This window comes from Callionymus lyra, chromosome 9, assembly GCF_982586985.1.
Source record: "Callionymus lyra chromosome 9, fCalLyr1.hap1.1, whole genome shotgun sequence".
In the NCBI taxonomy this organism is placed as follows: Eukaryota; Metazoa; Chordata; class Actinopteri; order Syngnathiformes; family Callionymidae; genus Callionymus; species Callionymus lyra.
In genome coordinates, this window is record NC_141826.1 from 11,014,053 (window position 1) to 11,075,000 (window position 60,948).

Sequence of the window (60,948 nt, forward strand, 5' to 3'; positions counted from 1 at the left end):
AATAACACAAGGGATACCTCAAACACATTTGTTGAAACAGAGACTGCACAAGAAAACCTGATAATCTCACATTTTATGTGTACAAAATGGCTTTTGTCTATTGTAAAATACTCATAAAGATTAAAATATCAATTATAATGTTTTTTCTGTGCTAATAAAACTCACCAGAAACAAACTTCTCTTCGAAATAGACTCAGAGAGGACACCACACACAAATACCTCGGGATAAACTGCCTGGGAAACCTCACAATTGGACAACCTTGAAGGCAGGGTTTTACGGTTAGCTTGACCGGAAGGCCAAATGAAAACCTGGCACCCTTGTTTGTAGGGTTGGTCCAAATTTTAAAAATGACATTATCGATGGAGCCCCAAAGACTGTACTAACCACAGAGAAAAATACACATAATGTACAAAGTTGATGAGCTTTTTTTTATTATAAGCAGTGGTGGCTTTATGGCAAATCAATAACAATCATATTGTGAACTAGATGTCATGTCAAGAACAACCTTGACAGTTACCGTCAGTACAGAAGCTCCAAGAATCTTCACTAACATTTGAAGGGACTAAAATGACGAAAATGAATTTAATTTAAAATCCACAAATGAAGGATAATTTTTATCCTTTGATTGCCTCAGAATTAAAAACCATCTTGGAACACTTATTCAACCGATGGTTTTACTTGCAAAAAGAAGCTCACGCTGCAAGAAAATGCTTGTTTTTTAACAAGACTGTAATGACATGCAAGGCAACCAAAAATGCACATATTTAGGATGACAGTTCGACCGACCTCTTAAACTGTGCCCACTTCGCCAGACCTCAACAAAGACGGATTGAATTTGGGGTTTTTAAAAAAAAAGAAAATCCAACAAATTCCAATGAAGTGTTAGAAGGGGATTTCCTACACAAGAGTTGCAAGCCAGTCTTTTTTTCTTTATTTCCGTTCATGCTGCGTGAATTAAAAAAAAAGTTTTGAAAAAGGAAAGAAGGCTGGTGTAAATGACCGACTACAACATTGTCAAAGTCATCACTCTGTGGTTTTATGTGCACAGGAAATGGAAAGTGAAAACTAAATAGTTTCTCCTCCACGAGTTCCAAGTAGAAAATGAATCTTTACAACTGAACCCGGATGGTTGGTTTAAATCAGTCTGAATTATGAAGCAACAATTAACAATGAACCCTTGCGTTATCTCAGGGTCAAGGTGACTCCGAAGGCCTGACAACAAATGTGTTTGTGGTATCCCTTGTGTTGTCTCTGGGTCAAGGTGAATGACCTCCACCGGTGCATATATTTCTTGGAGTTCTTGACCTTCTTCTTCTTCTTGACCTTGACCCTGAGAAAAGAAAGGGTTAAACCGTAATTTAGGGTTAAGAGTTTGTTGTTGGGTGTTTTGTAAAAGAGGACAAACAAAGAAATAATGAAGATAAATGGATTCTCCAAGAATCATAGGACAATATCTCAATATACTCTTTGTTCGACTCGTCTGTGATTGAGTTTGCAAAAGTCAACTTTTTCTATAAAGAAATAAAAGTGAGTGCTGTTTGAATTCAGTCCGTCCAAAAGTGATAGTTCACCCAAAATCCTAAATTCTCTTGTGTCGACTAAGGGTTGGGATTATTTCATCTGTTGCTTTTTCGAGTTATATACAAAAATTTATTTTCATTTTAAAGTAGCAACCGGCTGTCTGGTTTCTCCGTCTTCATCTTCATCCAAAAAGACACACTTAAATAATTTAATACCTCCATGCTTAAGGTCTCTTACGTCCATTTTCTACTAAAGCCTCAACATTAGATATTGTCCCGAAAAAACCTTTTGGACGTAGACAACTGAAAGCCTGTCAAATCTTTTGCCTATAACTCAACAGCTGACTCAGAAAATAATTCCAATTCTTGGTCGACATGAGGGTGAGTAGAAAAGTCTCCTTGATTGTCTCGACTAATTCTTTTTTGCGTCTGAACCGAGGCGGTCGCATCTGGACAAACTTAGAGCTGCATAGGAATTTCGTCCATCTGAGTTTACAACTCCCTGAAAACTGCTGTACAAAAAAAAATGCTGATTTCTTTTGGTGGGACAAAACCACAACTGAAAACGATGACATCATAACCTGGCATCTCTAGTTTTTGCCCACAAAAGTTGTCACTTCACAACAGGGACGATGGCGCCAAACATCTCAATTTGGACTTTTTTGAAAACGATCAAACAGAAAAAATTATCTTTGTATGGATGTAATAGTCTTTTTGCAAATTTAGTTTGATAAAAACCTACTAATCCACCTCTTCTCTGAGGATATCAGGAAATCCTGAGCCACAAACATCACTGTCCTGACAGTGTTTACTGGGTCTGTCCCGGGGCTTCCATTTAGCTGCCAGAGTTGGACTTTAGAAAACTAGATGGAACTTCTAGGCAACTGTAAGGACCTGGAAAGACGGTCGTGGAGATGAAAAATACCACTGGGTAAGAACCACTGGGTGATTTTTCTGCACAGTCTCCAGCATAATTTATATTTGTTCACACACACCTTTACAAGCTCTGTTGAATCGGCCTCAGGTGGATCCAGTCTGCTGCGTCTTAATGGCAGCCGGATGTCTGAGAATGCCGAGTCCTCTAATAAATACCAGCTCCTGCACTTGACCCCTGCTGGGCACGTAAGACAAGTCTGCGTCAATACGACGGCGGGCGGACGACAGTGACTCATCAGACTCCAGCGGATCTATAGGTCTATAGGAACTCACTTCAATTCCCTTCATTTCTACGTGGAAACCTCCATCTGCTCCGCACGTGTGCTCCAATAAATCTGCTGCACTTTATCTCGACTAATTAAGACTCAATTTGTAATGGAAAAAACTTGGAAAAATCCTTGATCCACTGCGAGGATTCGGAGCCGAGCGTTTACCTAAAGAAAGGGGAAAAGTTGCTCATTTCCTTTTCCAGCTGTTTTGATTATTGTTCCTTCCCGTCGATTACCAACATTCCAGACAAGCAAATAGACACAACGTGTTCCAACAAGTCCTCAACACGCTCCTCTTTTTTTCTATGACAGCTTCTGTCTTTTTATACATCACTCCATCTCCTTTTTATTTTTAATCATTTTTGGTTTCCAGCTCCACCCACTTTATTAGCAGCTCGGTGCGAGACCGCTTCAGGAAACCGACTATTAAAACGTCATTCCAGGGCCCGCTAGAGATTTAGCGCTCCTCTCCGAGCGCCTCAGTGTATTTTCAGATGTGATTTAATGGCATTTTTTTTTTAGTTTTTCGCAGTTGTCGTAGCTGTGTGTGGTTTCGACTTCACAACAGCGGCACGAAGCCCCCCGGGATAGTAAAAGCCACCACATGCGGGGACCCCACTGACAAATGAGGGACAAATTAGAAGAACCTTCCCCGGGGTCGCTCGGCTGCCATACATAAAAGTCTGAGGTGGCGTTTTATTGTGCGCACTCAAGAGCAGTCGTGCGTGCTGGTGCAGCGAGTGTGTTTAGTCTAGCACGGCGAGGAAGAGTTGGGAAGTTCACCCAAGACAAACAGACGAGCTCGTTCCTGCGCTGTGCGTAAGGATGTGATCATCGCCGAACCTTTGTTTCGCCCTGTCGGCGTTATGCAAATGTATTTTTAAACAATCAACAAACAAGATTATTTTTGTTGTTGTTTTTTTTTTTTAATGCTCGCCACTTGTATAGCAGACAAATAGGCTACGTAGATAAAAGAGAGTCAAATGTTTGGAATTTTTTTGGAACAAAAAAAACAACAAAAAAACTTTTTTTTTAACAAATAAAAAGGTCATAGTTTTTCACAACTTATTTTATCATTATTAAAAAAAACTAAATCTAAGAATTGAATATGTATCTCTCCCCTATTTCCAAATTTTCCTTTTTTACAAATAAAATGAAATCTTAAGTTTTATAGAATAATTAAAACCTTGAATAAAATTGACAGTGACAAAGTTCATACTTTGATGTTTTAAATAATTGTTTTTTTAACGCTTTCAAAACAAAAATCTTTAATGTTTACATTAATGATGGCGTAAACATGCAGATATCTTTTGCTGCTTAACTTTACTAAACTTAATCTTTCTATCAATATAACAACTTTTGTTATCCCAGGTGACCCGGTAACCCCCGAAAACAAAGGTGTTTGAGGTATCCCTTGTGCTGTTTCTGGGTCAAACTGAACGTTAGATAAAGAAATAAATTATACCAATCTGTTTGATTTACTAATGATTTTAAATCCCCAATACGTATGGCGTTCAACACAACATCTAAGCACTTTACTTTTTTCTTCTGTGACATTCCTTTCATCTGACTAAAAGCCTATTTCTTTTAAAATCAAGTTAGAACCACAGTTGAAAACAGTCCCAAACCAATGGCAAAGGAATGGGTCACATGCTTACTTGTAGTTTTGTCATCTGATGGACTTAAATGTTCATGAAAATACTCAAAATGGATTGAGTCAAGACACTCACGAAGTGTGTTACAGTGAGACAACTAGGTAAGTAAGTAGGTAAGTAAGTCATTTGTATTTATAGAGTGCTTTTCCAGACCAGGGTCACAAAGCGCTTAAACAATCAAAACAATACTCACTAAAATATATACTTTAAAGGTCAAGATAAAACACAGGAGTGCGAGTACTCAAGGGCTTTCAGATCCTTTAGTGTTGATCTATAAACCTTTATTATCTTTTGACTTCACGATGTATTTAATGCAATTAAAAAAGCCACAGTATGTGACTGTACGCACCAGAAAAAAAGTATCTTTTTACCGTTTAGGGACATCAGATCATGTTAGCATCACCGCTAACATGGACACACATCTACCGTAGCTTGTGTGCCAAACTTCAGCTTCAGAAGAACCTTAGGAGGATAAAAAAAAATGGACGCAACAGTTGGAGTACGGACATAAAATAAATCAATTTTCTGGCAAAACGTAATCTGCTGACAAAGCGTGTTAGCGTTCAAACAGTCTCTCCTAAAAACACTTTATTTATCACCGCTGTGATGAATATATACACAATTGGAGCCACTTTTGGAGACAGAAGTCTGGTTTACAAGCCTATGTGAAACAAGCTATGAAGCCTTTTACAACCGCAACAAACAATCCGAGTTAAATAAAGTGAACTTGAGCACAGCATTGACCCTGAAGGTTTAGTAGGTGACAGTCGCTGAAGTCTTATTCCTGTTGCTCCCTTTTCGCATTTCCCAGCATACTCCTTCGATTAGAGGCACATCTGACTTCCATTAAAGCTCCACATGTAGGTCCAGAGGCGGGATGGAAATGTTTTCTCCCTTCTATTTTCACTTTCCCTTTTTTTCCCCCCCACTGAACTTGAGCCTCTGAGGGAGAAAATTCGGCCTCAAATTTTGGGTGTCAGAGAGTAACTTTCTCATTAACTGCAGCGTTAGCATCCAATTAAAGCCGAGTATCACAGAGTTTGAGCGTCACATGAGTAAACAAACAAATCATTTCACCAACAGCATGCGTCAGAAGGTTTTTTTCAATTGCAGTTTTTGATCCAAGCAGTTTTTTTGGCAACGCTGTGAAGTCCTGAAGCCAAATGCCAGTCAAAGTCTGGGAAGTGCATTCAAACGGGGATTTGGAGACCTCGTTCAGTTTCCAGAAACTACATTAGAGGAAGAAATGTGAACATTGTTCAACAGTTATATATACATGGTGACGCTTTCCACAGCAGGAGGAACAAAGAGGCATCAGTCGGACCCACTGCTTGGCAAAAGACAGAAGGATGTGATACCGATGATCCGAGGATTCCAGAGAGGAAATGACACACAGTGGAAAGTCTCCGAAGGCCTCGAATCCCACAGACCGTCGGACGATTGAGGGCATTTACTGAGGCAGGAAACGCCGTCACATCAGCTTTCCACATTTATAAAAAGTGTGCAAAATTAATGAACTCTTTCTTTTCCTTGTGGCTGTGTTTGCGATGATGTAACTCCAGACTTAAGTGTGGGCTGAGCAGGAATGAGCGGGAGGGGCTGGGCAGGAAAACTATTTATATGGTGCAGACTTTCCCAGCAAGATAAACTCTTATAAAAGGTGGAATTTTTTGGGTTTGTTCTGTCGTAAAAAGGTTAGCTGCGCTTTGTTTCAAAAACCTGGATGAACGTCACTAGACTGACGAGGGAATGTTTTTTTCCTGTAAAATTGTTTCTTAAAAAATGTTTAAAGGAAATTTCTGTTGAGCTTTTCCAACAGACTGACATTAAAAATCATATTCAAGACCTCAAAAACTTTGTTTATTGTCTTTCTAATTATTAGAAGAATCTGCATTCATAAGGAAATAAAAACCAGAAACAGATTTAGGTCAGAGGGATAAAAAAATGTAATTACAGGTCTGAGAGAACAATTTATTCCTCCATTTTTCTCTTTTTATTACACCATTTTATGGGGACTTAACCTCCTGAACGCTGAGTAAAAGTATTTCATATCTTCATGCCTTTTTTGCTTTGCCATATTTTTGCCTAAATTTGAATGATTATAATTGCAGGTCAAATGTCCATCCAATTGATTTATTCAAATGTCTGTTTGCAATTGTTGTATAATTATTTAAGTTAAATATATCTGTGTGTGTTCCATGTACCATTATATATTTCAACATCACTTATAAGGACTGCATTTTTTCAAGAGTTACTTGATCATATTTACTCTAGATTTTGAATGTACTTTTTACCCTTAATGGGTTTTTTTCCAATCAAAATGTGATTAAATAAATATTTTATGTTTATTGGCTAATGTAATCAGGCTTATAAATATCTTTATTTAATTTTATTAGTTTCTTTTTTCAGTGAAATTATACATTTTCTTTTACCTTCATTTTCTTCTCAGTTGTACAATAAACAACTTTAGGACACTTAAAATTATAAAGGTTTATGAGTTTTGTCCATACAAGTTCAGCCAGAGGGGTGTGTGTGTGTGTGTGTGTGTGTGTGTGTGTGTGTGTGTGTGTGTGTGTGTGTGTGTGTGTGTGTGTGTGTGTGTGTGTGTGTGTGTGTGTGTGTGTGTGTGTGTGTGTGTGTGTGTGTGTGTGTGTGGTGTGACAAAATACCGGTCCGTGGATTAAAAATGATATTTGTGTAGGAAGCAGCTTTTGCCAGGACAATTGTCTTCATCCTGTTCCTATTGTTTTATTTTCCAACAGTACAAGGAAAATGTTCTTGAGTAGAAACATCCTCCGTCATCACGCCGTCTATTTGCAGCCATGTTGCCAGAGTAGGTCATGAGATTAATTTGAGAATAAAACGAGCAGCAGCCACATCCATACATCTGACAATTATATCCATTCTCGCAATGTAAACACAAATTTAAACCAGTAAATCTCTGCCGGATGCCTCGAACCTTTGGCCCTGGCTCCGACTCGATCAAAGTGAGCAACATATGGGACATGTTAGCATCTTAACTCGGTTTCACCGCATCACTCCTGACATTGGCACTGACAGACCTGTTGTATCGGCCGCACACTTTTGCCACGACAACCCAAAAGTTGCTGTTATCTGAGCCTCTCTGCAGGAAACAATCGTCTTGTTTTCCTTTCTGGTGAGTGAATATGAATCATGACTCTGTTTGAAGTGTGTGACCTTTAGCAGAGTCAGCTTATTTATGCCGTCTAAACAGGCTTTGCTTGAATGAAAAGTTAATCAAAACCCGCCTGGAAATGATTGACTTTCTATACTTAACTAGCTGGAATACCCGGCGTTGCTGGGGTATATGAAATGAAAACCAATAAACCCCCCAAAAAGATGGAGCCTGAAGTAAGAACCAGAATTTTAAAATTGATCCTGAAAGAAACTGGCAGCTAGTGAAGAGTTTTAAGGATTGGGGAAATGTGAGTTCTTCTACTAGAGCAGGTCAGAATTCTCGCTGCAGGGTTCTGTATTAACTGCAGGGGAGACAGCTCCTTATTGTTTAGACATGGAAATAAACTGTTACAATAGTCTAAACAAGAAGACACAAACACATGGATTATAAAATATGGCATAAATGTCATTAAAATTGGACGTATGTGGATTTTCTGGGAGTTGGAAGGCCTCCTAAAAGTAACAAAAGTAAGTTGCCATCCCCCTTTAAACCTTCACTGAGAGATCCATAATTTACCTGTGAATATGTGGAGCTGTTTGGGACTTTGAAATAGTATAATCTGTCATGATCTCAACACTTATTCATTACTTGTAGTTCTATCAACACAGACTTGATCTTCTCCACTCAGTTTTCATTTTCCGCACTCAATTTTACTACAACTTTCATGAATGTTTCAATCCTAAACCTCCAGGGAGAGACAATAACTCCTTTTCTCTGCACCAAGAGATGAAACCGAAAGACAAGAATTGAAATAGTGGTGTCTGGAAATCTGAGTGAGATGTGAAAGAAGGTAGGAGGGAACTAAACTAAATAAATGGATGCTCGTTAGTCAAAAGATTTCCGAAATTTAAATGAATAAAAATCACAAATGAACATATAAGCTGGCAACATATAAATAAAGCCTGTAGTGGATATTAACCATTGGGTTATCTCAGTGTCAAGGTGACACTATGGCCCGAAAAAACATGTGTTTGTAGTATCCCTTGTGTTGTCTCTGGGTCAAGGTGAACAACCTCCCTGGCTTCCTGTAATACATATGCAGTGGTGGAGGTCTTTCATCTTGAGCCAGAGACAACACCAGGGATACTACAAACACATTTGTTTTCAGGCCTTCAGGTCACCTTGACTCTAAGATAACACAAGTGTTAAGTGTAAAAAGAACAACAACAACAACAATTTTAGAACAATACTAATATAATTATAAATTGATTTTAATATAATTCATTAATATGAAAATTAACAATGAACAAAATGTTTCAAAAAAGTTGCCAAATGATTAAATAGATGATTGAGGGGAAAAATCTTTGCTTAAAAAAAATGTTAGGGTTTGTTTTTGGTATTACTATTAAATTACTATTCCACATCGGTCTGTAAATTCAAGTACTTGGACAATACTACAAATATGTTCTATTTCCTACAGTATCAAAAAATATTGTATGTATCCCTGTATCATAGTAAATATCACTAATACGCAACCCAATTAGATGAGATTTAATAATCTAAAAAAAAGAAATATATTAGACATATTATCTTCTAAAATAACTGTGTACTGCATTTGAGACCAAATGCAAATATGTACCTTATAACATCCATTTGTTTCCTGTCCTAAAATGCCTTTAATTGTTAAATAATTAACACATTTTAGGTTATTAGCAGCAGTATTCAACGTTTAACCTAGATACAAGTAAATCTTCCACTGATAACATCTGGACAGCACGTATTTCAAATGAACAAGTGAATGTTTTCGTAAGTTTCATTTCCGTTCATTCGCTGAGTGCTTCCAATGTCCAAGCTAAACAAAAGTCAGGCTGGCAGTAGACAGGTACTGACCACAAATACCATCCAATCTCCTTGTTAATCTCAGCACAGATCCTGTCCAGACAATACCCCGCTTCCCCCGGCTGCACCAATAAAAACACAACCACTCAATGGACGCTGGAGGCAGAGAAAGACGGACTGGACGGTGAAAAGCTGAAGCCATGCGGTGACTGGATTCTTCTGTTTCTTCAGATTGTCTTCAGACACCAGTGCACTGGTGCCACCGCCGAGACTGTTGTCTCTGAGAGCCATTTCAGTCCAGTAATGACGAGAGAATAAACTCTAGACAAGTCTGTTTATCTTCAGCTCTCACAGGTTGAACAGCTGGACTGGAGGACAAACACAAGCTGACCTCTCTGAGTAACTGACCACAACTCTAAACATTACAATAACAAACTCATTTTGTTTTCAAACAGACACCAAGTATCGAAGGCTTTTCCCATCAGATTACAACCAGCAGGCTTTTCTTCTTGTGGCCAGTTGCTTTTTATTTTCTTGGATCTATAAATGTAAGCACATTTTGCGTTATTTCTTTCTTATTACCATATCCATATTCAGCACTGTATGACTCTTTTAATTTATTTTTTTCCTTTTCTAAAAAGAATAAATAAATGCTACTATTATTTTTCTGATTCTTCCAAATCCTATTTTATTTTGTATCACAGTTCATTTATGGTTTATATTATTTTAATAATGCATCTTAATTGTAAATAAAATACATAAATCTAAATCTGTAAATAAATCAAATTATTTTATTTTATTGACAAATATTCACAGTGTTTTTTCATTTCTGTGTTGCAATTAAACTTCAGTCATTACGTCTGCAGCTAGACAATGAAATCCTCCTAGATCCCAGTTATAACTGAGGACGAGAGGATACAGTCGACTCCAGCAGCTTTTAAAGCTGATGTTTGGACAAATTTTGGTTTTAAAACAAATGGAATCAGTTACCACTTCGTCAAGAGTCATGTGGTCTGTACATTCAAGTACTTGGATAATACTACAAATATATTCTTTTTCCTACAGTTTCAAAAAAAAAAAATTGTATTGTTGCCTCTGTATCGTGATAAATATCGGGAATACACCCCAATTACATCACTGATAAAAAATATATACTATAATCTAGGTAAGTAAGTAAGTAATGTTTATTTGTAAGGGGCCTTTCTAGACCAGGGTCACAAGGTGCTTTAACAATCAAAAACAATACACAGTTAAATTATATACTTTAAAAGATTAAGACAATTACAGGAGTCCCAGAAAATCAGGGACATACCTGCACAAATAAATATGTCTTAAGAGGGTTTTGCACCTACAACATAGAAAATACAAACGATCCTTTTTTATCTAATCATCTAGAAAAATCCCTTTTTTCAGATACATTACCTGCTTAAATAATTTTGTACTGCACTTAAGACTAAATTTACGCCTGTATTTACTTCATAAAATTCTTTTTAATTCTTCTCCTAACATGTCTTGCATTCTGCACGGTCATCAAAAAACTAATCTGTAGGTGCAAATTCTACGTGGGGATTTCCAGTGTTGTCCGTGTAGATTGTGTAGTATAAAATTAGCCTTCAAAAGTTAAAAGACTCTGTTTAGACTACAAACAAAATGTCAGCCATAGACTATATTTTTCTACCCGTGACTCGGTCTGTGTTTAACTAAAGTGTGTCCGTCTGAACTGCTGAGTGGATCAGACTGAAACGTACAAAGAGCTACAATTATTAGAATCCTCTGGAACAAAGACGAGCGAACGTCTAACGGTGAGTCGATCCAGGCGGCGGTGCTGATGTTTTCTTAGCGCCGAATCCCGCGTTGAGGGATGTCGGATACGAAGTCTGCTTTGTGAGAAAAGGAACCGCAAGTTACGCCTGATGAATCGCAGAACGTTAGCGGCTCCGTGTTTTGAGGGTAAAAAATATATAAAAGCTTCCTAAATCTGTGTGAGGAAAATGCGGACTTTCCAATGACACATGATTACTGGCTACAAACAGAGTTAATTATCACTCTGGTTGTTTTCCCCTCCGTCTAACAGGCCAGATCAACAGCACTCTATCCTGCACTCCGCTGTTCCCAGAGGGAGCTAAGCGCAAAGCAAACAAGGAAATAGAATGAATTCAGGTTTCTGGATGTAAGCATAAATGTTGACTGTTAAATTACAGCGTTCGCCTCGGAGGACTAATCCTCCTCTGCTCCTCTAAAGTCGAGTCGATTAAAGAGAGATCCCAGAAGGGAATATGTAAACAGAATGGAATCAAGTTGACAAACCAATACGTGCTCAGCCTTGAATGTGATTATATCGGTACACTGATATATGGAAATATCTTTTTTCACTCTACTGTAACAATATTTAACAGCACTGAACCCAATTTGTTTCCTGTTTGTTTGTTTGTCAGTCAAATTATTAATGTATTGTTTTTTTCAATTAGAAATACATTATTCAAAGTGTTTGTTTATTTTTGTGCTGCACTAACTCTTCAGGGTGTGCCCCGCAACTCAAGGAACAGTAAAAACCTGCCAAATCCCGGTGATGACTGAGGATGAGAGGATACAGCAGCTTTAAAAAAAAAAGTTCAGTTCTTTGCGGGCCAAAAACAAATAACCTGGTGGGTGAAATAAAGCTCACGTGCCTGAGTTTGACTTGGCTGATTTTTTGTCCCATGAAAAAAAGTTAGCTTGACTTTGGGGAAAGTCTTAAGAAATGAGGTTGTACATTTGTATTTGGCATGTAGTCCCTCTCTCCAAGATTTAGCAAGTCCCTCATCATGACTTAGTTTTGAAGTTAACACTGTTTAGAGGCATAGACTTCCGAGATGGATGACGCACAGTGACAAACCTTGATGCTTAACCAATCAGAGCAGAGTGGGTGTGGTCATGTTAAATGATGGTTCATCCCCCAAAGTGGGCGGAGCTTAAGAGTCACGTAAATCTACACATTAGTTGCACTTTAAATTGAACCTATTTCAATTTTAGAAGCGAAGAAACTGCTTCAACTAATCTGCTTCACAGGGTGATGATGGCTGGAGATTATCCAGAACCCTACTATTCACAAACATGCTAACACCTTCGGAGCAATGGTCAGAAGGTCATCTTGTAAGTGGTCTAAGTGAGGCAAGTATCCCCCCAAAAACATACTCAAGATATCCATTTCCAAAAACGCCACCTGGTCTTCTTTGGAAATTCTAGAAAATTGACCAAACATATGATGTAAAAAATGTTTGAACGTTGGCTTACTTGACAATAAATGACAAAAAAAAACAGCTCATGAAGGAGATGAAATCTAGACCATGGTTGAAATGCAGATTCTACTCAGCAACACAAGCTAAAACTGAACTTTCATGTTGAGTAGAGGGTTATAGAAGATCTTCCTGAGGGTTCTCAGGTCTCAAGTATTAACCCAGAGCCAGAAACCATGGTACCGCAGGAAAATAACAACTTTATGAAGGAAGTTTTCTCAAGGTTTGCCTCTAAGCAGACCAGAACCAGAAGAAACCACAGCCACACCTACTTGTTTAACTCCAGAATAAAATCTTTAAAAAAAAATCTGTTTTCTGATTGTTTTGATTATATTGTATTACTAGTCAATGAATCCTTCACACAGAAGGAAGTCAAGGAGCTCCCCCTGCAAACATACCAAAATATAAACAGCCCAAAATATTCGCCTGCCATCCGAGCTGGCCCGCGACTGAGCGTCCATATCCAGTTCCAGTGCTGAATCAGAACACCAGAAAATAAATAGTCGGCAGCGCCAGGCTCCTGTCGGGGCTGAGTCAAGAAAACAACCTTCCTGCCCAGAGGTGACCCGGGCCTGTGTTTGAGTCCGCTAATACATTTGGAAACACGGTCCCCGAGCTGTCGAGGTGCTGATTGAGGGGATGTTTGACCTTCTGAGGGATCCAGAGGTCTGGTCCGGTGAGCTCTCCTCGCCCTTCAGGGGGCCTGTTTTAGGCAATAAAAAGTCAGGACTGGGTTTCAATTACGTGACCCACTTATGAGCTATGTGCTGGGGAAACCAAACCGGGAAGTTGTCCAACATGGTGTTGTCTGGCTCCTTCAATTTTTTCACTTGAGCAAGAGTTATCACAAACAGTTTCGAGTTCAGAGTTCAGAGATCAGGAGGCCCTTGAGCTGGTGGGACTATGGATGAGCCGATGATGAGGTTTTTAAAAGTGAAGGAAAAATAACCAAGCGCGGGTCGTGTGATCCCGACCTTTAGCAGGAACATGATGAAATTCGAACGAGGAAAATAAAGATCCGCCACAACATATTTGTTTCTCCACACACTCGCACAACACCTACATGTTTTATGAACATGTATATATTAGGTTAGATTTTGGGGGGCAGAATATCACAAAATATATATGTTTTTTTTAAATGTTTAATAGGTGTCAGAAGAAATTGATATTCCCACGATACTGTATCGACATTCTACAGAAATCGATCATTTTCTTTTGCCTTTCAAATCAGTTATTTTATTCTTCATAGTTCAATGAAGTGTGTGTTGATAAAAATATTTCTAATAATAATAATAATAATAAATAATAATATGTATCGTATCATCAGATTTTTGGTAAATCATACCCCTATTTTAAAGTCTTAAAAAAAATTGGAAATTAAATGTATATTTTTACCAAACTTATATGCGAATAAAAAAAAAATAAATGGATCAATTTAGATATATTAGATATATAATGTTAAATTTACAAAAGTTCTTGGTAAATATAAATATTTCCCTCCAGAGGGATCAATAAAGTTTTATCTATATATCTAAATAAAGAAATAGAAAATAAAAATAATATTTTTTAAAGTTTTTATAGTACTAAATAAACTCCACAAACTAAAAAAATGAGGATTATTTTACTCCTCAATCAAAGAAAACTTTATTACATAACTTACGGAATAAACCTCCCGCCACTAGATGGCAATGTTTTTAATCAACTCTTATAAATATAGAAAGGAAAATCAGAAACGACTCACCAGAGAGTAAAGTCAGCTTCAGTAAATGTTTGTCTTTCCGTCTTATCTCTTAGATCTTTTTGTGCTGCAATAAAATAACTCGGCAATAACCGAGTACGAGAGGATACAGTCAACTCCAGCAGCTTTTAAAGTTGATGTTTGGATATATTTTGGTTTCAAAACAAAGGAAAGTAGTAAAAACTTCATCAAGAACCATTCGGTCTTACTTAGGAAATCACCCTCCAGCCACTAGATGGCAATGTTTTTAATTAACACATATAAATATGGGAAGGAAAATAAGAAGTAACTCACCAGAGAGTAAAGTCAGCTTCAGTAAATATTTGTCTTTCCTTCGATCTCATGACATCTCCAGCCACAGAGATCTGGACGTCGACCTCAACGATGACCTCACATGGAGCTCCAACATGTCCGGCCCGGTCAGGACGGGTTGTCCGGGGACAAGATTCGAGGGAGATGAAGAAAATCTTGTGGTGGATCAAGGGAAGTTAATCAGTGATTTCATTGATAAAGAGGTTTGATTCATCAACAGGATATCAAATCCGCACGGCAGGAAATTAAAAATAACACCAGGTTTATTGCAATCTGAGAGAGTGTTTGGATTTTCAAACGTCATCATGGAGTGTGTTTGCTCACTGGTTTAGTCGTTAGTTAGAGAAACATGTGGGACAGAGGTTTGATTCATCCTAAAATCTAAATCTTCTCCCAGCCAGATAAGCTTTTATAAGTGTAAGAAAGAAACTAACTGAGGTATATCAGAATATTGAATGCTTGAATTTAACATGTTAAACCTTAAAACTTAAAAATATTTAATTTCCATAATTTCTATAATGGAATTTTGAATTTTATTTTACATTTCATTATATTAGATAATAATTCAACTTTTTTTTTCTTTCTAGTATAGCGTTAAATATTTAATTCAAAATTAATTTAAAGGCTATGAATTCAAACATTCAATTTAGAAAAAAGTTTTTGTTTCGTTTTTTTTAATAATTAAATTAGAATAAAAAACTAAAAATGCATTCATTCCTTTTAATTATTGAACAAAAAAAGGCCATTTAACGTAAATTGTATTGTATTCAATAGAAACCCAGCTTTCAATATAGAAAGTATTACATTTAATTCATAAAGAAAAAATCCAGTGCTTTAAATAGAATATCGCAATAAAAAAAAAACTTTCAACAATTAAAATGTTAAAATCAACTATTCAAAATCCTGATGGCACTGAAATACTTCCATATAAATTATATTTTGTTCTTACACTATTCACAAAAACATCAGGCGAGAACAATCGACCGGTTTATATTCATCCAAAAGATTATTCAAGGTTGAACTTTCAATATTTTACACAAATACCCTTAGATAAGCGCAGCAATATTATATTACAGGACACACAGGTACATTTTTTTTTTTAAAACAAGGCAGTGAAAATAAGGATTAAAATAAACTATTTTGGTTCCTTGATTAAAAACTCAAAATGCTTCTTGATAACATGATGTAGGTTATTTATCCTCCCGCCACTAGATGACAGTGTTTCTTATTCAACATTATTAGCTACCAGATCATTCATCAGAGAAGAGGCCAAGGATCATCCAGAGTAGATTTCACCAAAAAGTCATTTTTCATAATTTCATAACTGTATCATCTTCAAACAGGATTATTAAGTTCGATGCTAACTGGACCCATGAGCTACTGTTTTTCCCAGAGACTTCCCTGTGACTTAGAGCCGTGATTATATCTGAAAGTCAACATCCTCCAGCATCAGTCCCATCAGGCAGGAGAAGAAGAAGAGGTGGAACAGAAGGACGGGGCGAGAGAATGAATATCGACGGAGGAAGAGTTTTACAGGACCGTCCACCGCGGCCGAGAGAGCAGACACACCTCCCGTTTCTCATTGGGAAAGACATCATCAATTATTTCTAATTAACCTGCTGATGGTCCAGTGCACAGAGGATGAAGGAGGTGATCAATCACCTGGAGCTCCTACAAACCTACTGCTCCAGTTCAGGAGAGAAAAAGAGCAGAAGGATTCTCTCCCGATACTCCTGGGATGTTCAGAGCGTAATATATCACTGTACATGGAAAAACTCAATGCCAACGAAAAAGTGAATCCACTATGTAACATGTGATTATCTCTTTTAATGTATAAATAATAACTTTACATTTTTTTTTAATAAACGGCTTTAACTAAAATAAATGGGAAGTGCAAATTGAGGAAAAAATAGATAATGGAATATTAAAAATAGACAAACAAATGTTAATACATTTTTTTAATAAATGTTAAAAAATAAATGAACTGTATATTGTGTAAAATGAAAGAAGGTGGCGTAGGACAAGCAAAATGTGTATATGTAAGATTTAATAATCTTGGCTTTTATCATTTTTCAATTTTCATTATGTTTCCCATTGTAAAGATTTAATTTTAATCTAAAAATGTAAATTAAAAGAAATCTCAATTTGAATTATTGATAAGTATTGTATTGTATTAATAATAGTACTGTATGGTTTAGGCGAGTATTAAGGCCACATTATTTATTTATTTATTATTTCCTACAAGTCGTAGGAAAATGCTTTATTACAAGTAAATCATACAAAATACTTACCTACAAGATTAAAATTGAAGAAAAATAATTTATTACAAGGTTAAAGTCTTGGGAAAGATATATTAGTATGAGATTAAAGTCCTAGGAAAATAATTGCTAAGGGGATTTAAGTACTTGGGAAAAAAACTTTAATACGAGATTAAACTCGTACAAAATTCTTGATTAAGATATTAAAGTCGTAGGAAAATCATTTGCTATGAGATTAAAGTAAAAAAAACAACTTTATTACAAGATTAAAGTTGTAGGAAAATAATTTATTACAAGACTAAAGTGGAAGAATATTTCTTTTGTATTTTTTAGTATTACTTTTGCTATTATTAATTCATGTTTTTTTATTTATATATTGGCGTGTGTAGAAAAAATGAAAGTTGAAATTAAATAGTACTATTGATTGTCAAGACCAGAAAGGGGGACTTGTGTTGATTTTATCTTCTGTACCTCATCTGTTCTTCAATGACAAACATGTTTGAGTCTTGACGTAACTGAGAGGTTGTGGGTTCAGTCATGGTAGTGTCAGGAATTTTTCATTTGCTCAAGATTCTTTTTGTAGAAAAAAAAAGAAAAAAAAGATAGAGCTTCAAAAGTGCATAACAGTGAAGAAAAGGGAGGAAAGAAATGAATTAGCAATGAGACCTCACGGCTGGAAAACTCTGATATTAATTTCTAATCTCCATAACAGACCCACGGATCAAATGGCGGCTCTGTTAAAAGCATGAGTCCTGATGAAACGACTTCCATTTTCATCCAGGAAAAAATGATCCACGGGGTAGGAATTCTATTTTTTTTTCTTTTTCTGACTCTAGACATTTTCATGGAAGGTCCAATCAAGATGAGATAAATACCTACAGGCTCACATGTTTCCAATAGATTCCAATAGAGTATTTCTCCAGGTACGGCTTTGCACGGGAAGTGAACATGGAAGTGGGAGTTTCAGTGGCACACACCGTGTTTTATGACCTCATCTCCTGGACTCATTCATGGCTCTGGTGTTTAGATTTGCACAAGATAAAAGAAAAAAACTCTAATATACAAACCTGTTTACACAGAAGACAGGAGGACGGAAGAGTGTGGAGTATCTCCTGATGTCAGCGTCACCCATTTTTCTTCAGGATTCAAGTCTTAAACTATGTTTTGTTGCAGGGAAAACTTGCATCGTTTTTCAGGATAAACTAGTCAAAGATGGCTGCCGAAACCACCGAGCCGTTTGCATCTGGCGACACCGTGTGGTACTGTGAAGTACTGCACGTGGCGCTGGTTGAAACGAGATCCCTCACGGTGTCCTTTTTTTCTCCAAACAAATGGCTCGCACCGATTCAACAGAAGCGACTCCATTGCTAAAAGGTCAGCAGCTCATTTTCAAAAAGGGAATGTGGCCTTTTTCATTTTGGCCTTTTGCATCCAAGGTTTGGCTGGGAGGAAGTGAAGTGGGACAAAGAAATGACTTTTGAATAAAAAGGTCGGCGGTAACTTTGTGAACAGGATTATGTCGTTTCCCTGCTGATCTGGGACGAGCCATTGGAAGAAAAAAAAATTACTTTGAATCCATTACAAACACTCGCAAAAAGCGGTTGAAAGTCCTTCTTGCTGGTGGCAAAGCTGGAGTCACCTGGGGTTTGTTCACGAGTGAGGGGCGGGTCGTGGTGTAGAATGAGCTGGAATGAAGTAGAAAAACACTTTTTGTTATCTTTGATATATTTTACATTCAGTTAATACCTTTTAACTGCATATACTTTGGTTTGTTTTGAGTAAATTATTGAAAGAATAACCTGATCTAAAAGAGGAGAACTTTCAGAAAGATCTGATGAAGAGAACCATGGAACGAGATGGAAGATTCATATTCTACTTATCGGTGTAAAATAAGGAACCTGTGAGATGAAAAAATAAAATGAATTTGAGCCAAAATGGCTTCATAGATCAGTTACATACTGTAAATATCACAACACTATTGATGGGTTGATGAGGCCTTAAGAAACTGCTGTGTAGTAAACACAATGTATCATGATACAAGATGGCAGTCTATGCTCTATAATATTTAGCTAGTCAATGAAAATTGGCAACCTTTTCAGATGTAGAGCACCATCTAGAGGCATTTCTTCGCCTCACAATGTTTCATGAGGGCTCAAGAAACCATCACTACTGTAAGGAGTAAAAGTAGAGATAAAAAGGCAAACATAAATGATTTCAAAGATCAGTTACTTATATAAATGTCACAAAAGAAATAGATGAAGATTTTAAATTTAACTTCAAATTAGCTTTATAAGGGGAAAAGTAGGAAAAATAGGGTAAAACGATGCTAGTTTTCAACAATAAATGAGATTTGAATCAACATTTGTTTTAAAGACAACATGAAAACTCAACTGTAATATTTCAAATATTTAAGTTTTCCTCTCCAAGATGCAGTAACTCTCTCATCATGACTATATTTAGAAGTTCTACCCTGTCTAAAATCTGGGCAAACAAGAGGTTACAAGAGTGAAGTCCATTATGACGTAATAACGGCTTCACTCTTCCTCCAGCCAGGTGTAATCACGCCCCGCTTTGTTTACACAACAAGTTCCTTTGGAGGTTAAGACTTCCGGGATTGACTAAGCGCGGTGAAAACCATGATGCTTGACCAATCACAGCAGAGTGGTAGTGGTTAGAGTATCTGTAACCGAGCAGAAGAAGTTAAAAAAAGTGGACACTGCTGGGCGAGGGGAAAAACAACACCAGTCGTTTCAGTACATCAGTTTTAATAGCCAGTGCAGCGGTGAAGCAACGGTCACATGACTTGTTCGCACACCTGTAGATGAAGCCGGCAGCTCACGAGACAAGAGTCACACAAAACACGGGGGAATAATAGTGTTTTCATCCAGGGGTTTGACGAGATCTTGTCAAGAGATCTTCTTCATAGGCATACGACAAGATCATAGAAAACTAGCCACTGTGATTTAATCTTTATAGTGAGAGCATGCAAGCAGCGGTGTCGTCTACAGCGAGGTTATAAAAGTGCAGAGCTGCTGCATGATACTTTTGTTCTGGTTCCTTCATCCGTTCACGTGTTCAGCTTCAGCAGTGAAAGTGTTAAACCGGTGAGTTTTCCAAGATGTACGTTGAACCTGACGCTCAAGGATGGTCAATATCTACTTCTGGTGAACAAAAGGGTTATTATTACTATGACGGGTTTGCACGGAGTCGACCAAGGAGTGTTTAAGGAACCAGAGGTCCGAGTCTCAACTCGACGTGGTGCGTGAGCCAGATGGCCTCGGCCACGCCGTCCCCGCTGCCGCCGCCGCCGCCCTCTTCGCTCGGCCTGATGGGCGCCGCCAGGTTGCGGAAGTCGTGGCGGATCTTGAACGAGACGGTGACGTCGCCGTCGTCTTCTCTACGGGGGATGACTTTGACGAAGAATCCGATCTTGTTGGACTTCCTGAAGGCGACGACGCTGTGGAGAAGAGGCCGTTATAAAAAATAAATAAAGAAGCTAACGTACGGCGTAGTGTTTCCCCCGACACTCACTCAGGGTCGTCCTGGAAGTCTTGAGGTTCGGCAAGTTCATCGTACTCGGCAGCGGCGTCCTTTCCAGCCAACATGAGTTCTTTGCTAGGCACCATGACCTTGACCAAGAACACACTTGTTCAGCTCGTTTATTCAGAATCCAGGCGAATAAAACTCATGGTCACTTCATATGGCCCGCCAGACAGTTTTCTTAAAACCAAAGTAGACCAATGCCAGTTTTTTTTTTAAATGTGGAATTTATAGGATAAGGAGATTATGGATGTAAACTAGGGGTTCTAAAAAAAAATGTCCACCGATCAATCAATAAATTGTAAATACATTTTTCCATCATTTTTTCTTTTACAACTAATATTTCTCTGTTGCAGTTCATCGTTCCAACAGTTAAAGGAGCAATAAAATCCAGTGCCGACTGTGGACGAGAGGATACGGTCGACTCCAGCAGCTTTTAAAGCTGATGTTTGAACATACTTTTATTTCAATACAAATAAAAGCAGTTACCACCACATTAAGATTCATGTGGTCTGTAAATTCTGCAACGACAGATTCAATACTCGGACAATACTAAAAATATATCGATACTATACTACCCAGAGATATATCGTTGCCCCTGTATCTTGATGCGTATCAAATCGGCAGATTGATGCTAACACTCGCCACTAATGTCAACAATAAGTAGTAAAGAGTGTGTTAAGTGAAGGATAAAAACAGCAATAACTATAAAAAATTAAGACCCAAAGTATAAAAAGACAATGTAAAAGTCAAACTACTACCTCCTGTTAGATACAGTAAATAAGCCTTTGATAAGTTGCAAGAGCAGAAGTACAGGAGCGATACACACTTAAACACCTGCGGCTCTTTTGGGGCCTTAAATATGAGATTGTGAAGAAAAGACGAATAATGACGCTGTGTTTCACTGGAATGAAAATAGAATTGGAGAGTGCAGCGGTTTTCCATTCTCAGTCTGGCCAATGACTTCATCCCAGAAATGGGCCAAGACAAATAGCCCTGGGTTCTTCAGCAGGGGCCTCAGACCGACTCCTGGTCGACTGGCCGGGGACCGCGAGTGGAGTTACAGCAGTAGCTGATGGATGGATGTTGAAATGGGACGCGACTCTGCTCCGGAGACGACGATGTCTCCTGAATATCTAAGTTGGACTTGGAGCGCTTGAGTTGGAACGTTTTGAAAGAGAACAAGGGGAACTACTACCATCTCCTGAGCTGGAAATGATTATAATGATATTTATTCATGTTTATCCAGCAGAGATCCAAGTCTGTCTCCTGTTATGACTTGTTGATAATTTAGAATTTGTTCAGGGTGTATATAAGTGAGAATAATGCAACACAACTATCAGGATACACAGGCTAGTATACAATATATTGTGATACTGTAAGGAACAAGGATATATTTGTAGTATTGTCGAGTACCTTACTCTGGTGTTACAGAATTTACAGACCACATGACTCTTGACAAAGTTGTGACTGCTTTAATTTTTTGAATGTCAGTATCAAAAGCTACTGGAATCTACTGTATCTTCTCGTCCTCAGTCATCGCCAGGATGTCGCATGGAACTATTTTTTTTTCCTTTTCTTTGTAGAATATGTAATGACTGCTGCCATCTAGCGGACATAAGTTTAATTGCTACACCAGAATGATTTAATGAACTTCGTTTATACACTGTTTACTGACATATAAAGCATAAAAAGAACTATAAAAATGTTAAAAAAGTTAAAATAATACTGCGATATTAAGGTGTATACATTTTTCTTACACATATTGTGTTATAGTATATGAATGATTTACCTTTAGCAACCTTTTTACAATCTCAAACAGTTTGTTCATTTTCTACTTCAGGTTTGAATGTAGACTGTATTTAGTCATTAAAAATTCCAATACCACAAGATAAGATAAGGAGTTAAAGTGATGTTGAAGGAAAGGAATTTGATGGGAGTATTGGTGTGATCAAACTTTCAAGATAGATTAAGCCCTGGAGACTAAAAGACAGTCTCCCAATCATACTTCCAGGTAAGTCAAGATTTTGTTTGGCCCGCGATGGCTTCGATGTTGAAAATGAAAGATGAAACTCATTTCATTTGGAAACTTTCACCTTCTCTTGAAAATCCCACCTGGACTAAATATAGTAAAATTCCTAACAACACATATCTGGCGACCGGGCGTTGAGAACACAATACAAACACTCGTGATTCGACGTTACCTTGGCGGTGCTGTTGACGTCGTCCGGATCGTTCTCATCACAAGCCACCAGTGACACATGGGTGACGTTCTCCACCGGGTTGGTGAGGGTCAGCAGCACTTGGCTTTCCTTCAGAGACGAAAACAAAAGCGGTGATTACCTAATCACGAGCTCGATCACATAGTGTGCCGGTCGTGGACTCTTCTCTGGTACACAGTGTTACACGGTTTATTGAAGAAGCGGAGCTTCATGATTCCAGTCATGAGCAGCTTGTTTTTAAAAAGGATTAGCTGCAGTGTTGGAGGGACAAAACACAACTGTCTGGGGGAAGAATGGGAGGTTACCTCAGGTCAAATGCATTTAAAAAAAACAACATATCTTGACCAGAATTTGTGTGATTAACTTCGACAGTGTTTACAAAGATACTCAAATAACAAGTTCACTCACCTTGTTGTATCGGAGATTCGGGATCGACATGATTCTCACTTCAGGAATGTAACTCCTGCAGAAACAATATCGTTTAGAGATTAGAATTTTTCCTTTAGGATGAATGTAAACGCATACATTTTCTAGTGGAATAAATAAATGTTTAATTATTGTTTGCAAAGCTGTTCTATACAAGAAAAACAAGTTTTTATTTGTATGCAGTCGATCTCCCAAGCAAACAAGTAATAAACAGTAAAAAAAATAGTCTTAAATAATAAGAATCTAAAGATTTTCTTTATTTACAAGGAATGATGTGAAGCAGAAGTGAACCAGTTAGAGCGAGTAAAAAAATAGAAAAACCAACATGGTGAGCTACATGCTATTTAAAGATTGAGAATGATTCATAGCAAAAAGAAATCATAAGAACACCCAGGGGATCTCAAAAATATGTCATTATATCGGAATCAAGGGCTAAAACTCTAATTCTTCGTTGAAGCCATTTTTATACATAAGGCCTTTAAACCCTTTCCACTGGGTCAAGGTGATCGACCCCCCAGGCTTACATACATGCAAATGCAGTGGTGGAGGTCGTTCACCTTGACCCAGAGACAATACAAGGGATCTCTGGGTCAAGATGACTCAGGGTCAAGATGACTCAGAGACAATACAAGGGATCTCTGGGTCAAGATGACCCAGAGACAATACAAGGGATCTCTGGGTCAAGATGACCCAGAGACAATACAAGGGATCTCTGGGTCAAGATGACCCGAAGTACCATGAACAAATGTGTTTATGGTACTTCGGGTCATCTTGACCCAGAGATAACAAGGGTTAAAACTTAATTTCTGGGATACAGTCACTGCACCACAATTAATTAATGTTTATCTCGCCGATACAGTGACCCTGAAAGATGAAAGTATTAAAAATAAAATATTGTTGAATCTCTATTATGAGTAAAACTGATGTAGAAAGAAAATTAATTTGGTAAAGGAGAACAAATCTAGAGATAACAAGATAAATTGATCTTCAAAGCGAGACTCACACTTCCCCTGTTAATCTTAGGTCTTACTTTTTGTTCCTCAACTGGAACTGCTAAAATATTATGCCCTCTTGTGATTTATATAAAATATTTATTACAATTTATAGGTCATATTAGAGGTTGGCCTGATTGATTGATTCTGTGTACATGTGTCTTTTATACATGTAACAAGTTGAGATTAGGATTACTGTCTTAAAGTGAAGTGTTTAATGTGTGGAGCCAGTTTATTATTATTAAATCTAGATCTTTTTTCATCTTTTTTCATCTGATTTTCTGGAGTTTCTTTTTTAATTGTTCTCTCACTGTTAAAATGAACCTGCCATTGTAAGTATAGACCAATATATTTTTGGTTAAAGAGCAAATTTACAAAATCAGTGCAGGATCAGATTCTTATTTCCTCCTCTGTATAATCATCGCTTTTGTGGAATCGATTTAAAAAAAAAAGAAGTTTTTAAATGTCTGTATCTAAATCTCAAGCTTGAATAAACAAATAAACATCCATCTCAAGCTTTAATAAACAAAGACAATATTTGTTTCCGTGTCCTTCCTTCACATTAGGACAAGTTGACACGTTAAATTTTGCATTTAGCTCAATGGTTCCACTTCATTTAGGGGAAAATAAGAATAAGTGTACTAGAAAATTTTCACGTCATTCCTTACATTAACATCATAATTCACACTTTTCATACTCACACTGCAACCAGTTGAATCTTGAACTTGATTGAAGTCGGATTAAACTCTGGTTTGCTCAAATTGTGCTCACATTTCTGTAAGACGACACAAGACAGTCAACACTCATTTAAAAAAAATAAAAAGGTGTTGGTTACATAAGGTACTCACCCTGCAACGCAGCGAGCGCTTCTTTAGCAGGTATTTGTGTCTGGGGTGAAGTTGGGAGGCACAGGCAGGCTGGAAGTCTGGCTGCAGCAGACGCTGACGCAGAGTGGTCACTGATCAGAACAAACACGTGTTGGATTCAGCACATGCAGACGTTATTGAAATAATATCACGCTGTTTTTATTGGCGTTACCCTCGGGTAAGTTGATGGGCCTCGAATAACAATCCTCGGGCAGGGGCTCAACCTCGTCGAGGGCCTGAGCCGGCTCAATGGAGATTTCCTTCTGGTCCTCGCCTTCTTTGAGACTGATGACAGAGGCACAAGAAAATATCAAAAGATGGAAAAAGGGAAAAAAAAGCATTCTTATCTGAAGGAACACCACTTACGAAAGACCAGCCAGACTTGATATGGGAGCTCCAGACCTCTGTCTCTGAAGTCTCGTCCCCAGACCATACTTTTCCTGCATTAAAAAAGAAACCTACAGTTATTATTCAATTATTATTTTACCTCCTTCATCTAGGGACGTAATTCTACAACTTCTCTACTGAGATGTTCATTTGATACAACTCATACAAAAGAAAGCAAGTTAAAAATGGAACTGTCAAAGTCAATGATGTAAAAGGTTGAAATATTTAGACAGAAAAAGCAAAATAAATGTGCGAAAATGTTATTTTCTTCCCTCTCAAATCCACATAAAGGCATCCACTGTTTCACAAGCTTGTGCACCAGACATTCATGTGATCTGAGAGGTCATGTGGTAACCAGAGCAGACAGAAAAGGAGGATAAATCGAGATGACGGTGCTACTTCGGAGGGTGACTCTACCCAAGTTATGAAAAAAACAAACTCACCACCACATGAATTGTGTGTTGCTGGGGGGCAAAGAACCAAAATATCAGAGTGCATTAGCCAAGGAAACAAGAGAGAATTAGGAGCAGGTGCAATAAAAGTGATTCAGCAAACATTGAGGGTAAATTGACGACATGCAATAGGGACAGAAATGCTTGGAAAACAGCAGTGATTAGCAAGTGCCAGGTTGTTAAATCAGACAATACATTAGAAATGAATAACCTGAATAAATGTGTGTACAAGTACATACATAGATTCTCAGAATTATGATGCACGTCTTAAAACATCTATAGCTTTATAGAGCAAAAAAATCTTCAAATCGTCAACTATTGTTCTTTTTTAATTAATTCTTACTATGTGTTTAAGCCTCAGTTTTTAACTTGTTTCCCTCTATGAATAATTCCCTGAGTATTAACCAACCAATTAATCTAGAAAAAAAATGTTGACACTGTCTGGCTTAAAGTAGAACAAACAACACTATTTACATCAAGGTTTTCCGAGTTGCATTTCTAACACAACAAGTGAACAGACACCAGACTTGATGGCATTTGGGGAAACCCCCCCCCACCAAAAAAAACAAGGTGAAATGCAAAAGAAAAAAGCTCCATACCGAAAAGGCGAGAGGCATCCCCTGTCGTCTTCTTGCCAGCTTCTTCCTGTCTCGCTCCTGCTTCTCTCTGTGAGCCAGCTGCTGATAGTACTCCATCAGCTTATTAATCTGTTGTGCAAATAAAATAGTTTGATTTTAATGTTTCATAAAGGGACATTATGATTTTGTGAGGGAATAAAACCCCTTTATTTTTTTCAGAAATACACATTTTATCCACCAAAACGTCATGCGCAACCATGTGATCATCTCAAGAATTTAAATGGCCGGAGGGAAAACCTACCCGCTGAGCATGAGGATTTTCTGGCTCCTGCCAACCACCACTGGCTGCGGAGAATGAAAAGCAGAAAAAATGGTGATAATTACGTAGACAAAGAAGTTTTTCTTTACTTGCAAGCAGGACATTTCTTCTGGCCTAACCAAGGATAATTTGGGAAAGAGTGCATCTACAGTCATACAACTCTATTAATAATGTAAATCCTAAAAACGTATGCATTTGAAGAGGAGCCAAACTAATGTTTGTATGACATAAGTTTTGCATACTTTCTATTCATTAAACCAGACAGTATATCGTTTAAGGTACTGAAGCTCAAAATGGCATTTCACCCACCAACTGACTTGTCAGCCATTCCAACATCCCTGGAGGTCCAGCGGCAGAAGCCACACGCCAGATAGTAAGCTTTCTTCATAGCCATCTTAGTGGGGTCATCGGGCAGAGGAGATGGAATGTTTGTTGCCCGAGTCGACAGGGTGTGCATGCAACATGGGCAATCAAAACAGTTGGCACACCTGCAACAGAATCAGATTTTTTTTAATGTAAAATAAGGAACAGGGATGATATGTTTGTATATCAACTGTCCAATCTTACCTGTTCTTTTTCAGCTTGGCCTCTGTTAGCGGCATATTTTCCAGGCAGCTCGGACAATAGTGGGAGTCTACCTGATGAGGGACAAAACAAACCACTTATGTCAACATGGATCAAGTATATAGTGTCAATCATTCAAGAAATAGACAAGGATGGCGAAGAAGAGAGTGCAGGTGAGGTTGAACAGATGGAAATGGCGATAAAAAGTTTCAGGATAAAGTAAGGGAGACTCAAGATAGTTTGGACATGTGAAGGAGCCAAAATCATTTGGAGGATTAACAGGAAAAAAAGGAGTGGTGGAAGAAAATGATATCAAAGCTTAGTGAGGACATGAAGGGGACATGTGTGACTAGGAGGACGACAAAAACCGACAGAAAATCCATAAATAATAAAGAAGCAACAACGTAACTTGAACACCTAAACAGGTTACTAATTAAATATTTAATATTTCACAAATAACAAATGACTTGCTCGAATAAACACTGTGTAAACATGTAACTGATTTAATATGGCATTGAAGGGTGTGGTGTCTGTGAACCACTTCATTCGCATGATGCTAAATAAAGCGACACAGCATAGTTTAAAGTATAAAAACGATCTTTAAATGTTTGTTTTTTTAATGTTATTTTGGGCCTGGTAATGTTTAATCACAATTAGCCATTTAGCTAGCTATTACAATTACATTAGCCAACACTAGCGGAAGTTAATAGTTTGGACCCAATCACATAACGCGGTTGTTTAATCGACAGGGCGCTCGGCGAATGCCTTGTCGCCGTCGCGCCTACAAGCCCCGCCTCCTTGTCAAAGCTGTTAGCAACGCAGCTAACAACACCGAGCTCGGGGAAAATGACCAAATCTCTGACGTACCTCGTGAGAAACGCATTCTAGGGAGCGCAGCTCGCTGCAGTAGCGACAGAAGTAGAGTTGAGATAAGGGGGCTCGGATCTTCTTTTCCCCACGGACCAGATAGACGGCTCTATCCGGCTGGAGAAGAGACGCCATCTCTGACACCGCTGGAGCGACTGAGCCTGAAGAACTGTTGAGAGAGGAGCGGCTGTTTACTGCGACCTCTAGTGGACAATGTGAAGATAGACATGAATTTATAACAACAATTACAAAATAAATCAATTAAAAAGAATGTTTACATGACTGTTTATACTTAAATTAGTTTGATTACATAATTATATTTTAAACTAAATTACATTTTAAACTAAAATAAAGTAGGTATTTATGTCGGTATTAGTGATTATACAGAGGTTCAATAAGTTTATCAAACTAATTTTCTTTTTGTCAATCCCTGACGATTTGTCTTGATTGATTCAGTTTAAGGTTATTTTTTGTCGATTTAAATACGTATTGTTTCTATCTTAACTGCATTAAAAGCATTAAGTATATGTGACTAATAAAGGAAAATCCTAATTTAGTTGTCAAGTGTCAAAACTGGCTGAGGGTCAAGCATAGACTATAGGCTTATATATTAATATACTTTCACAGAATTATTTACACTCAGACTCAGATTTATTTATCATAATGAAAATGTACTATCTTAGATACTTATTCTCAGTAGAGGGGAACACTTTTCCCCTACCTAGACCTACTATGATTTGTGATAGAAGTGAAAACAACCTTTTAAAAACTTTTAAAAAAGACAATTGCATTTTTTTCTCAACACCATAATCCCAACTTGATTGTTTGATTGAGCAAGGTTGTGTCCTCTGACACGTGATTGTGTTTTGCTTTTCTCTATTTTATTTTTTTAATTTTTTTAACAGGTGTTCTCCATGTTGTTCATTTTTTAATGTTTGGGTTTTTTTCTTGCAATTGAGACTTGCATGTATTGACTGGACCTCAGCAAGACCAGTCGTCTCGGTGTCAGCTCGTTAGGATCCTTTTAAATAAACGAAAACGTAAGGTACGTGGGCCAAATCCATCACGCTTTGTAATTGTGTGTGACTTAAAAGTGCTATAAATATATCTAATTGGCTGAAAATGGAATCTTGAAAGCACGTCAATATCACTCCACAGTGAGATTGTGAGTTGGACATATTTATGATGTATCAGTTTGATTTGTATTTAAAGTCTGTACGGTTGTGGGTATTAATAATCACTGATGTAAAAACTCAACTCACTCACATGTTTCAAATGTTGAAGTCTTCCTCTCCAAGATGCAGTAAGTCCCTCATCATGACCATGTTTTGAAGTTACTACTTTATAAAGTTCTCCCCCGTCTGAAATCTCGGCGAACAAGAGGTTACGAGAGCGGAGTTCATTATGATGTAATAATGGCTTAACTCTTCCTCCAGGCCAGCTGTAACCAGGCCCCACTTTATTTATACAACAAGTCCCTAGGAGGTGGAGACTTCCAGGATTGATTAAGCGTGGTGACAAACCTCGATGCTTGACCAATCACAGCAGAGTGGGCGTGGTTATTGTAAATGAGATTTCATCTCTGGAAGAACAAAGTGTTTTCAGTGGGCGGGGCTTAATCACAATATCTAATGAATGAAAAGAGAGTTTTGTACAAACAGAAACATACTGATGAGTACAATAGGGTCCAACATCTATTTAAGACACACTTAAATCAACACATTAGTTCATCTATTTAAGACACACTTAAATCAACACATTAGTTTTCCCTTTAAACATCTTTATTCGCCACAATATCGACATCAATTTAGTTGGATTTTGATGATCTATCCTCAGTGACTCACGAATGTTGAGGCCTTTAACGTTAACAACACCGTCTCAGATGTGATCGTCAACAGGGGGGAGTCGTCTTCCCAGCGGTGACACCCCCCTTCCCTCTCTCTCTCCGCCTCCCCCAGCAGGTCTGATTATTTATGGGAGGCGAGCAGAGGGCACCGAGCCACTGAGACTCCAAAAACCCAGACGGCATCATGTCGAGACCCCGGGCGCTGCTGCTGCTGCTGCTGGCGCTCGGTCTGCTGCTGCTGCCCTTCAGCGACGGAGCTTCACGCATAGAGGTACACACTGAACCTCACTCACTTCTACTCTTGTCATCTCGACCTATTTTGAAAATACTACTAGTTAAAAAATGACATGTGCTGATTATCATCGAGGACTGGACGGTTCGTTTCTTCTGTGATCTATGTCAGAGTCATTAGGGTTCAGGGTCACCTGTTTTCATACCTGTTCCAGCTGCTCATCATCAGCCATCACACCAGTGACACGTCGGCAGATTACTTTCCCGCCCACAGTTTGACCTTTACCAGATTTTGCAATGTAGACGTTTGAGCTGTTGACGGAAGGATTCACCAGTCATACAAATAAATACGTTGGTTATTAACTCATATTTAAGATGTTTCCCAAGAGTATTGACTACTGTTTGTTTGCTGAAATGAAAATCAAACCTTTTTTTTTTCATACTGTTGGTACTGCTTGGAGTACTTTCCTAGAGTACTACTACTTTTTAAATGTTCCTGGAATGACACCGAAAACAAGTCGAGACAACAACGTAAATACACGGTAAAAGCGTTGTACCCGATGGACCTTTTTATTTGCCCAAGGATTTAGTATCCTTTTTTTTCCATCTGTTTACTTTGCGTGTTTATCCGGTAAGAGGGCAGATGGAGGTGCGACTGTTTTCAAATGAACCCTGTTTTATAAACGCTGATCTTCTGTATTTAGGAAAATTAAATAAAAATGTAAGCCTTTCTTTTGACTTTCAAACTTCTACAGTGAAAAATCACAAAAATCCTAGTTTCACTCAAAACAAACTGTAAGTTCCTGTTAATCAAATCACCTTTTTGTTTAATTTCCCTAAAGCGTTGCTTGCTCATCTCCACATTAAATAACAGCTTGATTTAAATCAAAATCCACTTTTGATTTTCTTGTTTAAAATCATCTTTTTTTAAATAATTATTACGTTTATTTTAGGGAACAGTTAAACCTTAAAACACAAACTAATTTAATAAAACAGTTTAAACTCGAAACAGAAATTAAAAAGTCAAACATTTATTTTTAATAACTTAAAAACAACATTTTCTTAATGGATGGTGATGAAAGTAGATTTCATGTTGATATGCTGACCTACTGGGATGCCAGTATTTATATCTGGGTCAAGGTGACCCAGTGTCCTGAAAACAAACATGTTTGAGGTCAAGTGGCATAACACGGGATACCTAAAAACACATTTGTTTTCGGGGGGCCCCGGGTCACCTTTACCCCAGAGATACACAAGGGTTAAGATAACAATTATATAAAGACTAGGAGTAAAATTGAACTAAATTAATTTGATTGTAATTTGATACTGTTAAAGAAAGTTTTGGATAAATATAATTTTTATTTGCTCCACGATCAAAAGTGGAAAAACTTCATGGCCACCTTGTAATTGAGTTATCAGTTTTAGAGAAATGGGATTTTCCTGACATTCCATCCCTTTGAGCAAATGTTCTCTGAAGTGTCTGTTATAAACTTCTTTTGAAACCACGACTCCTTTAACGGCGTCTACAGCGCTGCGTCTCTTCAAGCGACGACACCATCTACAAGTACAAGGCCAAGACCCTGGACGGGACTGTGGTGAACTTCAGAGACTTCGAGGAGCGCCCTGTCCTCTTCGTCAATGTTGCAACTTTCTGAGGTCTCACCGAGCAGTATTTGGGTAAGAACGATCCAATGAATGGCTTCGGGAAAATATTTAACAATTATCATCAATTTAGAACTGAATGCACTTCATGAGGAGTTCAAGGAACAAGGTCTCACTATTCTTGGGTTTCCCTGTAACCAGTTTGGGAAACAGGAACCTGGAAAAAACAATGAAATCCTTCCCGGTTTAAAGTAAGGACTCGTCTTCTTATCTTTTAAATCTAAATGAAAATGTGTCGTTGGATCCATGTGGAAAATCCTTTTTTAATTTGAAGTCCGCCCATGAGAGGATTAAAGCCACTGAAGAAGGGTCTAAAGCCGTCTCTCTGTGAATTCCAGACATGTCAGACCCGGGAACAACTTCATCCCGAAATTCCAGCTGTTTGAGAAAGGCGATGTCAATGGGAATGATGAGCAGGAAGTTTACACTTTCTTGAAGGTAGGAGCGTTGTTTTTAAAAGACCATGTTTGATCTGCTCTTTTAACACTTCCACTGGCTTCACACGCAAAGAGGAGAATGTTTAAAAACTAGAGACTCATGTAGAAGACTGAACCTCCACTGAAGGTTTTAGGAGCAACTTGATCAGGTCAAGGGAAAGGGGGGCAAAAGACCCCCATGGAAATTACACTCATCCAATTTGAATGAAAATATAAGCACATGTATAACATACTAAGGGAGATTTTAGCTCGTATTGTAAATTTTAAAGGACAACCCAAGTAGAAACAAACAAATGTAGATGGTTCCAATTTCAATTAAATTTAAACCATATTTAATACATTTTAAATGAAGATTGTCCATCATTTCAGGCCTTTTTGGTTTTCAAATACATTCTTTATACTTTTAAAGTATGTATTTTAACTGTGTATTGTTTTTGATGGTTTAGGAGCTTTTAGGAGGCCCTGGTTCGATAAAAGGCCCTCAACGAATAATGACTTATTTACTTTAAGTATTTCAGCTACTTTAATGGATAAGGTTCAAGAATTTGTAAAGCATTTCAATTGGACAGCAGGTGGCAGTAGAGGCATGAACAAAACACAGTAGGTTTTGAAGAAAAGCTCTGAAGTCATGCAGAAGTTCACCAAATGGTGATGTTTTAGAGTAGAGATTTGTGGATCTGGATCACCACCAAATCAATTGTTCCTCGTCCCCATCATTATTTCCTGAAGATCTTGACTTTTGAGTAAGACGGACAGATATATTTTCAGTTTTTTTGGTCTTGGCTGTTTAGGTGTCACATCCGAAGACTAGAGGCCTCTATTTGGGCCTCGAGTTTTGCAAATGCGACTAGTTTTACATTTCTTGCTCATATCAGGCTGATTTCCCATAACTTAAATGCCAACTCGGCAAATCAATGTCAACCAGGAGTATTCCAGCGTGATGGTTTTTTTTGTTTCTCCACAGAACTCGTGCCCACCCGTCGGAGACTCCTTCGGTAACCCCGAGAACCGATTGTTCTGGGCGCCACTGAAGCTCAACGACATCAAGTGGAACTTTGAGAAATTCCTGGTGGGTCCTGAAGGGAAGCCCATGATGAGGTGGCACCCCATGGTCAACGTCTCCAGAGTCCGGGAAGACATCCGCAAACACTTCCTGGTTCGCGTCATCAACCAAGACAAGTCTGATTAGCTTTCGTCATGGAGCGTGTGACGTGCAGCTCTGGCGCCGAAGGACGCATGTTTTATGAAGAGGGGGCTTGAAAACAGGGAAAATCTGTGGTGCCTCTTCGGAGCGTGAGGTTCTGGTCGGCTCTTCAGTGCATTCGAGCTGCCACGCAACCTCACGGCATGTCTTTTTTCTCCAGCCAGAACTCATGTTTACCATCAATAAATAAAATGAAAGTGTCTGCGTGTCTCCCTCGTGAAGCGGCGAAAACATACGTACAAATAACCAGGATAAAGATTGTAAAACATTTAGAAGAGATTTATTAAGCCAGTCAAATACAAAAAGTCTCACATGTGCTTCTTGCCTACAGCTGAACAGAAGAAATGGCTGCTCATTAACAAAAACACAACTGCCAGTCGAACACAATGTACCTAAGTGCATCTCAGTAAGAAACTCTTTTTGTTAAATGAGTTATTAAATTATGGTGTCGTGTACTTTCCTCGCACTCGTCTCAGGAGTCGTTTAAAAAGTACAGTTTATTTGGTCATGAATGATTGGTTGTTCCTGTCATTTTCACTTTCGTTCGTCCTCTCTGTGCTGCTTCTGGAAACATGGGAAGTTGATATCGAGTGGATCACGACAGAGTGCTTGAGCGGTTTGACCATCGCTTTTGAAAGAGAGTGGTCGTCGTTGGCTACGGTCACACAGACGGCGACAACATTTCGGAAAAAGAATCTTTTAAACGATTCAGTTCATGCTTCTTCCAAGAACTACAAATGTCTTTTTTTGGAAGTTCATAATAGCTATCAATTTAAAAAACAATTTGTTTAAATCGCTTATCATTTTAATTTGAATTCTTAAGCTATATATATTTTACTTCATGGTCCCAGAATACAAGCAACCATTGCTTTAAAAAAAAAAAAGTAACGATCCGAGTCATGTCTGTGTAAACGCAGCCAATCGGTGACAAATAGTGCAGTGAGTGACAGGATGGTTATGACTGAGTGGTCAAATCAAATGTAAATCAAGTGAAAGTGCTGTGTTTAATGAGATTAGGTCCATCATCGTGGAGAGAAAGAGAGAGAAAAGAAAAAAAAAAGATTGCAAATGTACTGTGCATCGTGTCTGATACAAACATACAATGTCATAGCTACTATATATTGGGAATACACTAACGACATAGAACAGCATCACTTAATGAATTACACTGAGTCAATGCAACTATCAAAAAACAGCAGGATATAAATAAATAATCACAATTATGTTTTTTGGTATGATACCATCAAAATTCAATTCTTCAAAATGTTCTGTATTTCAACAACCACTTTTGAACGATTACACAGAGGGGACATTTTCTAGAACATTAATGGCACTGAGGGTTTCCTCTTAAATCAATTAACATTCACGTTTGTAAATTCAGACTGAATTCACCTACAGGGTCATTCGCTGTTGGAATGAGTGTGTATGGTTTTGGATTAAGAGAGTGAGAATCTGCAACCCTGGCCGTGACAAAACCAAAAAGCCAGAGAAGTTACAGTTGTAGAAGGAAAACAATCAGAATTTTATTTAAAAAAAGAAAAAAAAAAAAAGGTAAGAATTCCAACCCATTAAAAACTTCATTTTATGATAAAGAAAAATCAAAATATTTGTGTGTATATATATTTATATATATTTAGCAAATAGCGAAGTGTTTCACAAAGCCTTATAAAACGCAAGTATAAACAACATTACAATCATATCTACAGTTCAGTAGGAAAATTATAGATAAAATCACACCTTTTCAAATCAAAAACAAACCAATTTCATGCTACTACCTAGTTTTCCATGAGGCGGGTGATGCTTTAGTGCTTTCCGGGGTCAATATTCTGTCGCTCCCTTTTGCCGAATCCCGCCGCCGTTCCTGCTGATGCAGCAGCTGCTGCCGCTGCCGCCGCCGCCGATGATGACTGGTCTGCAGATACAGAAATGACACTTGAATATTAGAAAACAGAAAATGACGGATCAGTTGTCGACTTAAAAAAAAGAGGATGAAGTGGAAGAACAAATAGTGATGGGTTGATGATGCCTCATTAAAAAGCTGGTTACTTAAGACATTGATAAAGTAAGTAAGTAATTTATAAAGCGCTTTTCTAGACCAGGGTCACAAAGCGCTTAAAAAAAAAAAAATACTCCAAAAATATATACTAAAAAGATCAAGATACCACCGAGAACACAGGAGTCCCGGAAAATCAGGGAAAAGCCTGCACGAATAAGATAGTCTTAAGATGTTTCTTGAAGGACCACTAGATGGCACTCTCTGCTTTATTATCTTGCTAGTTTCAAATATGGATTCCATTTCGATTCATAAGGTTCTGAATGGATTCATTTCAATTGTCTTTTCTAAAATTAAAATGGTTTAACTGGATTAATAACTGACTTTTTTTTCCCTCTCATTTTAAACTGCAGTTTGACTTCATGCATGCTTTGCCCTCTACAGGCGCTATGGGTTTATTATTCGTAGAGCGAGGGTTATGGCTGCAATTGAAACTAGGTTGTTTTATGTGCAAACAACTTGGCATATTATATTTCATAGCAATAATAAAACAATGAAAACATCATAGAACTTTAGTCAAGTCCTGTGACTTTGTTCTCACTTGGGATCTTGTCAATTTAAAAAAAACAAGAAGAAAAAAAAAGTGATGTGCATGTGTAACAGGTTATAGCGACTCTCTTTACCAACTTTTTTTTTATTAAAACGTTGATTGAATCATGACGTAATTTGAGTATGGTCGTAAACTTAATGTCCGTTATCCTGATGGTTTTGCAGAGATTCAGATGGTAAAGTCAGTGATTCTCTCGGTTTCATTTGTATTGTCCCAGCTGGTTGTAGGAAGCTAACGTTAGCGCAGTGTGATACCTTGTCAAGTAGGTTGTAAGTGAGTTTTAGTCACGTTGGCCATGGCGTATACATTTGACATCAATAATTGATTTCATGCTCAATTTTTTTGATTCAACCATTTTTTGGGATCGAATTTTCGACCCATAATCTCTTCTCTATCAGTAAACTGATACCAACTCAGAAAAAGCTTGATCGTACCTGCGTTCTCAGGTGGTGGCCTCGAACTTTCTCCGACAGCTCTGGCCCCTCTTGGTTGTGGGAATGATGACTGCCAGGGAAAACCCTGAGGAGAGAGAAAAAAGGATTGGTATTAATCATGAACACGGATCCTTTCGTTCAAGCAGGTTTTAGTTGATATATTAAGACCTGACTACATTTGTTTTCTGCCACAGAAAAAGGGTAGAAGAAGTAGAAGAAAAGAGCCTTTTTTTTTTTTTTTTGTGAACCAGAGTCACTCCAGAGACAGAGGGGCCTTAGAGGACCCTTACCGGGTTAATAGGCTGGAAGTCTCGTACGGGGGGAGGTGCCACGGCGGCTGCTGCTGCTGCTGCATTGGGCATCCGGGGAGGGAAGTGTACGGGCCAGCCCTCAAGGCCCTGCGGTCCCACCTGCACAAAGGGACCACAGTAGGGAGGACTCAGCGGGCCGTTCACTGAGCCTGACGTGGGGTCTGAGGTACGCCTTTCCTGCTGCTGCCCCTATGACGGATCACAAGTACACACGTGATCCCCAATCAGTGCATGTGTGCTAGTTTAAGAATCCGCCGTGACTTTGCAGTCTTTTTTTTTGTTTTTTTTTCCCTCTGCACCACTGATGATGTTTGTCCTTCTTAAGAGGTTTCACAAACTGGAGTATGGCTCTGGTAGACTACATTGAAGTGACGGCCTGCTGCCACAAGGTGGGGCTATTCTGATCAACCATGACCCTTTTCAGTGGTCCTTTCAAACTTCAGATATGATTGAGCTAAAGTAACGAGACATCAACTCATTTCTAAAGATAGATTTTCTTTTTTTTAATTCGCCGTTTGGCTTCAGTTGTCGCCAGTACCTGCTTGTGATGTTGCATCTGAAGTCTTTCCAGTTTACATCTCTCTGTTCGTTCTCTCTGACACTCATTTTGTGCCTGATGGAGCTGAAAGGAAGAAGAAGAGAAGGTTTACAAAGCTTCAGAATTTCTTTATCTAAATGATTTTTGACACTTATTATGAACATATGATAAAATGTATATTTGCTGCAGATCATTGACGTGACTCCGTAGCATTGTTACTTATGTGGATGATGCCAATATAATTTTATTTTTGTTTCCCACAGTCTTTAAATGTAAAACGATGGTGTTAGGAAATTTCAGATAATGACACTATTGTATGTTGGATTATACTGTCACATATGTAATGTAATAAAGCTCACCTGATTTGTCAAATTAGTAATCTGACCCTGCAGCCTTTCAACTTGTCGCCTCAAGTCTTCCTTCTCCTCGTTCATCCGCTCCCGGTCGCTCCTTTCTTTTCTGAAGTCTTCTTCAAAGATCTTTACCTGCAAATTTCAATGAGTTTAGAGAACATGAACACCATTGATTTAACCCAAATCCACATTTAAAGCATTCAAAATGATACACCAAAGTGACACAATAGAGCAAAAACATCAAAAAACTGGATGAGCAGGAACTGACCTGCTCCTTCAACACTGCTATTTGCGTGAGAAGTTCTTGTTTCTTTATATTATGGGCTGCCTCTGTAAAATTAGCCTGGGCAGGCGGTTGCTGGGATGATGACTGTGTGGACTGCAGGTTTAAGGCTTCTTCTAAAGCCTGAAAACACGATTGAATTCAATCAAACATAAATCACAAACATAGAAATATGCTTTTTAACAAGCTTACCCTGTTGAGGCGTTGGATTTCCTTCTCCTGGTACTCTCTTTGTTTGCTGAGTGGTAGCAGCTGGTCCTGCAGGTAGCGCACTTTCTGTTTCAGCTCTGTGGTCTCAGTGTTTAAACATTCCTTCTCCCCCTGAAACGTGCATCAAATATAACTTTCAGTGTGTAAGGTTTTCTGATGAGACTTTAAGAGACCATAGAACCAACGATTTGAAATACAAGTAAGTTTGCCTAAAGCATATGGCAAGTTAGATTCAATAATTGTTAAGGCTTAAAAAAACAAAACTTGAAGTCAAATCAAACAAAGTAAAAAAAATATAAAAACAAAAACAACAGCAAAACTTTTAAAAATGTGTGTGTATCTGTAATCTATGATTAAAATAAAGTGTTCCAGATATTTAAAACAAAAACTTACTTCACGTTCACATTTTTACAAATTTAATTCAAGACTTTTAATGCCATTGAAGCGCATGTTTTTAAATTAATTAATTTGATAACTTTAAAGACTTAAGGATCCACGGTAACCCATTTTATACCATCTAAAAAACCAGCAAGGTATCGGTTTTATAAGATGAAAAGAATTGAGAAGGGAATGAGCATTGAAAAAAGATTTTAAGTCACATGTTTGAAGTGGGGTTGCTGCTGTGTATGTGTTCATTAAGTCGTTTAATTTCCACCCTAATGAGCTACTGTAGTTTCAAGAGACCTCGATGCTAGCTTCCACGGATGGCAATTTTAGTTCCTTTCAAACCCGATTACATTATTTTTTTCAATATTAACACAGATGAGTTTGTTAGCAAACAATATAAGAAAAACATGTTATTATCGGTGACTTTTTATAGCATCAAAGTGTTGGGTTTTTTTGGAACCACCATTAAGTAATAGCATTCTCACCTGTACATTTTCAATTTTGGACTTTGCCAGCAGAAGCTTCTTATCATAGTCACGCTGCCTCTGCTCTCGCTCCGCCTCTAGCTCGAGCACAGTCTTTTGGGAATCAGCGAGCCGTTGTCTCAGGTCTGTGATCTAAGGGGAGATAGAAAGACAAAATCAGTCATAACATTTTTCTCTTGGTTTTTACAAAAAAAACCCAGCTCATTAACTATCAGGATGAGATTATAATAATAACACTGTGGATAAAACCACAAACATCCAAATGAACGTCGTTATGTAACGGCGAGGAGCTCACTGACGCAAACGCTTCTATCTAGGGTTCTGTGGTTTGTACCAAAAGTAAATCATATCCCATCATTTGTCGAGTGCGAATGTGGGTCATCGCATAATGGCATGTGTACCCAAGCGTAGGCGTGAGAGTATGTGTGCGATTACCCCGTGACAATACCTCAAAGGAAGTCAGCAGGTACAAGATAGACGAGGGGAATTCTAACCCACATGCGGCTGTTGTTGTGGTATGCAGAGAAAGTACAAAACCGTTGCAGATTTGCACTTTTCAGCAACAGATGCATTAGGCATCTTTAGTTACCAATGCTGCAAGAAAAATTCATCTATATGCGATACATTTATCTGCAGCACTTTCAATATTTTACAGACCTACTTAAATTATCAATTATTTAAAGACAAACCTTTGAAGGTTAAAAGGAAAAAGACAAGTAATGCTGCTCGTGTAGGTCCTTCCCAGCTATATTAAGTCCGTCAAAAGTACCAAAATATTCTGGTACACAAATGATTTTCAATTGCAGTAACTTATCTAAAATAATAAAGGATAATTAGTTAAATTATGAATATGTTTATCAGAGGAAGGACTATGTGACCACATATGTGTGACATCAATCTCTGACATGTCTTCCTGACCACAATGGAACCAACGTCAGAGTCGACTTCCTGTTGATAATTAACAAGCATGTCATCTGGTCAAAACTACGTCCCTAGTCACGTGAGGTTTGTTTATCGACGTTCGACAGGAAAAAAACAAAATGAGGGTGTGACGACCACCTTAAAAAAAAAAAAGGTTTCGATCATTTGGTCGTTAGCAAACAATTGCAAGAATATTTTGAGGCTTACAAAAGTACTGGAGTGAAACTTGACCTGCTTGAGTTAAGATAGAATACATCCAGTTCAGTTTTACAGAATCAAAAAGAAAAAGCTATTAAATCTCTGAATATGTTGCAAGAATTAATTGATAAACTCTTGGAGAATAATTTATCTACATGACGGAGGCTTCAAATTTACCTTCTGTTCAAACTGTGTCTTCATTGAATTCCACTGAACGTCCCACTGCTTGTTAACCTCCAGAACCTTAACCCAGATAACAGAAAGACATTAGAAATAGCATGATGGAAATAAATTAGGGAATGTGAAAAAAAAACTAACTTACATCCTTTCTCTGCTTCTCTAGAAGTTTGATTTTCTTCTCATAAACCTCTGGATCACAATGTTTGGTTGGAGTTTTTTCTGTAGCTTTTCCACTCTGGAAGCACGAGAAACATTTAGAACTCGTTTAAATTATACAAAAACGAAAATAATCAAGCCATTTGTATGTGTATAGAATCATAACATTACTATTATGCAGTCAGATAACATATGTAAAGGTTATTATTCATCTTAATTACCTTCTGAGGCGTTGTAACGTCCATCTTGGGCCGTACAGCAGCAGATTCCTCCTTCACTGGCTCTTCTTTGGTCTCTGTAGCTTCAGAGTCTGACACTGCAGTGGATGCTGTGACTGCCGTTGCTCCTCCTGTGACCAGCTCTTTAAGTTTCTGGTTCTCCTGTCTGTGTCATAAAGAAAACACATGTACAGATAAAGAGACTTGACTGACCCTTTAGGAATGCACAATCCATAAAAGACTCAAAAGGAAAGCTATACAGAATCAAAAGTGAAAGCAATGGAGGCTGGTGACTGATGTGGGTCAAGGGAATGCCTCAGATATTTGAAAATCAAACTGCATGAGTAATACATTTCCACTCAAGGACTGCGAGAATCGAAAGTGTTAAAAAAAATAACCTCAGCTGTTCTAGGTCTCGATTCCGTATGTGATGATCCTCTTCCATTTTCCTTCGAAGCTCATTGTTCTCCTGCCTGAGCTGCTCACAGAGAGTCTAAAGGCAAAGAGTGAAAATAAACCGTTAAGATTAAATATCGTTTCTTATTAAAGTCTTGAAAATACTTAATAAGCACAACAATCAACTGCACAAAGGGTCTTTATTTTGGGAACAAGAGCATGTTTTATTCAATCAAATAAAGGAATAAAGAGGCATTACTTGATGGTTACGCATCATATTACCACTTCAAACTCTATTTACTTATTAAGAGACAAGCTTAATAATAGACAAAAGATACTCATAAATCAATCAGCATTAAAAAAATATATAGAAAATGAGATAACAGAAATAACACTATGCTCAGAATATTTCAAATAATACACGCCTGTTATAAAATTCACAAGTTAGAAGATATACAAGTAGTTGTATGATAAACATGTTCACGCTCATAAATCCCATGATGTATTTCAACACAAGGCTCATAAATTGAGATATACACACACCTGCAAAAGTGAGGTCCGTTGTTCGTTCTTTTGGACCTTTGAGGAAAGGTGGTGAAACTCCACAGCCATCCGACCCAGATGCGCTAAAAGCTGGTTTGGATTAGACTCTTCTGCAAATATGCTGAAGGAGCTTTCCAATTTCTTTAACTGGTTCGCTAGCTCGTTGTTCTCCTGAGGCAAGAGGGGAATAACCACTGACCGAGCCTGAAATACAGAACACTTGAACTGTCAGACAACATTCTTAACAGATCAGCGATTAAAGCAACAGTGAATCATATACATCTAAAACCTCTAACCAGTTGAGCCAGTTATAATTTATCTTTTTATAACTTTGATCTCTGAAGTTTTTTTTTTTGTTTTTTTTTACATTTTTTATGGCAACATACTGTATTCATTAACAGTAAAATACAGTCACATCTTTCCCAGAGGTTATGACCAAATATAAAGTCAGTCACAATACTGGACTTTCCCCACGGATGAGTCAGTATCAGGGCACGTTTGCTGAGTCACTAGACTAAGAATGTGTTTCCTAATAGGCAACATTTTAAATATAAAATAATTGAGAGACTTTTAACAATTGTACAAGAGCGTACATACCGTCAAAGCATCTGATGTCTTTCCCTGCGGGTTTACAACATCTAAATCATTTAAGGCCTCCTGGGAAAAGAAAGAAAGATGTGTGATCATTAACATTGAACTCAGATGACAGTGAACATGATGGAACCTAATCAATTATGATGGTTTCCATTCAGACACTCACGTTGGGTTTCTCTGGCTGAAGCGTCTTCCCTAAGCAGCTCATTTGTTCCTCCTTCTGTTCAGCAGCAGGGTGCAAACAGTGTTTACCTAAAATAAGCCACAACCGGTGTATCCGTCAACACATGTCTTACCCCTAAGAAAATAAACCAATGGACAGAAACTTACTTTGAGTCTCAGGTGGACAGGCTCCTCCTGCACACAGACTGGCAGCAAAACTGGATGACTTTAGGGCTTCGTTGTCTCTCACAAGTTCTTCTACTCGCTGTCGAAGCCTTGATGCCTCTGACTGAGACTCCTCCAGCAAATCACCTGTGTGTCACCGGCAAAATGCGTCTCACTTACTATTCCCACATGGGTACTATACCAGTGATCGCAATACTTAGTTTATGAGTCAAGGCTGTGATGTGATGAAATTTTAGAAAGAACTTAAACAGTCATCGGTGAGTCAAAAATAAAAGCAGGTTCCAGGCCACTGAAGAAGATCAGGTTTGTCAGCATTCCTATGCTTTTTGACACAAAGAACACACTTTATTTATAAAACAACTACTACAGCGCTTAAAATAATTTAATAATTGCTCCTCTAAATAGAAGTCTATTTTTTCTTGAGTTGAATAAATCAGGTTAGACTGGATGTGGGTCAATTGTGTACCTAATGTTTTCTGCAAGCGGCAACAAATAAACAATTTAAAATAGTGTATGCACTTATCAAAAGAAAGACATTATTATTTTTGTATCATCCCAACTAACCAGATTTATTAATCTTTTCTTTTTTTTCCAAATTGGTGAAACTTATATTTAGAGTTTGCTGACAAGACTTAACTCATATTTTACTTTTAATTACAACTTGTACTTTTTAAATCTTGCATTTTATAAATATGAAGAATACTTTCCAATGATTTGTTAATTTGAACATCAAATTTTGTATACCTTGCTATTGCGGCATTTTTATGCCCACGAGTTTAAATGTTGTGTCATTTCTAAATATTTGTACCGAGAAATTAAATGCGTATGACATGATAAACAATACTGATGAACAAAGGTAGTGTGCGTTCGGACAAGGAAGAACATACCGAGGCTCTTAAGACCCTTCATTCTCTCCCTCAACATGCCATTTTCCTCCAGAAGCTGACGATAACTGGTTCCTCCTGCCATCTCTTCTCTTGTCTTGACATCAGTTCCGCCTGGATCATATATTCGGTACGGACCTTTCCCTTCCATCGCCATCCCTTACTTTTCACCCATGGTCCTATACATTTAAGAAGCAAAGATGGGAGGGGGAAAAAAAAAAAACATTTTTCAATAATGGCAATAAAGTCTAATTCATGGCAATTATGATCGTTGCCAATACATTTGTAAGCAAAAGACTATTGACCCAAGTAAATCCTTAGCATTTAAGTTATTATGTATATCAATTATAACTGATAATAAGTAATTATTTTGACACCATGATGATACTCACCATATAGGCATTGTTTTGTTATTATTTTGTTAAAGAGACAGTGATGACTATTGATACCTGTTTTAAATCGTTAAATAATGCACAACAAAAACTCAGCCAGCGAACAATAAATCCTATCTAAAACTAAAACTAAATAATAAACATAGTTTCTGGTTGTAAATAAAAGAAGTTTATGGGAAGACAATAAGGAGACAGAGCTCAGATCCTAACGGGATAATGCTAGGAAGAAACAAAGATGCTAATAAGTCTCACTTGTTTTCCTCGCCATGACCAAAATAAAGCTGACAACAGCTTTAAAAAAAACAAAATGCGTTTAATGGCAGTGAAATGCATGACGAACGAGTCGTTTAAATCTACCTGGTTCGGTGGAAGAATGTTAGTTTTCGCTGTTGTCATGCAAATAACTAGCAACATCCTGGTTAGCTAGTCGGCTAGCTCGCACAAGATGACAAGTGCGAGACAGGAAGCAGCTGTTATTTCGCGGCGGCTCATGTCTTCGTCGATGTCAGAAGACAAACGGCGACAAACGGACGAGCCGAGAACAAAGAAAGACGCTGGTATGTGTACCTTTTAGCTGGCAGTGGCCTCGTCTGTGACAGACATCTAGTGCGGAAGTGGTTCTGCTGCTCTGTGTAACCTGGGAAATTCCACCTCGCAACGTTTGATGTAAACAGCGGTGATGGACAGCGCGGCGAGCCAATCGGAAGGCAGCTTGTGGTGAGCGACGTTAAACACTGACGTTGAGTCATTTTTATTCATTTATTTATTTATTTATTTGTTATTTTCTACTACAATTTCGCCATCTCGGATTGTAGGATATAAAACTCATATCTCACATAAATATATAATATATTTTAATTTATAATATATAATAATATATAATTTAATTATATTCGATTATAATTATATTGACCTTTTGTTTATTAATTATAAAATTAAAAAAGATATGTCTTGCATCAGTAATAATTATTATAACAATAATAATAATAATTAAATGATATTTATGTACAAATAAAAAACACGACCACAGTATTGTTTACAAAAAAAAAGCTATATTCGAGTCTTTAATCATTAGAGCATCGAGACTTTTCCATAAACGTGTCTGAACCCTTAAACGCTCTTAAATTTACGTTAAAACTACGTCTTTGGTTTATATTTTTGTTCATTGTGATGCGGCACTTGAACGTCGTTTTTGTACTATATTGCTGTTTGCCTCCATTATATGTGTTGGTAAACATATTCATTTTTCAGATTTAAATTTGTATTTATGTACGAATTTTGTGACTTCAGTCTAAAGGCATAAGGAATTGAAATTATTATTTTTATTATTGTTGATAATTGATCATAAGTTCTATCATTAGTCACGGAATATTTACATGAAATATAAACAATTTTATAAAACATATTTATATAATTACTACATTAATAATAACAACAACCATATAATGGCAATAATAATATCAATTATAATAATAATAACTATAGTCATAATAATGATCATGATGGAGATACCGCTATATCGAAGAAATAAAGCTCAATAACAGTGATCCCACAAGATGTCACTATTTCATCTAATGTTTTCAGCAACATTAAATAATGAGTGCGATTTTATAAACGAAGGTTATAAAAGTACTATTTACTTTTAGATATTACATTGCCATCTATTTGATCAGCTGGTTATATTGTTATTTCCAAATGTATCCAAACAAATAGTGGTTTGATATATTACATAATAAACGATTATAATTTATTATATTATTACAATCATAACAAAACAATACATTGAGCAATAAACATGGACTCAAAAGACAGTTAACAATATTTTTCATATGTATTATTATAATGGTATTATATTATTATATGTATTACTATTAAAACCCTTTACTATAGAGTTTGGATTTATTTTAGTTTGAGAATATTTAAAGCTCAGATTAGATTAAAACTGTTGCTTGAACAGTTTTTACTATGAATGAAAATAATAATAATTTAAATTACCCTTTGCTTCTATACGCAGAAAAAGGTACTGTAAGTTACATTGAACATAAGTAGCGGCAATTTATATAAGAAAATAGTTTTAGCTCAGAAAAATAAAAGTGTGACACCAATTCTAATTAAGGTATGTTGATTTTTTTTTGTATATTACCATCAAGCTATAAAATTGTATTCATAGTTACCATTCAACAATTATACAATCATTTTATCATTGATTAGGTCATTTAAAAAAAGTGTCATTTAACTATATTTAACTAAACCTAACTAAATGTCTAAGAATTGTCACTGTATGTCACAACAACAACAACATATTTTTGAGCATAAACTGTTGAAAAGTAGGTCGGCTTCACTAGGCTTCCTACTCTATACTTAGACATTATAGTCAAACAGACACAAATGTGTTATCTTTGCCGTCGATACACAAGTAAATAAACAGTTTATTTCCAGAGAGATGTCTAACAAATATAGTAGCTGATGTTGTACTCTTGAATACAGAAATAATGCTTAATAACATCATGTCTTCCGCCTGAACTTCTACTCTGTAAATGGTTCAAATCTTGTTTTCCTTAAGTGTTTTAATATCAAAATACCAAAGAGAAAAACTTGAATTCAGAAAATAAATCGAACCTTTTTTTAAAAGTCCCAAAAAAATATTCGAGGCAAAGTCTGATGAGGGAATGTTATTATTCCTTCTGTCAAACCCGCGTAGGTAACATGAAGACAAGACAAAATGAGAAAATTTCAAAAGAAAAAAACTTTTCAATATCAGAAAAACAAATAAACAACAACTCACCCACACATTCAGCTCTTTTCTGAAAGGCCCTTTTTAAGGAAACTGGTGAATAAGGGGGAAGCAAATTCACCGTGAGACGGGGAATTCCCATTACCCAGTATAATGGCCCTGACACTCGCTCAGCCCAAACAGAACCTAATCTGTCTGACTGCAGCTCAAAAAAAAAGAAAAAAAAGATATCAAATTTCAGATTGTATCGGTTAAAAATGTCCTAGAGGTTCTAAAATATAAGATATAATTAGGTCTGAATGTGCAATAAGATGTTCGTATACCTATTTGTATTTGTAGATTTAAGTCCTTAAAAAAAATTTAAAAGAGGGTTTTTGGAGGTGTCTCTTAATCAATAAAGTTGCAGCAGCGTACCACACACTGATAAGAGGGTGGACATACCATCCCGGTGTGTGTGCGGCAAAAACTGCTAATTCAGCAGAAGTGTACTTAAAATACATATTCAAACAAACATAATATAGTTTAGAAACTGTAAAAAAGAAAAATATTTTTAAAATATATCTAACAAATTAAATCAAAAGCTGCACAAAAATGTCTAAATTGTATTTCAACATAAATCCTTCTTAAAATTTAATTCCACCAGAATATGTATCCTTAACTAACATTCACATTTTGTGACTTACAAGAATCGATGGGTGGAGTGAGTTCAAGATCTTATGAGATAAGCGTGATTACTTTTAATATATAAAGTTCACACGACAGAAACTCCACCTGCAATCGTGTTTTATTTTCCCACCGTGTGCACAATGCATGACGCCACCTTTAAATGCCTAATGAGTAAAGTCAATGAAGTAAATTATTGGTGTTGTGTGTCACTGAGTTCGGATCGTTGGATGTTCGCCTGCTGGAGGGGGATTTCCTCGTCGCAAACGTCGGTTTCTCTCTTTCAACTCGAAGATGGCCTCCAACAGCTGCGCACACAGATCCGCTGCTGGCGGAGAACAGAAACGCTGCTGTCGAAATAGAAGGCAGCTGTTTGTAGCTTTAAATATAGAAATAAGGCTCATCATTGCTGGGAATCATCGCTAAAATGTACACGGTCAATAAGGATTTAACACTTTTAAGAAATATGTATTTTTTAAGAAATGTCTGCGGGGGTTTCCTGAATATTCTAGTTCCTGCCAGTAAGCGATAATGACTTTAGTCTGTCCTTCCTTTAGAGAACATTTGACAAAAAAGAACCAGAAATGACAACATGTGAGTTCCTTTAATTGACGGTAATGGCAGGATATTGATATGAGCTTAGTGTTGGATGACAAAATAAAATCACGTGATCATCTTCCTTTTACATGATCCGTACAAACAAACGATGACGGGACGGGAGACACTTGTTTGTAAAGCATGAACGTCAGATGTCACTGGTTAACTAGCAATGGTTGAAATGGCGATGCGGTTCAGGTCCATCAGATTAATCTTCTCCTCCACAGAGCAGCAACAGAGTTTTACGGTAATCTCCGGACGTATCGCCCTGCAAGGAAATCACAAAGTGTGTCATTAAAGAGAAATTGTGTTTCTTTTAAATGAAGTTTCTAGAGTTTCAAACAGGAAGTAGGTTTTAATAGTTTGACGGGAATTATTGGCCTAAAGATGTGACAGAAACGGAAAATAACATGGTTAGGGAATTCCTTTTTTTGTAACCTTGAGGACACAATAGAAGGAACCCAAGTGGGAATTTAAGAAAAGAACAAACACTTAAGTTAGTAACAAACATGTTGAAGGATAGAGGATCCCCTCACGCTCAAAAAATGCAATTTATACTGACAATGTGATTCTTCACTGCATCTGCCAAGGACGTTATGTACTTATCGGGATAATCTGTCTGTCTATTAGCAAAAAACTCAAAAGCAGACAAAGGAATTTCAACAAGGACGTGGTTTATGAAAAAGATGTTCATATTCTGGTGTTGTTTCAGATTACCATCAGGATCCACAAATCCTTTGAAGATACATTGCCATTTTTCTTGCTTCCTCCTGCTGTGTTTATTTAGCAAATTATGGTATATTTAAAATAAAGTATCAAATTGAATCGTATAGTGTTTGCATTAAAAAATATCTAATCTATAATCTATAATCTTTAGTAATGTTTATTGTTGTTTATTTATTCATCTTTATTTTTTATAATAATATCCGTCCAATATTTTTTTTATTTTGTATTTCTTTATTTTAATAATCATTTTTTTAACATTATTATTAGTAGTAATATCTACCAAGACTTAATAAAAGTTAGATCAAGTAGCTCAATTCTCTTTTGGTATTGTCTGGTAACCCTATTATACCAACATTTTTATATTGAATTTAAAATTCTACAATTAAAAAAATATTCAATTTAGATGATTTATTTTTTAATTACTGGAAATACTATTTCGAACTCTACGTGGTAAAAAAAAAAAAAGTTTAAATAATATTCAAAACGCTTTATTCAATGATTTAAAATATAAAACAAATTTAACCTTTTTTTAATATATAAAAATTATTAAATTAAATTATTAGATGAAGAAAAACTACTTAGTAATATAGAAAAAAATGAATTAAATTAAAATATATATATATATATATGCTTTAATTACGTTTTAACATTTCAAATGTTAAATTCAATCATTCAATGCTCTTACGGTGTTGAAATACTAATTGTATGTTCTAAAAACGATTCTGGAAAACTTTGTATTTCATAATCTCAAAATGTTGCCATGGCAACGTCATCGTTAAGTTTAATCAAAAATGTTCTTTGCACTTCCTGCCGCAGCCTGCGAGCCAATCACGAAGCCGTATCAAGAGGAAGTTGAGCACACAAGGGGAATTCCTAAACAGCTGACAATAGCCACAAACGGCACCACAGAGAGCTATACCAGGGCCTTCCTCCTCACCACATGCAGATAGGATGTTACAGAGCAGCGGAGAACAGGACACACACACACACACACACACACACACACACACACACACACACACACACACATAAGCGACAAACCTCACACAAGGTGTTAGTTGACAATGACTTGGACTTACGATCATGGTTTCTACCTGGATGAATTCATGCAGCGACGCGTCGTGGGTCTCCTTGAACTCTTTGCGAATATTGAAAAGGTCGATCTCGCTGCGGGAGACCATGATGCGGATCAGAGCTCGGTCGTCCGTGCCGAGACCCTGCAGACGACACGTCAATGCATTTCGCACAATTCCACGCCAAAAAACAAAACATATTAAAAACTTTGTGTGAAATCTATTTGTACCTTCATGGCTTTGTACAAACGGTCGGCGAAGTAAGACGGCTGGTTCTTCACACTCCGAACTGCATCAATGAGATCCAGAATCACACAACAGTTCCACTCAATTATTATTTATATTAAATGTTATTTTTTGGTCACCGATTGCGTAGAAGGAATTTTTAACGTCGCCGGACATTTCCTTTTTGATGATCTGCTCAATGTCCTTGTTGGTGAACCGGACAAACTCCTGGAAAACTGCAAAGTCGAAGGTTATAATCTGTTAAACCTCATCCCTAGTGTTATCATGGGGTCAAAGTGACCCGGAGGCTCGAAATCAAATGTGTTTTAGGCAGTGGGGGGCCGTCAGGGCCAGAAAGGCCTTCTCTGCTGGCCTAATCAGAAAATAAATTTAATTTTTAAATTAAAAAGAATGCAGAGCGTGTGTGTCGTGGCCATGGAAACCACACAGACTGTAGTGGGAGTGATATTTTGATATAATGCACTGATGTTCATTTGATGATAAACATCTTATTGACCTATAACAGTACACGCTCAGATCCCTGTGGGGTAGAGAGAACCTTAAAGTATTTATTGAGAGGTGGATTCATTTGTGCACCACTGAAGGCCTATGTGAGAAATGCACTGCCCGCCACTGGTTTTAGGTATCCCTTGTGTTGTGTCTGGGTCACGGTGAACGACCTCCACCACTGCATATGTATTTATAGAAACCAGGGAGGTTGTTCACCATGACCCAGAGACAACATAAGGGATAACTTAAACACATTTGTTTTTTCGGGCCTTCGGGTCACCTTGACCCTGAGATAACGCAAGAGTTAGACATAATCTTGTACCTCTCCTCAAATGAGGGAAGCTCCTCGTGCACAAAATACTCATGAACTTCATCTCCATGTCATCAGACTCGGCATTACAGGCGTTAGCCAGATCCTGATGGACAAGAAAGATATTTTATTTATTTGTTATTTAACAATAAATGATCATTTTAATGTGGGATTATCAACCTGAGCATCAGCGTCAGCTCGCTCTGCATCGGCAGGGCCTTCTTCTCTTGCGGCCTGAACAGAACGGAAAGAAAATCATTCAAATATTTGTTGAAGATCATGTATCAACATATTGTACCAGAGAAAAAAATGTGGTTAATTCCTCGACTCGTCGACGAGGTGACATTCAGATCATGGGGTCTGTTAGCGTGTTGACTAGAAGGAGTGCGTGGGTGTGGAATTAAACTACAGCGCTCGTTCACACACTTAACTACCTGCACCAGAGACACCAGGATGCGGCAGAAGTGGCCCGACGTATCAGACTGAATCGCTTCCTCCAATGATTTCTTATAGCCTGTGAGAATAATAGCGGTTATGTCATTAGACTTATAATTAGTTAAGGATAATAATCCTGTGTATGAAACTCACCACTCTGATAGGCTGCACACATAGCCTGAATTTCCTCATTGCTCCGTGTCGCCAGGATCTCGATCAGAGCGTGTTCGTCGGTTCCAGCTCCCTGATGAAATAAAAAACATTGTTTTAGATGATTTAGGTTTTTTCTTTTATATTAATTGATACTTATAAAAAAAGGTTATACATTTATACAATAATATACTTCTTGAAATAGCTATTTTTTATTTTTAATTATATATTTATTATATATATTGATTGTATAACTTTTGTGCCCCAAAAAGCAGTTTATAAATATGATGGTATTATTATTATTATTATTATTATTATTATATATATATATAGTATATATAGTTAATATATTAAGATATTTAGATTATAGAGCTTCTTGTGACACACGAAGGCACTTTACAAGAAGTACATTCTTATTATTATATATGAATATATACTTTAAATACTGTGTTAACCTATACTGTTATATAATAGATTTAATACTGACTTAAATAAACTTTGCTGCAATTCATTTTTTACTTAATGTTTTTTTCCAAGGTGACATACGACGCAAAATAAAGTAATATAAGATAACTTGTCTTTCCGCTGTGTTTATTATCAATAATAAACACTTGACCATAATTATAAATGACAGTTATTTCAATGAACAAGTGTATCTAATAAATAATGGTAGGGATTAGAATTTGATAATTTTAATAAATATATTATTTTTTAATGGAATTCAAATTCTGACTGAAGTTTGTCTTGTAAACTTGTTTCTTATAGATAGATAGAGAGATAAGACCTCATTTTCACAGCAGTTAACAAAAAGATTAACCAAACAAACACAATATATTAGGTCGTATGGTACATGCATGTAAAATAACAAAAACGATATTAATTATTATTAAATAGACAGCAGTAGACTGAAATAAGTTGTGAAATCTCTCCTGCAGCGTTCAGGGCCATCATAGCGTCAGAGCATCATCACCTCCATAGCCTTCCTCATCATTTTGGCATCAAACTCAGCCGGGGTCAACATCATGCCGATGATCAGCCTCTCCAAGTTCTTCGACAGCTCCGACTTCAGGTCCTTCATCAGGTCCTGAGATCACAGTAAACCACGTGTTAATCGTCAACTTGATGATCATTACATTGTAAATTATATGTATATTTTTTTTAAATGTCTTACTCTTCCGAGGAGGGACTTGAAGGTCTGTCTTATCTCCTGCCTCTGAGCGTTACTCCTTTGAGCAACAATGTCGATGATCGCATCTTCATCAGTACCTGGAGGAATTTAATCCATATATTTATTAATAAAAACAATAAAACATGACGTTTTAAGAAGTTGCCTGTAGAACATGTGCCACTGACCGAATCCCTTCATGGCTTTTCTAAGTGCTTGGGCGTCAGATGCCGGGTCAAAACCGGCTGCAGGTCGGATGGTCGGCCTTAGCTGGAAGGACACGAGTTGTGTAATAAGACTTTCTCAAATTTAAACTACAACTCAAACCAAAGCATGCAGAAGCCAGCGAAATATTTCAACATTCTTTTCCTGTTAAATCTACATCATTAGGGTTTTTTCTAAGGCAGGGGTGTCAAACCTAATCACACAGGAGGGAACAAGCCTTTTATCAGTTAACGTGACGGGCCTAACAAAATGTATTCTACAGGAACAGGAAGTACCATTATGATATTTTTATTTATTTATTTATTGTAATTATCCATGTGTTTGTTCTTATTTACCAAACAATCCTCATCAAATCCCTTCTCTTCAACATCATTTTACTCTAATACAATGTATCTGAATAATTGTTGACATCATTAATCTCGGTTACTTATATTATCTTGTCTTAAACCTGAACAACATGAACATTAATCTACTTTAATTTTAAGCCAACCATCTAACGGGCCTCGAGTTTGAAACGCATGTGTTGCAAGGTTAAGCCGGGGGTCAGGGGTCAAGGGGTCAGGACATCGAGTGCAAACTGAGGAGTTGAGCGGGCGGACTGAAAATGCAACACAATCGTGCGAGGAGTTAGTGAGCCTTCTTTGTCGAAACTAAACGCTGACTCGGCAAAAACGAAGCAACACAAAAACATACTTGTCCTTTTTGGGGAAACTGCGGCCGATTGACAAGCGCCTCTGCTATGCATGCACTGGAATTGTTAAGTCACCGCAAGACGCAGATCATTGCAGGGACGGCAGGTCTTAGTTAAGGGCTCTAGTGGAACATGCAACGGCAGATCTAGGAGCAGCACAGAGGGGGCAAACCTGGACTTTGGTCATGGCACTTAATTCCCACATCTTGTAAGCTATTTGGGCAGCTTCGGGGAAGAACTCTCCAGCTAAGCTGTAACCATCATGACACAACATCAGACATCATAATTGATAATGAACACTCCACTTCTCTGGGTGTGCGTTGTTGATGTCGTGTCGCCCCCTGTCGGTGATGAGGGGGAACTTACTCGTCATCTCCTCCACACAGATTGAGCAATGTTCTCTTGTAGTCGCCGGAGGTGTCCTCCTGATAACATCAGGATTAAAGTCATGCTTCAGTCCGGAAAACCAGATTTGAAGAGTTGATACCTTAATCATGTTATAAAGCGACTTCTCGTATCGGAGGCGGAAACACTCCCGGATGTCCAGCATGTCGATCTCAGAGCGGTTGATCATGATCCTGATAAGAGTGTTGTCAGCTGTACCCATACCCTGAGAACAAAATCACCCCAGATCTGAACTCAGACTCAAACAACACACAGTTGAGTTTAAGATGTGATGTAGTTACCTTCATCGACCAGTAGAGGCGCCTGGCGAAGAACATTGAAACGCTCCTGATACAATGGACTGAGAGAGAAACAGAAACTTGACTTATCTTGAATCTGTGTAGTTAAGTTTAGAAGGTACTGTATGATCTCACCGACAGCCAGCATCAGCCTCTCAAAGTCCCCGGAAAGCTCACTCTTGATGCTGTCTTCTATGGACTTCTCAGCAATCTTCTCATAGGCATCGAACACTATAGAGATATTAAGATAAGAGATATAAAGTAATTAAACTGAGCTTGACAGCAAAAAATTCTTTAGTGTATTAAAACTTGATTTTTCGTATTTCATAATTCTGTTTTTAGATCAAATATTAAGTAATTTATACATTATTTATGTACCAACCTGAATGTACAATGCAATTGTTTTATTTTTATAATATACATTTTACTGTATTTTTTTATAAGTCATTTTATTTTATAATGTATGCACAACACAAAATATTCCTGTGTTGTTTTTACAATATTGGCAAAATCAGATTTCATATCATTCTGAACAAAATTTACGGCGAAACTTGTATATGCGGTCTTGTGGTTCCAGGAGAAAAAAAACAAATATTTTATTAACTTTTAAAATTTGTCTAAAAAACCCACAAGTGTCCAAATGCAAACTTAAAATGAAGTTTTGTCTCCGTTTATAAAAAATACATTCATATTTTAACAATCTTTCACCTTCTGTGCCAGTTGTTTTTGAATAAAGATCATATTTTCTCTGAGGAAATTATTATTATTTTTATTGTTTTTATCTGAGGGTCAGTCATTGAATATAAAGCAGACATTAAACCAGTCCACCGTGCAAAAGGATCGCTATCACATTGCTTTAAAAAAAAAAAGGTAATCAAAATTGTTCTTGTTTATTTTTGCACTTTAAAGTTGTCTTAAGGTGCGAGTATTAACCATCACTTTCCCCTTTGCTTGTGTTTAACGTTCAGACGTGACAGTATCTGGACAAGAATGTGGTCCAGAAGAAGAAGCAGCAGGACAAACTCTGTCGTCATGCATTTGACACTCGAAATATAACGTGAAGTAAGTAAGTAAGTAAGTAAGTAATATTTATTTATATAGCGCTTTTCCAGACCAGGGTCACAAAGCGCTTTAACAATCAAAACAATACTCAAAAAAGTATATAGTTTAAAGATCAAGATAATACTGAGAACAACACAGGAGTTCCAGAAAATCAAGAAAAAGCCTGAACAAATAGAAACGTCTTAAGATGTTTCTTGAAGGAGTCAGTAGACTTCATCAAGCGCAAAGAGAGAGGAAGATCGTTCCAAAGCTTAGGAACAACAGTCTGGAAGGATTTCTCTCCTCTGGTCCTGAGCCGTGTGCGAGGAACCATAAGTAGATTCTGATCCACAGACCTCAGAGCCCGAGCTGGGGTGTAAGGCTGGATCAGATCCGTGATGTGAAGCATTGTATGATAGAGCTCATTTCAATACTCTCAAAAACAGACCATGAGAAAAGAAGGTTTTTAAAAGGTTGAATGCAGGTCAGAGTGGGAAAGTTCACGTTACTAAAAGAATGTTTCTCACCCATGCGGAGGTGAGTCCCACTGCGGCTTCCCAGGATCATGATGAATTTCGCCTCGTCTGTTCCCCACTGCTCCTCTCCGGCAGCGAAAAGATCCTGAAGTTGTGGCAGAAATGTCACAGGTATTAGGAAATTAACAATCGGAACATGGGTGTCAAACTCTGGGACTAAATCTTGCTCGCCAAGTCATCTTATGTGGCCTGTAAGAACGACTATTGAATTCTATTTTAACTCTCAACTATAAACTAGAACACCTGTGATAAATGTGAATGTCATATCATGCTGGTCGTCAATCTTTCCGTCTCTCTCGTCTTGAATCACTCATGAAAGATAATTTATTTGGTTATAATTTTCTGGTTTATCTATGGAGGTAGATTTGTTCCTTTATTATTAGATCACAGAAATAAGAAATAAGGTTTAACCGTTTTAAAAAGTTACTTAAGTTTTTTCTATTTTTCTATTTTTTTCTATTTCAATTTAAAAAAGAGTTGCTTTATTAAAATATAAACATTTCAAATTAAAAAAAAGGGGCTTCAATCTAAAAGGTTTAAATCAATATCTCAATAAAAACAAATTGTAAATATATATTTTATTGAAAAAAGTTGCTTCAATCTAAAATAAGTTAAAATATTAATTAAAAAAGGTACTTAGATAAAACGTCACTAAAAAACAAGTCACTTAAATAAATAAAAGTATTTCAATCGCAAAAAGTTTTTTCAGTCAAAGAAATGTCACCAAAAATAAGCACTTTAATAAAAACAAATATTTAATTCAAAAAGATCTCTCCAGTTAAAAAAATGTCAATTAAAAAACAAGTAATAGGTTAAAGCAACTTTTTTAGTGCTTAAATAATTAAGACACAGATATCTGACCCACTAATCAAAAACTTAAATTACAGAAAAAAGTTTAAAAAAAAAGTTAAGTTACATATTTTTATTTGATTGAATAACGAAGAAAAAAATCTACCTTCATATTTTTCGAGTGAGATTTTAATGATTTGACAAGCTGTGTGCTCAAATTTGACATGATCAGTTAAAATAGAAACTGATAAAAGACTGTTTGAACTTCTCTGCCCCAGACTTGTTTTAAGTTCAAAAGTTTTGACCCCTTGCTTGATGCGACACCTGCGCATCAAAAACAGTGATTTTCGGAGATGACTCACTTGAGCGTCTTGTTCCACCAAATCTGCATTCACGACTCCAGATTCGTCTCTGGCCCCCTGTCACCGAACAATGATGTCAAAGAGAAGCTCATCGGGTTCATTAAACGTCTTTGAATTGTGTGGTTAAACTCACCTGAATTAAAGCTACCAGCATCTTTTTAAAGTGACCTGATGTGTCTGCAACGATGTCTTCCTCCAAGTCTCTCCCGTACGCTGGTTAAAAAAAAATACTTTCATCGTCTGGTTCAAATCAAGTAAAATAATAAAAGTAAATTACCATCTTTGTACGCTGCAACCATATCAAGCATCTGCTGGTTCGTTCTTGAAGCGATGATTTCAATCAAGCACCTCTCATTGGTTCCGGCTCCCTTCGAAAAAAAAAACACAAAAAATGTGCGTCAACACCTTCGTCGAGTTGAATAAGAACGTGATCGCGTGTCTGACTTTAATAGCGTCCTTTATTTCTTTGGCATCGTGGTAGGCCGGCGTTCTCATCAGGCTGACAATGAGACGTTCAAATTTCCCCGTCAGTTCATATTTCAGATCGTCGATGAGGTCCTGAGAGAGAGAGAGAGAGAGAGAGAGAGAGAATGAAACCATCAGATATTTCTGACCGAAGGCTGAAAATGAGATGAAGTACCTTTCCAAAGCTGTTCTTGTACGCGGCGATGACTTCCTGTCTCTGGGCGTTGCTGCGGGATGTGATCAAATCCAAGATGGCCTCTTTGTCGCTGCCTGAGGACGAGTGTTTGGGATGAAATTACAAGTAAATAATAGTGGGGTTGGCGTGGGAACCTACCGAAGCCCTTCATGGCATTGTAGAGCGCCTCAGCATCGGCAGCAGGATCGCAGTCCGCAGCATGTGTGATTGAGCCTCTGAACGCCTGTTTCAAACAAGAACTTGTTCATCCACAACTATCTTTACAATAACCAAACTCTTAACTTAGCGAGTTTCACTGGGAAGAAGTTGACTAGCTTACTACTTAATAAAAATACATTAAAAAACACTGAAAGACCCCTGCCTCTCGCTCTATGACTCTGGGATAGGCTCCAGTCTCCCCGCGACCCCAACCCCGGATAAAGCGGTTGTCAATGAATGAATGAATAAAAAACACTGAAAGTATAAAGTCACTTTTATGAGAAATATTTTTAATATATAGCAATTGTTTTAGGTGCAATTCTTGATGCTTTGTCACAAACTTGTAGAAACCAAAATCAAATATTAAGTTGAAGTTGTGGTTGAAAAAAAAATAATAATGTATTATTGCTTTACATGGTGTTTGATTTATTTTTCTTCTTTTAAACACACAATATTGATTCCAATTTTCTTTTATATAAAACTTGATATCTGGTTAAAAAAGATTTTTCTAAAACATTATGTAAGCTAAATTTAGAATTGATGAAAAGTTAAAATGAAATATATGCATTTGATATATTTATTTAGAGGAAAAAAGTTTAAAAAGTTTTAAAAAAAAGGCAGAATCAACTTCATTAATCATTTGAGTGAATAACTGTAAAAAGGAGTACTCATCTTATTACTTAAATTAAATATTAAAATTAAATATAAGTGTATATAGAATAGAGACTTTTGGCACAAAACTTGGGCATTTTTAGATTCGTTTTTTATTGTTTCATTGTCTTTTATTTCAAATTTTAAAAAAAACAATCTCATTCCCAAGTTAAATACAAGAAGATGGAAAAAGTAGGATTAGTCAACCCTCGTGTTAGCTCAGGGTCAAGGTGACCCAAAGGCTCAAAAATAAATGTGTTTGTGGTATCCCTTGTGTTGTCTCTGGGTCAAGGTTAACGACCTCCCTGGATTTCCAAAATACAAATGCAGTGGTGGAGGGTTCAAGCATGCATGTCTTATAAATGGTATTCATTTTACAAAAGACACGATCGACTGAAGCGTTTCTTCTGCGTGACAGTGAGGAGTGACAGCCTTGACATGTCAGGCGACGGCAGGTTGTGAGCGTGTTGGAGCAGCAAGTCTCAGGTTTCATGTCATACATTCGAAACTGTTGGTTGATATGCTACAAACACAGACAACAGTCATACATCCACCTGACTGACTTGGATAAAATTGAAAATAACATGTTTTTATGTTCATTTAAAGTGAGATCTATTCAGAAAACTAGCTGGAGCTACAGCTGCTGCATCGAGGCAACCAGCCAACTGTTTATTCTCAATGTGCATCACTATGACAACCATGCCTATAAACATATCAACTAGAAAAGCACTCACAGAGCGCAGACCTCTGCAAAGCTACCTATATTGGGATTGTTTAAACTACCATTTTTGATCTACAAATATAGAATTTGTAACATTTGAAATATAGCTGATATCAATGAGCTTAATAGGCCATCGAAGTAGCATTCTACAACTCGCTTGCACAACACACACAGTGAACCTGTCACTGAAGTTTATTCTGCACCACAGAGGTTGAGGATTTTTCAAATGATTTCTGAAGCCACTGATCCTAACCACCACCAAAATGTAATAATATATTCCTTAAAATTATCAAAGAACCACTCAGTACTCATCTTATTTCTTATATTAAATATTAAAAGCGATATAAGTGTAAATAGAAGAGACTTTTGGCGCAAAACTTTGTTTAGCTTTTTTTAAAAAGTGTTTTATTGTCTTTTATTTCGATATAAAAAAAACAATCAAGATAAAATAAAAAGATAAATACAAGATAAATACGAGAAGATGGAATAGGTAGGATTATTCAACCCTCATGTTTCTCATGGTCAAGGTAACGCAGAATAATATATTCCTTAAAATTATCAAAGAACAAGCTCAGTACTCATCTTATTTCCACCAAAATGTAATAATATATTCCTTAAAATGATCAAAGAACCACTGGACAGAGGTTATAAAACAATCAACAAATCCATGCCACAATAATAATAATCAGAAATTAAAATATATTAAAAAAAAAGAAAAGATTATTGATCTGTAAGTAGTACTTCTACAACTACCATAATGCACTGCAGCAAGTGAAAGTGTTAAAGACATGTTATTTGTAGATGTTCCAGTAGACGTCCAGGTGATACAGGTATCAGCGAAACACTTCTGTTGCTATTCTCTACATATTATCGTCACTTACCATGTTTAAACGTTGGTCTTATGTTTCCACAGGAATGCAGGAATCAATGTGGCCTGTGAACGGAGACAGAAATGCTGAGCCACTGCAAAACCCCTGGGATCTATAAGAGGTGTCATTCCTCTCTTCACTGCAGTTAATCCTCGTCCAAAAAAAAAGATGCTTTGAGAACATTGACTGTCATTCGCAGAAAACATTAGATCACATTTCTATTAATATTAGAAATAGATAATGAATCGTCTTTTAGTATATAACCATTTTTTTTAAATAATAAATGTTCTTTTTCCATTATCATTATTATTTTAAATGCACAATTCCTCTTCCAAAAATAGCCAACACACAGACTGGGGGGTCTAAAGGGAGTGGGGCCTTCAGTCTATAAATACAGGCCCCACCCTGGACAGTACCTCACTGCAGAAGAACTTTATGAAAGTCAACCCCCCTAAAGACAGGATCCCACCACCATGACAACAGAAACTGTCACAATCTTAAATGGAAGAAAATGCCCTTTCAAAACTGCCCACAGGCTTCACTATGATCGGCGTCTTCAGTTATAAATAGTCGTCAGTAACAGAGAGGGTTTTTTACCGTGTGGGTGCTCCGGTGGAATCAGTGAGAAAGGCCCGCAGACTGAGCTCCGTCCCCCGCTGAACCGCTCCGTCAGCTGCGGTCAAGCACTTGAAGCCCCGTTACGTAGCCGCGGTGACGTCATCGCGTCGCTTCCCGTTCACTAGTAATCGCTTCTAGTAAACTTGAGTAAAAATAACTTTACGGTTGGACCTATTCTTCTCCTAATTTGTTTTATATTCTAATAATTTACAATTAATTAAATGAATAAAAAAAACATATATTTTTTAAATAAAATAATTTCCTATTTGGGTGTATTTCGAGCCCTCCTTTGTGTTAAGTGGCAAATATAATTTATAATAATAAATATATTGTCCTTTGGTTTTCC

At 37.2% G+C, this 60,948-nt stretch overlaps 4 protein-coding genes across 10 annotated transcripts; 1 reads left to right on the plus strand and 3 right to left on the minus strand.

Moving 5' to 3' along the window:
• Positions 1–19,690: 19,690 nt before the first annotated feature.
• On the minus strand, positions 19,691–28,313 carry dctn4 (dynactin 4). 2 transcript variants are annotated; one of them, XM_087799310.1, is made up of 14 exons: positions 28,156–28,313; positions 27,292–27,362; positions 27,034–27,212; positions 26,707–26,750; positions 26,427–26,534; positions 25,819–25,839; positions 25,355–25,428; positions 25,161–25,273; positions 24,971–25,080; positions 24,824–24,897; positions 23,113–23,167; positions 22,687–22,794; positions 20,474–20,571; positions 19,691–20,399 (listed from the first exon to the last, which is right to left on the minus strand). In XM_087799310.1, the coding sequence occupies exons 1-14, from the start codon at positions 28,288–28,290 to the stop codon at positions 20,165–20,167; spliced, it is 1,425 nt and encodes a 474-aa protein (XP_087655436.1). In that variant the 5' UTR covers positions 28,291–28,313; the 3' UTR covers positions 19,691–20,164. The 2 variants fall into 2 exon arrangements, with proteins under 2 accessions (XP_087655436.1, XP_087655437.1); XM_087799311.1 differs by lacking the exon at positions 25,819–25,839.
• A 1,821-nt stretch (positions 28,314–30,134) lies between these two features.
• On the plus strand, positions 30,135–33,735 carry gpx3 (glutathione peroxidase 3). Its single transcript, XM_087799287.1, has 5 exons — positions 30,135–30,272; positions 31,762–31,909; positions 31,968–32,085; positions 32,233–32,332; positions 33,296–33,735. The coding sequence occupies exons 1-5, from the start codon at positions 30,186–30,188 to the stop codon at positions 33,518–33,520; spliced, it is 678 nt and encodes a 225-aa protein (XP_087655413.1). The 5' UTR covers positions 30,135–30,185; the 3' UTR covers positions 33,521–33,735.
• Positions 33,736–33,799: 64 nt separating this feature from the next.
• tnip1 (TNFAIP3 interacting protein 1) lies at positions 33,800–46,847 on the minus strand. 5 transcript variants are annotated; one of them, XM_087799281.1, is made up of 18 exons: positions 46,748–46,847; positions 43,581–43,756; positions 42,676–42,819; positions 42,512–42,597; positions 42,349–42,408; positions 41,752–41,955; positions 41,211–41,305; positions 40,816–40,978; positions 40,581–40,673; positions 40,436–40,501; positions 39,140–39,271; positions 38,250–38,378; positions 38,043–38,180; positions 37,781–37,906; positions 37,422–37,505; positions 36,863–37,072; positions 36,573–36,657; positions 33,800–35,447 (listed from the first exon to the last, which is right to left on the minus strand). In XM_087799281.1, the coding sequence occupies exons 2-18, from the start codon at positions 43,732–43,734 to the stop codon at positions 35,338–35,340; spliced, it is 2,079 nt and encodes a 692-aa protein (XP_087655407.1). In that variant the 5' UTR covers positions 43,735–43,756; positions 46,748–46,847; the 3' UTR covers positions 33,800–35,337. The 5 variants fall into 5 exon arrangements, with proteins under 5 accessions (XP_087655407.1, XP_087655409.1, XP_087655406.1 ...); XM_087799283.1 differs by lacking the exon at positions 46,748–46,847 and adding an exon at positions 44,537–44,631 and having other exon boundaries at positions 36,863–36,982; XM_087799280.1 differs by lacking the exon at positions 46,748–46,847 and adding an exon at positions 44,537–44,631.
• Positions 46,848–47,954: 1,107 nt separating this feature from the next.
• anxa6 (annexin A6) lies at positions 47,955–60,682 on the minus strand. 2 transcript variants are annotated; one of them, XM_087799286.1, is made up of 25 exons: positions 60,582–60,682; positions 59,997–60,049; positions 57,684–57,768; positions 57,525–57,619; positions 57,329–57,442; positions 57,162–57,252; positions 57,018–57,097; positions 56,885–56,941; positions 55,725–55,818; positions 54,292–54,387; positions 54,160–54,218; positions 53,961–54,083; positions 53,840–53,898; positions 53,646–53,724; positions 52,746–52,827; positions 52,564–52,658; positions 52,363–52,476; positions 51,396–51,486; positions 51,242–51,321; positions 50,988–51,041; positions 50,820–50,913; positions 50,128–50,223; positions 49,993–50,051; positions 49,784–49,906; positions 47,955–48,231 (listed from the first exon to the last, which is right to left on the minus strand). In XM_087799286.1, the coding sequence occupies exons 2-25, from the start codon at positions 59,997–59,999 to the stop codon at positions 48,172–48,174; spliced, it is 1,983 nt and encodes a 660-aa protein (XP_087655412.1). In that variant the 5' UTR covers positions 60,000–60,049; positions 60,582–60,682; the 3' UTR covers positions 47,955–48,171. The 2 variants fall into 2 exon arrangements, with proteins under 2 accessions (XP_087655412.1, XP_087655411.1); XM_087799285.1 differs by having other exon boundaries at positions 49,769–49,906.
• Between the last annotated feature and the right edge of the window lie 266 nt (positions 60,683–60,948).

Coding starts and splice junctions, on each gene's coding strand:
- anxa6 (XM_087799285.1), bottom strand. Junction 50,224..50,819: donor CTTCCCTCATTTGAGGAGAG/GTACAAGATTAT, acceptor TCGACTTTGCAG/TTTTCCAGGAGTTTGTCCGG. Junction 50,052..50,127: donor AAATTCCTTCTACGCAATCG/GTGACCAAAAAA, acceptor TCATTGATGCAG/TTCGGAGTGTGAAGAACCAG.
- dctn4 (XM_087799310.1), bottom strand. CDS start 28,290: ATGGCGTCTCTTCTCCAGCCGGATAGAGCCGTCTATCTGGTCCGTGGG. Junction 25,081..25,160: donor GCCCATCAACTTACCCGAGG/GTAACGCCAATA, acceptor TGTTCTGATCAG/TGACCACTCTGCGTCAGCGT. Junction 23,168..24,823: donor AAGATTCAACTGGTTGCAGT/GTGAGTATGAAA, acceptor TTGTTTCTGCAG/GAGTTACATTCCTGAAGTGA.
- tnip1 (XM_087799281.1), bottom strand. CDS start 43,734: ATGGCGATGGAAGGGAAAGGTCCGTACCGAATATATGATCCAGGCGGA. Junction 40,979..41,210: donor CGAGACCTAGAACAGCTGAG/GTTATTTTTTTT, acceptor TTTATGACACAG/ACAGGAGAACCAGAAACTTA. Junction 37,506..37,780: donor TTACTAATTTGACAAATCAG/GTGAGCTTTATT, acceptor TCTTCCTTTCAG/CTCCATCAGGCACAAAATGA.